At 40.2% G+C, this 69135-nt stretch overlaps 6 protein-coding genes and 2 long non-coding RNA genes across 16 annotated transcripts; 5 read left to right on the top strand and 3 right to left on the bottom strand.

The window, feature by feature from the left end:
- Positions 1–13916: 13916 nt before the first annotated feature.
- LOC124337982 lies at positions 13917–18515 on the top strand. Of its 4 annotated transcripts, XR_006917599.1 has the most exons (13): positions 14618–14734; positions 14801–14945; positions 15018–15142; positions 15206–15360; positions 15417–15663; positions 15729–15860; positions 15926–16129; positions 16197–16368; positions 16429–16560; positions 16659–16771; positions 16835–17040; positions 17118–17431; positions 17602–17838. XR_006917599.1 is itself a non-coding variant. In XM_046792013.1 (6 exons), exons 1-6 carry the CDS (start codon positions 13973–13975, stop codon positions 17910–17912), a joined length of 546 nt encoding a protein of 181 aa, XP_046647969.1. In that variant the 5' UTR covers positions 13917–13972; the 3' UTR covers positions 17913–18515. The 4 variants fall into 4 exon arrangements, 2 of the variants coding, with proteins under 2 accessions (XP_046647969.1, XP_046647970.1); XM_046792013.1 differs by lacking the exons at positions 14618–14734; positions 14801–14945; positions 15018–15142; ... (6 more) ...; positions 16659–16771; positions 16835–17040 and adding exons at positions 13917–14087; positions 14157–14293; positions 14354–14384 and having other exon boundaries at positions 17410–17431; positions 17602–17722; positions 17793–18515; XM_046792014.1 differs by lacking the exons at positions 14618–14734; positions 14801–14945; positions 15018–15142; ... (6 more) ...; positions 16659–16771; positions 16835–17040 and adding exons at positions 13928–14087; positions 14157–14293; positions 14354–14384 and having other exon boundaries at positions 17410–17431.
- Positions 18516–21212: 2697 nt separating this feature from the next.
- LOC124337948 lies at positions 21213–24336 on the top strand. Of its 2 annotated transcripts, XR_006917591.1 has the most exons (4): positions 21213–21259; positions 23221–23491; positions 23556–23943; positions 24136–24333. It is a non-coding gene; the product is annotated as an uncharacterized LOC124337948 (long non-coding RNA). The 2 variants fall into 2 exon arrangements; XR_006917590.1 differs by having other exon boundaries at positions 23556–24336.
- Positions 21394–22988, top strand: LOC124337947. Of its 2 annotated transcripts, none has more exons than XM_046791969.1 (5): positions 21394–21732; positions 21818–22002; positions 22068–22273; positions 22333–22453; positions 22684–22988. In XM_046791969.1, exons 2-5 carry the CDS (start codon positions 21920–21922, stop codon positions 22751–22753), a joined length of 480 nt encoding a protein of 159 aa, XP_046647925.1. In that variant the 5' UTR covers positions 21394–21732; positions 21818–21919; the 3' UTR covers positions 22754–22988. The 2 variants fall into 2 exon arrangements, with proteins under 2 accessions (XP_046647925.1, XP_046647926.1); XM_046791970.1 differs by having other exon boundaries at positions 21399–21732; positions 22333–22443; positions 22518–22988.
- Positions 24337–24848: 512 nt separating the features above from the next.
- LOC124337544 (molybdopterin synthase catalytic subunit-like) lies at positions 24849–27186 on the bottom strand. The gene is made up of 6 exons (XM_046791567.1): positions 26915–27186; positions 26739–26851; positions 26451–26638; positions 25537–25631; positions 25300–25465; positions 24849–25242 (listed from the first exon to the last, which is right to left on the bottom strand). Exons 1-6 carry the CDS (start codon positions 27041–27043, stop codon positions 24914–24916), a joined length of 1020 nt encoding a protein of 339 aa, XP_046647523.1. The 5' UTR covers positions 27044–27186; the 3' UTR covers positions 24849–24913.
- Positions 27187–28185: 999 nt separating this feature from the next.
- On the bottom strand, positions 28186–36751 carry LOC124337542 (pecanex-like protein 1). Of its 2 annotated transcripts, none has more exons than XM_046791565.1 (15): positions 36445–36751; positions 36304–36375; positions 36062–36237; positions 35651–35957; positions 35223–35593; positions 34757–35160; positions 34563–34697; positions 34395–34481; positions 34275–34334; positions 31289–34209; positions 30978–31226; positions 30001–30910; positions 28937–29934; positions 28730–28870; positions 28186–28667 (listed from the first exon to the last, which is right to left on the bottom strand). In XM_046791565.1, exons 1-15 carry the CDS (start codon positions 36523–36525, stop codon positions 28464–28466), a joined length of 7116 nt encoding a protein of 2371 aa, XP_046647521.1. In that variant the 5' UTR covers positions 36526–36751; the 3' UTR covers positions 28186–28463. The 2 variants fall into 2 exon arrangements, with proteins under 2 accessions (XP_046647521.1, XP_046647522.1); XM_046791566.1 differs by having other exon boundaries at positions 35223–35587.
- Positions 36752–40689: 3938 nt separating this feature from the next.
- On the top strand, positions 40690–48366 carry LOC124337870 (mitogen-activated protein kinase kinase kinase 11-like). Of its 3 annotated transcripts, XM_046791882.1 has the most exons (15): positions 40690–41769; positions 41844–42027; positions 43242–43571; positions 43688–43863; positions 43926–44009; positions 44082–44259; positions 44411–44488; positions 44762–44923; positions 45076–45315; positions 45380–45605; positions 45674–46034; positions 46096–46293; positions 46354–46713; positions 46781–47140; positions 47211–48366. In XM_046791882.1, exons 1-15 carry the CDS (start codon positions 41083–41085, stop codon positions 47292–47294), a joined length of 3708 nt encoding a protein of 1235 aa, XP_046647838.1. In that variant the 5' UTR covers positions 40690–41082; the 3' UTR covers positions 47295–48366. The 3 variants fall into 3 exon arrangements, with proteins under 3 accessions (XP_046647838.1, XP_046647839.1, XP_046647840.1); XM_046791883.1 differs by lacking the exon at positions 44411–44488; XM_046791884.1 differs by lacking the exon at positions 44762–44923.
- Positions 48160–51071, bottom strand: LOC124337872. Its single transcript, XM_046791885.1, has 2 exons — positions 50575–51071; positions 48160–50400 (listed from the first exon to the last, which is right to left on the bottom strand). Exons 1-2 carry the CDS (start codon positions 50762–50764, stop codon positions 49244–49246), a joined length of 1347 nt encoding a protein of 448 aa, XP_046647841.1. The 5' UTR covers positions 50765–51071; the 3' UTR covers positions 48160–49243.
- Positions 51072–54764: 3693 nt separating this feature from the next.
- Positions 54765–55880, top strand: LOC124335842. The gene is made up of 2 exons (XR_006916922.1): positions 54765–55725; positions 55783–55880. It is a non-coding gene; the product is annotated as an uncharacterized LOC124335842 (long non-coding RNA).
- The last annotated feature ends 13255 nt before the right edge of the window (positions 55881–69135 follow it).

Below are 69135 nucleotides of genomic sequence, written 5' to 3'. Positions count from 1 at the left end.
GTGATCGGATTACCAGAAGCTTTTTTCCCTCTTGTCTCTTACTCTCAACTCGAGTCTCTACTATAAATGTGGCAGGCCAGCAGCTAAATAAACAGATGCCTCGGCTGTACGTACGGTATGTTGGGATGCGCATTTCATCTACACAACACTCTATATATGCATATACACTGTTGAAATATAAGCTGGCCCGTTCACTCACACATGGCGAACGCATGAAAAATCTTCTTCCTCCTCCTCCATCAATTGTTTTTCCCTCCAAAAATCTGTTTTTCAGCTTGGCCAAAAAAGCCTCAAGTCAAATGGAGACTTTCCGTTAGCGATGTTGGAAAGCGTCATCTTGAGCTGACGAAGATGACGACTACTACTACTACTACGAGGCCGTATATATCGTCTATAGTATACACCGGTTGGCATTGATGGCCCTCTACCCCGTCAGCTTTTATGGACTGGCCGTGGCATTGTAAACAGTCAATTTATTCCGGAAGCCACTGAAAGATATAAACCTACACTTAAAAAAAATTAATACGAAAGTTGAAATACTTTAGTGCCTGTTTAGTGTATGAAACGAGAGATAGAAATAGAAGAGGCCCAGGTAAAGAGAGAAGACAAGCAGAGAGAAAATATTGCAATGAGAAAAGAAAAAGAAAAAAAGAAAAAAACGAAATGAAGAAGAGAGGAAGGAAAAAGGGCTGATTGGGTATTGGTGGAGTTGCAAGGGGGAAACGGTTGTTGTTTTTTAGTATCTGCGCATAAATCCGGCAGAGTTGCAGAGAGGGAGAGAGAGAGAAGCGATCCGGGAATTACAGAGATGTAGTTCTGCGGGCACCAATGAATTTGTTCGCTTCGTTAACAAATTCGAAGGCCGTGGGAATTGGCGTTGGAGCCTCTTCCCGTTCCGTCAGTGGCTGCTGGACAAAAAATTAAATTAAAACAGTTTTTTTTATTAAATCAAAATGAAAATTTACCTCAGCGATTGGAGCCAATTGTTCCGGATGACGTTCAATGCGCGGCGGCAAGGGAGGCGGAACCACGTCGTCAAGGGGGATCTCCTTGACACACACACACACACACTTCACACATACAAGAAAAGAGAGTATATAGTGCACTATAGGTGGGACTTACCGTTAGCGATGTTGGAAAGCGTCATCTTGAGCTGACAGGTAGGCTGTTGACCGGCGGAATTGAAATATTTAATCAAAAGTGTGTACTACCGAATGGCGAATGCAACTGTCAAGCCAGAAGTCTGAACTCTGAATACTTAATGTAGTAGCAGACTAATTTCCAACTGGCTCAGGTTAATGGTATAGCCTTAGCCCAGCACTCTGGCGGTAGGATGTTCGAGTCTAGTTGAAGTCGGGTCGTTATAATTCGCCATGTCATCATCGTCTTTTAAGGACTAAAATGAGGAATGTGATGTGGAAATCACGAATCGGCCACCATAGCGAGCCGCTTGACTTCTGCTTGGTATTTTGATTTGTGTGTGCTAAATTTCCATATTTTGCTTGCTTAGTATTAAAATATTTCTTGAAGTACTATCTACCACGGCAGTTTCAGACATTAAAGAGTTTTCTAAGCCCATTAGAAAAGGAATTGTCAATAGGGGATGGTTAGCTGATTTCTAAAATGTCATCAAGATTGGTTGGCGCCATATCACCGTCAAACCAGTGAAAGAGATTTAATGCAACTGGGTTTCACTTCTCTGGAAACGTCTTCTTTACGAACCAAGTTTAGAGAATCAAGAAAATCAGATGAAATTTCAGTGCGGATGTAGTTGCTAGCCGACCATCTTAGTCTTGCATGATAAGAGTCAGTAAGATTGATCAACCAATCTTGATGACATTTTAGAAATGCAGCACCCTGGGGAAACCTCAAACGAAGAAGATTATGAAAGTGAACAGGAAGTTGATAGTGATAGCGAAGAAGAAGAAGCTATTAATAAGATGGCGGAAGAAGATTCATTTTTTTAAACTTAACCAAGCAATGTACATTTCTTTTACTTAACCACTTGTGTTACTTTTCATGCCATAACACAGTTGATTTTTTCTTTATGATTTATGAATAGAAGGAGACAAAAACAGAAGACTAGATTGGTGTTTGTTTTCCCCGCCAAATTTACAGTGATGCCATTTAGTGCAGACATCGAATTTTTCCACTAAATTGCGTCTGCTTCATACAAAGCAACCGATTTACGCGTCTGCCTTAATATATTCACATTCCCTGTATTTTTCTCTGTTTTTTAGTGCAAAAATTATTCCTCTTGTCAGGTTTGTGTTTTTGGCCAAATCACGCCGACTTCGGGAGTCCACCACGAGTGAACGCGACCAGTCTGACTCGGCAGACGGGTGGATTTCGATTTCCCATCCCCCCCTCCCCTTAAAATAGTCGTCAAACCTTTTCTTGAAAGGTTTTTGTTTCATTTGTCATGGGCTCCCTGACTAAAATGTTCACAGTTGATTCAACAAATAAAAGAAACGGCCCAGTTATAGAGGTATGCATCGTTCCACGGCTTAGACGAGATCCAGTTACCTGATGGGAAAAAATAGAAAAGGTAGTAGGGCACAATGCAATGAAACAACGGCCCATAGCCCAGAGTGCACTGCTCAACTTCTTACAAGAGATATGCCCCGGCCGTCAACAGCCTATTTATTTATACTGGATACTATTTGATATGTAGCTACGGTGTACGTTTAATGTCTCAATCTCGTCAAGGTGGGATCAGGTGTCTTTATTTAGAATAATCAAAAGCTTCTCCGTCATCTTGACGGGTACCCGTTTTGACGAGTATTATCAGCAGTTTACCTGCTTCTCCAATCAAGGGAATCGCTTGGAACTTTTGAAACAGAAAAAGGTCAAATAACCGAATCTAAATTTCAGTCGGGAAATAAACGGATGGAAATCCCATCATTCATCATATATCAACGGTTTTTCAATCCATCCAAAATGGCTACTTTTTGGGTGCTGGGCAACATAACGGGCGGGTGTTGTCGCTTTTTAGATTACGGCACAGTTTTATGTGCGTCATTTTCACAGGAGAAAAACAGTTCCACCCGTTTTGTTTTTTTCTGTTCTTTTACCTAATAAGACAATGGGTGTGTGTGTGTGTGTGTGTGATGTGGCATGTAATAAGGTGCAGAGTCTTCCGTTCTGGGTGGACGTGTATTTCGGCAGCCGACAGGGTGGTCGTCTCTCCAGCCAAATCACAGCAGTAGCTGGAAAAAAAAAACAATAAAAGAGAAAAGTCCGTTCTCATTAGAGATCAATCCATCATTGAACCAACAGTACATAAGGCGCAGCAGTCCAGTAGCACCAAATTCTCCCCCACACAGTCTGGGATCGTTAGGGCGCGGCGGAGACAATCAACACAACAGACGTTGCTATTCGGCAAGAGATAACCCAGACAGAGGAGACCATACACTAAAAAATAAATAAATCAATTTCCATAAAATTTTAATCTTGTTCTTATATCAATGAGTTGGAATATAAAATTGGGACGCACATATATATAATAGAGGTGTATAGATGATGGATCATGTTCGAATATGATTGTCACCGGATTGAAAAGGAGCCGCAAAATCCCGCCTCTTTCGATTATGTCAATTGATCGTAATGCACTTATGTGAGAATAAATATCGAATCAAAATGATCCGCCGTATGTGTACACACAATATACTATTTATAGGGTGTACTACACACATACGGTTTTGGCCCTCTATAGAGACACTGTACGGCGTATTTAAAAAGAAAAAAGATGAAGTTTCATCAGTGGATTATTTGGGGGGAGAGCATACAGCCAACGCCAACCAGAGCCCCCCAACATCAACAGAAAAAGACTCAACGGAACTCTCTCTCTATGATGGTAAGAGGAGACTTTTGCTTTGGGGCCTTTTTTTCCATTCGACCACATCATATTCATATAGATAGGGATTTAAAAATCCCCTTAAATCATTCTCCATTATGGTTATGATTGTATACGTGTAGTGAATCGATGAAGCGCCGGATATGGGCGGATGCTTTCTATAGCTAGAGGCTGGCTATATAGAGGAGAGATAGGACAGGACAAACAGATAGGTCCAGCAGTCTCTCACACACACACACACACCCAAAAAAGGAATTTTTTAAAAATCTCAAAATAAAATTTTTTTGTCTTTTTTAAATCTTCTCGTATTGTATAAGTTGATCATTGAAAAAAAGGTCATCACAAAAACAAACCGAAAATTAAAAGGGAAGATTATAAACGGATATACACCATGGGTAGTTTGATAATTATAATATGTATGTAACCAAAACTGTACGATAGATATAGCAAAAAAAAATGAATAAAAAAAAAAATTAAAGAACACTCACGTACACACGAATCGGGGGGGGGGGGGGGCGAGAAAAAGGAGAGGTGGAATAAATCAATGTCCATGTGTCATGTACAAAGCTCATCGGACGCGATGCAAATCGCCAATATAACCAGGTGGAGAGAGAGAGAGAAGGAAAAAATAAAAGAGTAATAGACGCGGAGAGAGGTCGAAAGATAAAAACAAAACCACTGAAATATACACAGTTACACACAAGTAATTCAAAAAAATAGAAATATAAATGAAAGAATTATTTTTTTGTCTCTTTTTATATAAGGGCCAAGAAAATGCAGCAGCTCTAATAATTATTATAGTAAATATGTAAGTTTTATAGTTATACAATCGTCCACGCCAACAAATCATTCATTGCGCCAACAATGAAGTGTGTTTCCCGTCGTTTGAGACATTTATAATGCGCTGGATGAATGTCTGCTGGCGCATCCCCGACAATCGAACGTCCGTGCATGATGCAATAAACTTGTAAACTGACCTAGTGACCCACATCACACAGCAGTGGGGGTGGGGGTGGGGGTTGTTTCTAATGGGAGTAGTGGGTGGAAAACTGTTTCTTGGAAGGCTACGACTGAGAGACGTTTTTTGTCCTCTTAATTCCCACGATTGGGAGGTGCTAAGGGGTTATGGTGGGAGTAGTGGGTGGGAGACTGTTCTTGGAAGGCTGCGACTATGTTTCCCAGCTTCAGTTAGTCAGTCGCCTTCATGGAGAGTGGTCGTGGTGGAGACGGTGTCGGTGTTTGCTTTTTTTCATCTTTGCGTGAGTTTGTTGCCCAGCTAAAAAGTTCAGTGTTTTCTTTCGTTGAGTCGGCCAACAGAACGAAGCCGAAGTTGGAACATCTTCAAAATTACCCTGGTGGAAATTCGGCGCAAGAAAGTTTCGTTTATTTAAAAAAAGTGCTTCAAGAAGAAGAAAAAGTGTTTTTAACAATATGACGAGAGTTTAGCGGCTCACTACGGCGGCATAGATGTACGGTGACCCACACACGGCCCACAGGTCGGCCCTGGCCAGCTCTCACTCACACCACTCAGTGTCGGTGTCGCCGGCCTCGGCGGCAGCTGCTGCAACCGCCGCCCACCTCAACAGTCACGGAGCGGTGGCAGCCGCTGTTCCACCTGTTCCGCTGTTCCACCTCCTGGAATTATAAAAGGTAAAATTTTTTTTTAAATTTCATTTCGATATACATCGGTGGAAAATAGGTATACGTTGAGAGATAGACTTTGACGTGCACGAGGCATAGGCAAAGTTTATTTTGGCAGGTGATACGGCGCTGCTGTTCTTCGCTGCTGTTTCGACGTATTTCATCCATCCCGGTTAGATTTTACAAAAAAACATTCCACGAAAAAATTACATATTTTTCCCCCTCTTCTTCTTTAAAAGAAATAAAAAGAAAAAAAAAATTATGACTTTTTAAACAAGCGATCTCCCACTCAACCGGACCGAAATACCCTCTTTTTGGTGGAGGTACTTTTCGGATCGTAATCTGGAAAAATACTTTACAAATCCGGACTAGGTCTATTCTGTTCAGAATTGCAAGGCGATTCCAACGGAATTAAGTCCGGATTTTTATCTTTTCCTGTTCACGAGATAATCACGGTTGTAAATCAAGAAATATCACGAAAACCCAAAGTCTCCCCCTCCGACTACATCGCTTTAAGCCGTATATTCGGCTTCTACAAAAAACCTAATTAAAACAAAATGTAGCCCTTTCATCCCTCTTTCAGAATCCAAAAGGATTTTCTATAATTCTTTAAGATGTCCGAGATATCACGATTTTCGTGATACCCCCATTTCGACACATTTTTCAAGCATTTTATTCGGCGTTGCCGATTGCCGTATATGTGACTTCGCCCCCACTCCTTCGCTTTTTCCATTGTTTCCTATGTATCAAGTCCCATCTGTATCGATAAACAAGGCCTTGATACATAGGAAACAGGGAAAAAGGGAAGGAGTGGAGAGAAAAGGGGGCAAAAAGCACATATACGGCAATCGGCAACGCCGAATAAAATGCTTGAAAAATGTGTCGAAATGGGGGTATCACGAAAATCGTGATATCTCAGACATCTTAAAGAATTACAGATAATCCTTTTGGATTCTGAAAGAGGGATGAAAGGGCTACATTTTGTATCAATTAGTTTTTTTGTAGAAGCCGAATATACGGCTAAAAGCGATGTAGTCGGAGGGGGAGACTTTGGGTTTTCGTGATATTTCACGATTTTCATCCGTGATTATCTCGTGAACGGGAAAAGATAAAAATCCGGACTTAATTCCGTTGGAATCGCCTTGCGATTCTGAACAGAATAGACCTAGTCCGGATTTGTAAAGTCCTTTTCCGGATTACGATCCGAAAAGTACCTCCACAAAAAGAGGGTATTTCGGTCCGGTTGAGTGGGAGATCGCTTGTTAAAGATGATGTATTTGATGGAACGAGGATGGGGGGAGGTACAGTAGCTACACAAAGTTTCCGCACAGCTGAGAGAAGCTTATGGGAAAACGGGTATTTTGAAAATTCGCCAAAAATCGAGTTTTCGTCGGACGAAAACGATTTTTGGACAGGGGGTTCTTAGACTTAAGGTTTATAGCATATATTTTTTGGGTATTTTTTCTTTCACGGGAACGTCCCTTTTAAATTGGAAGTAAAAGTTTCCGCACAGTCGAGAGGGCCAGTAGTAAATCGTACTACTTTGGCTCTCTTGTACTGGACGGAAAAGAGGGCTAGGAGAGTTCTTTAGGGCTTAAAAAAAAGATCATCGTTAGCTCTATAACCTCATTTATAATTTCTACCCCCAGTCCATTTGAGAAATCACTTTAATTTCGATGTGAAAATGAAAAGTTTTCATTTCTCAGTTATTTTCCCTTTGTTCCCCCCTCCCGTAGTTGCCGGTTTTTCCAAATACCGAGATTTTAAATATTAGGGGCAGGGGTAGGGCTGTGGCCCGGGCGATGAAAACCCGGGCCACCGCCCGGGCTGAACGAAAAAAAACCCAACCCGACTCGACCCACCGAGGCATTTTTTTTAACGGGGCGGGCGACGGGTTGAACCCCCGGGTCCGCGGGCCAACCCGAGCGGTGGCGCCATCTAGTAGTCACATAGAGAAGCTCGTTATTCTCTATGCCTGCGGCCTCAAAATATTGCCGCCAAATGCTCTACGATAATTTCGTAGCATGAAAAGTAGGATAAGTGGTAGAAAAGGGCGTTCAGGGGTGTTCAGAAGACAGAATTGACGTGTCACTGTTGGAAGAAGAAGATAATTAAGAAATTTAGGGAATTTTTTTAAGTTTGTAAAAAAAAAAGTGTGTTTGACCCAATTTTTTCCCGGGCCGTTACCCGAACCGTAAAATTTTTTTGACCCATGGGTTGGCCCGGGCCAAACACGGTCACTCAGTTGGCCCAACCCGCTACGACCCGCGGAAGAAGAAAACCCGTCTAAAAAAAACCATTAAAAAAAACCCGCTAAAAACGTCCCGGGCCACAGCCCTAGGCAGGGGGAGAAAAAAGACAGGCCATCTCTAGGACCTTTTTTTAGACTTGGTATTTGAAAAACCGGCAACTACGGGAGGGGGGAACAAAGGGAAAATAACTGAGAAATGAAAACTTTTCATTTTCACATCGAAATTAAAGTGATTTCTCAAATGGCATGGGGGTCAACATTTCAGATGAGGTTATAGAGCTAACGATGCTCTTTTTTTTAAGCCCTAAAGAACTCTCCTAGCCCTCTTTTCCGGCCAGTACAAGAGAGCCAAAGTAGTACGATTTACTATTGGCCCTCTCGACTGTGCGGAAACTTTTACTTCCAATTTAAAAGGGACGTTCGCGTGAACGAAAAAATACCCAAAAAATATATGCTATAAACCTTAAGTCTAAGAACCCCCTGTCCAAAAATCGTTTTCGTCCGACGAAAACTCGATTTTTGGCGAATTTTCAAAAAACCCGTTTTCCCATAAGCTTCTCTCAGCTGTGCGGAAACTTTGTGTAGCTACTGTAGATGAGGGGCAGGGAGTCACGTAGAACACACCGGTGCGTCTGTGTGTGTTATAAGCACACAAGACTTTTTCGCAGCGGGAGGCCTTTTGCAAAGAGGATGGAAAAAAGGCTGTCTACAGAGAAGAAGCGGCGGTCTCCCCTTCTTTTCTTTACTTACTATCACATCTATCCGTCTCTTTTTTTTTTAACATTGAAAAACATGTGAGCGCCATCTTATATAAAAACGAGATTCGAGTCAAAGTCTTCTTCTTATTTTTTTTTCGCTGTGTGGAGAGTTCAGGGCTCTTTTCTCTCCTTCAAATGAGCTACGCGGGGGAGCGGCGCCTTCTCTCCCGCTTCGCCGACGGTCCTTTGGGCCTTTCTTCCCTTTTTTGAATATGTTTTTTTCTTTTTCTTTTTTTATAAACATATCTCTACACGATTATAATTCCACGCACATTTCCTCCGTGATTTTCTTCTTCGTCTTCTCTTGTCCGAAAGGAAAAAAGAGGCTCACATACATTAAAGGAGATTTTGCGTCGAGTGGACGGCGGCGGCGATTCCCGAAGAAGAAAAAAAAACGGGAAATTATACACGACGTTTGTTTCATGCTGATATGGAAATGAATAAAAGAATGAGCCGAGTGGGGAAGAAAAAAAAATAAATTCAAATCAATGAGTTATGCAAAAACATTAAAGAATCATGTGCATTTATATAGGCCTTGCGCACTTCCCAAAGTTATAAGAAGCGGGTTCGTAATATTTATATTCGAGTTACTTTTTATTCCTTTCCAAACACACCATAAGGGACGCGACGATATAAACGCGTTGATCGGATTTCAGATGGCCGAGAGAGAAAGAAAAAAAAAAGAGAAAAAAATTTGTGTCTGGCGCTCATTTCCTATATACAACATATACCCTGGGATCTTTTGTTGTTGGTTGTTGGTTGTTTTAGTGCCCACTTTATTCTTTTTTACTCTTTGGCTCGTTCGCTTCCCGTTGAATGGTTATATTCACTAGACCTCTTTTTTATTATAATACGCACAGTGTGTGTGTGTGTATATAATATATGTACCAGCAACAACATCTCGAATGGACGAGATAGGAGGAGCTCAAAGAGGTGTGTGTGTCGAGAGGCAGGGAAAATGGTCTGAATTATTCCGCCATAAATGTCAAACACTTAAGTCGAAACAGCGCGCACTATAGTTGCTGCTGCTGTGCCGCACGATGATTGCACAAACCGGCTATATACACACACATCTCTATATACTACACACTATTACTACACACCGAGTATAGTAGTATAGTACTGCTGGCGAGATGTGTGTGTAAACTCGACGTTTTTACAGCGTACCTGCTTTGTTGTTTCTCGGCCAATAAACCAGAGATTGATATGATTATTTTAATACCCAGTGTTATAGACGTAGTACGTTGACTGTTTTTTTGTTTTCTTCCATTGACTACGTCCCGCAGCAGCAGACTGTCTGTAATTAAGTTTGACTGCCGTCTTCTCGAAAGAAAAGAGCCCCAATTTGCTCGCGATGGTTCATCATCTCGGCATGAAAACGTCACGCAATTCCCGACCACTCCTGCTCCTGCTGTTATAGACGCCAGCGCTCACTGGATATATATTCTAACGTGGGGGTATTATATGCGCCTATGTGTCTAGTTTCTCCCCTTTAATTCTCTCCTTTAACAGATGATGTCATGTTTTTCAGTTTCTCCGAGGTTTTCCAATCTTCTTATTACATTTCAGAATTGTGTGTGTAGTAGATTTTCATTTGGGGATGGATAGCTACTATCTGGAGTAATTGCCTCGTAAAAACCTTAGGGCTCTGCTCACTGCTCTGCTCTCCTCTCTCTCTCTCTTATCCGCATATGCGGCTCATATTTTCCTCCTGGACGATTGTTCGCTTCCGTTTTTGATTTATTCCATTTGTCATTGGCTCCCGGCGTTGTCTTCACGGTTGGCTTAACACGTTTTTCGGCGACTCTCTCTCTCTCAATGTTGATTAATGACGGAATTCAATTCATCGTGCTGACGTAATATTATTATAACCGAGAGAAATAATTTTGATATTTTGTGTTTGATGCAGGTGACGCCAGCAACGCCAGCATCGGCAGCGGTGACGGCACGGGCGAAGATGACGACGATTCCAACAGCAAGAAGAACCAGAAGAAACGCGGCATCTTCCCCAAAGTGGCCACCAACATCCTCAGGGCGTGGCTCTTCCAGCATTTAACAGTAAGACTCTTCTTTCTTCTTTAACTTTTCCATCTCTCTATCGGCCGTTTTGGGTTTTGTTTTTCTTTTCAACCGGCTGTTGTACGTGCGTACAGATCCCAATCGCTCGGAATGATGACTGTTATAGACCGGTTGGAAAAAAAAATAAAGAAACGCCATTACGGCGTCTACATATAATACGAGCTACATCGTTATACTTTGGCCCCCACAACTAATCATAATAATCACGCCGTAATGGTTCTCTCTCTCTCTTCTTCTTCTTTTTATTCTTTTGTCGAGATATTTTGATGGGGCCAACGTATTACTTCACAAAAAAAAAATAGAGGGGCCCTATGGTTTATTTTATTTTATTTTTCTTTAAGTTGCCAGTTATTATACGACAGACTCCGAGAGTTGTTGTCTCGATGCGGCTAAAGTGGCCGCGCGCGAAACAAGTGATTTATGGAGAGAACGTGCCGGTGACTTGAATATCTGTTTTGTTTTCGTGTACGGCATTCTTTTTTTGTTTCTTTCTCCTAGAGGCACGCGAAAGAGAACAAGAGAAAAATTAACGAAAAAAAATTGTTGGGAAAAGAAAAAGGGGGAAAAATAGTGGTGTAGAAAAGATGACAAGAAGTGGGTGGACCTGTCAAAAAAGAAAAGAAAAGAAAAAAAAAAGTCCAGTGGAAATGATAAGGTTCGACTCGTGTTATGTTAAAAGCTCTCGGCGGCTCAATTTTTATTATTTATCATTTGTTTTTTTAAACAACCGCGCGCTCTAGACCTTTTATTTAATTTATTATTTTTTCTTCGATATTTGTATCGAACTGGTTGTATTCGCTAGCACGGAATCTCTTAGTGGCAATATAAGAAAAGAGCTAAAGGGAATTTTTTTTTCTCTCTCTCAAACTATCTAATGAGAAGTCGGCATTTTGGGCGACAGGGTTCCCCCATCTGACAGCCCTATTTATATTGACATCCAACAGTGTGTGTGTGTGTGTGTCTCTTGTGCGTCCTTCTCATTAGACTAATTGCTCCGGCTCGTTTAGATATGCTAGATTGAGCGACAGACAAGACAGTGAAGCGACTCACACACACACAAGACACACAAGACACACACACAAAAAGGGCTAGTTTGCTTTTCTTTTGACGTGGCGGGCGGGGGGGGGAGAATTTCTTCTTTTTTTCCCGTCACCACTTTGCGTATAACATGTACTACACTCAAAGTCGTTGATTGACTTTGCGCTAAAATATCAAAACCCAAAATATAAAATATCAGAACCCAACAAGAACGAAAAACAAGGAAAATTTTTTTTTTCTTTTTTTTTTTTTTCTTTATTAGTGAGAGAGAACTTGGTTATTGATATAAAAGAAACGAGGAAGACAAAAGCAGAAACGAGAAAAAAACAATGGGGCAGACATGAGAAAAGAAACGAGAGACATGACATGAGTAATGATGAGAGTGGTGGGGTGAATATGGAAAGGTGGGCGCGCGCGCTTCTCCCGTTCGCTCACGGCTGACTGGATCGCAGTAGATGGGGAGAAAATATGTTGTTTTTAGGGGGAAATTGGCGAGAGAGGAGGGGTGAGGACACGTTTCTTCCATCCACCCATAAATTGCTCCGCTTCGTTCAAAAATTCGAAGACTGGGAATTGGCGTTGGAGCCTCTTCCCGTTCCATTAGTGGCTGCTGTAAAAAAAATTAAATTAATAAAGTTTTTTTTTAAATCAAAATCAAAATTTACCTCAGCGATCGGAGTGGTTTGTGCAAGGGTTTCACAGCCACTCGCACCGGTAAATCATTTTGCTGCGGCGGCAGCGGCTGCATTTCCTCTTCGTCCGCTTGTGGATTTAGTGAGGGATTTCGTGGGGAACGACGACGACGACAACGACAACAACCACAGGCAAAACTCCATCCTTTCTGTAGCCACTTCCAGCAAAATTTTTTTGTATGGCCAACCAAAGCGAGCGCAGCAACAGCCAAAATCCAGTAGAGGAGTTGACTTGGACTTGAATGGTCCACAATGGCATTGAATGCCTTTTCAGCGGCACCAATGAAAATTTTTTGCATTTTTTCATCAAAGTCCTCCTCTACTTTGGTCAAATTGCCTGTAGAATAGAATTAGAAAATTTAGAAAATTTTAGAACTACATAGACTTTGTATTTGCAGTTAAACAAATATTCCAACATTCTGCAAAAATCCGCTCACAGACTCTTAGGTAAAAATCAATTGGCCTATTTTCTAGATATAGCAAGAGAAGTCTAAAAAAAAACTAACGGGGAGAGAATGTCATGAATAAAGAAAAGAAAAATCTCGCAGCACTTAAAGAACTAAGCTAACAAGTGCTAACAAGTGGAAAGCCCCAACTGTCAATGACGAAGAAAAAACAAAAATTTTGAAAAAAAATGAATTCTGTTTTAGAGAAAAGAAAATCGTTGACTGTTTTAAGGTCAAATACTCTAACAGAAGATGACTTGTCGATTCATCGTCATGAAAAAGAAACATTTCCTCCGGTTGTTATCATTGCCGGCGCTGCTGGATCGGGTCAAGTCCAGTATTTTGTCGCATTACTACGAAGAAATTAAAGAAAAGGACCCAAATCATTGGGTGATTATTATCAATTTCACGGATCACGCCAAAGACTTTTTGAAATTAAACTCGTATGAAGTGAATCTATCCACCACTATTGAAAGTCTTATAAACTTATCCATCGTCGTCGGCAACAGTCGGTTTGGTCGTTCAATGTTGAGGCTTCGTCTAAATTTAGGTGAACGGATTACAATTTTGTTCGACGATTGATTGATGATAAGAGAAAATCGAGTCTCTACCGTCATTACAAATAGGAACAAAAATTTGAATAGGAGTAGACTAGAGCCACTTGTTGAATCCCACATCGAAAGTTAAGAAAAGGAGATGGTGGGTCAAACGGGGGGCCCCCCAGTTATTTTTCTCTATTTTTTTGAGGAGTAGTAAACTAGTAACTTACTGATGTTAGCGTAGACGGACGAAATTAGGCTGGAGAGAAATAACGTCAGGGCTGGCAGCAAAAAAGCCATCTTGAACTCGCTGGTAACCGTTGAAGAGTTGATACGAATCAATTGTAGCTGACTCACTGACTGTCAACTTGTGGCTCAGGTTAGTGATTAAAGCCTTGGTCCAGTACTCTAGTGGTCGAGAGTTCGACTCTTATTTGAAACAAGAAGGAAATGAAATTTTAACAAAAATAATCTTATATCTTGTAAATTTCACGCTAAATATATGTTGAGTGTGATTAAAAGAGGGAAGGGAGGGAAAAACGAATATTAAAAAAAAAAAATTCTGTACAAAATGCAAATTATTCGTTTGAAATCTGGCAACAAGAGCAGACGAATGTTGCATATCAAAAGTCAAAACTTAGTATCACTAAAGGTGTGTTATTGAATTTTTTAATGTTGAATAGTGAAATAGTTGAAGAACTTATGGAGCAGCAATGGCTGAAAATTGTGAATTATGAGAACTGTAATTTGCTACCATCTACTATACCTCACATCTCCAAAATCAGCAGTGAGCTATAGGTTGATTAACTCGTAATCAATTTTATTGTACTTGTTTGAACATTTTTTACATTTACAGGTTTGTCTGGTGAATATTGGCATTTACATACGTACATACGACCTATTTTATATTCCTATACTCAACTACCTCGAGACAGCAGCACAAAACTGAAAAATGTCTTTCATGAAGGCCGTTTTGCTGCGCTTTGTATTAAGGTGTAATTTAATTTCTACTGTTAATTATAGTCAACTTTTTAACTTTATCATTCTATTTAGATTCCAAATGGAAATGTTACATCAAGAAGTGGAGGAGAAGATGGAAATTATGCTGACACATATTGTCCACCATCGCGGCTGCTGCCCATATTACCACTCGTGAAGCTCAGTCAAGTGACCACTTTCTCTTCGTTGATAAGCTTATTGTTGACATTGCAAAATCCGTATTGTTTTAGACGTTCATGGATTGGTTCAGCGTTATTGAAAACAAAAGCAATTCAAAATGGAAACTAGAATTGGACCCTTTTCTCCTATTTCAGGATCGTTGGTGTCTTGTTCAACTCTATTACCGTTCGAGAAACGTCTACGCTGAAGGAATATTTATCATCGCTGGACAAACTAGCGCCCCGGTTGCGGTCGACCAACATTCCTTTCCCCGAAGTATATACAACGATTTGGTCAAATCTTGTTGTCAAATCTCACACGGTTTTGATGTATCTCTCACAGATTCATTGGATGTTTAAGAAGATTTGGAATACGACTTCTGCAGTGTGCTCGTCGGATAAAAAATTCAAACAACAAATCGCTAGGTCTGCTTATCGAGAAGACTTGTAAGAGGCCATTATCTGATTGAAATTCGCCCATTCATTTGGTAGGGCCACAGTACATTGCAAATAATTATGAAAATTCATGTTAAGTATAACAACAATTCCCATCGTTGTAGGACAACAAGATAAGGAACGACAAATTAAAGTACGGACGATGCCATCACTTTACTGGCAGCTTGCTACATGCATCTTAACCTGTCAGAGTATTGGCTTCGAATTATCGAAATTTTGGATTTTGGAGGTAAATTGAAGCGTCAGAAATTAATACATTTTATTCACACCAATTATCACAAATGTATTCTAGATGACACTGTTGAGAACTTGGAGCTAAGGTTGCAAACACTACTAGTTAGTGGAAAGGACATCCATTCGATTAAGCAGTAACTTTCGAAATACTTGGCTCTCCGATATAGAGAAGATGGCATTGGTCAAATATCAGTGAAATTGGCTGCCGATCAAGTATATTGTTTGTAATACTTACTTGAAATTTATTCACCCATTTGTTCTTCTCTTAGTTGTTTTGTTTGATCGAAAAGCAAAAAGGTATCACTTTCCTCATGCAGCTACTCCGCGAAATCCCCTGGAAAGATGATGAGATAATGACCGACAGAACTAAAAGTGATTGGAAAACTGAATGGCCCCATGTCGAAAGCATCAAGTGGATTTGTGCTAAATACGCCACACGTTATTTCATGGCTGAAGATCATACTGACGACCTGTTTAAACTTCTTTGTGATATTCAGCACTGGAACGACGAAAATGGTAAATTAGTGTTTCTGAAAGTTATTCTTTTCTTAATTCTTTCTTTCTTAATTTGCACATTTCAGTGAACAGTGAGTTGATTTACGCGATATTGTATCTGTCTGAGGGTGAGGCTTTAAGACTAATTAACGACGAAGGTAATGTGGAGGCTTCCTTGCGTTGGTATGAAATAATCGTTCGATTTGCCAATCGCCATGGTACGTATTACTTGGAATCTTCTTTTTTTTTTTTGGTTTTGCATTAATTGATTTATTAATTTCAGGAATCGATTCTACGGTTATATGGAACGCGATGACTTGTTTGTTACAACTTCCTCTTGATACAGGATATCAAAGGGCTGAAAAGCTGTCAACTCTGATTCCGGAATATGACTCATGGGCTGATCAGGATCCCCTTTGTATTCGATTGCAAATGGCACTAAGAGCTCAAAACTACGATAAAGCGCTACAGATCACTGCGGATTTAGGTACTTTTTTGAACGGTTTTCTTAATTCTTTATTACATTACTCCACAGTTACTTAATTTTAAAACAGATAATCTGGGAGAAAATAATGATTGGGATAAAATCCAACGAGCTATAAGTCGTAGCGCGTCAATTGCTCGGGACAACGGGTTTTATATTCCCATGCTCAACTACCTCGAGACAGCAGCACAAAACTGCAAAATTTCGTTTATGAAGGTCATATTGCTACGCTTTGTATTAAGGTGTAATTGGATTTCTACTGTTATTTATAGTCAACTTTTTAACTTTATCATTCTATTTAGATTCCAAATGGAAATGTTAAATAAAGAAGTGGAGGAGAAGAAGGAAATTATGTTGACGAACATATTGTCCACCATCGCTGCTGTCTATATTACCACGCGTGAAGCTCAGTCAAGTGATTCCCTTTCTCGTTGGTAAGCTTATTGTTGACATTGCGAAATCCGTATTGTTTTAGACGTGTTGAACGCTTTATTGATTTAATCACTTATTTTATTTTTCTTCTTTCAACAAGAAATAAGGATTTGGTTCGCCCGAACATCCTGGAATTTGGGGCGTATCGGAAACAAACAATCTGCTTATTTTCGTCATCATCTGTTTAAGCTGTCGGGCCAGCTTTTTGCTTTGGTTTGTTTCAAAAGATTATCACCAAACAAATCCAAGACAATTTTTCATTTTAAATCTCGACAGGAAACATGTTGGATGAAAGAGATGAAAACTGCGATGGTCAGAGCGATTGAGGCCACCTTTGACTTTGGTCCCAATCACAAACGAATCTCCTACGTGCGTATTCTAGAGTCCGCCCTTGATGCCGTGATGTCGTGAATGAATTTTACCAACATGCTAAGGGTTCGGAGCACGTCCAGCTAATCCAATTGATGGAAATTCACGCACTGGTGATGATTCAATTCTATTTCGATTTTTTTTTTCTCTTTCCTATTTCAACACATTTGTGTTTGTTTCTTTTGTCTAGTGTGGGTTGGCAAAAGACTGGCAAAAAGTTGAAAAACTGTGTCACAGCTATTTTGACGATAAAGATGTCAATCCCAAACATGACGCTGACTTCTTTCTTAGTCTGGCCTCGATCATAATCAGTACCAAAGATGCCAAGATCTGTGAAGTCGTCACGAGTGAGTGCACAGATTACATATTCGAGAGGGAAAAATTGTCCGCACAGCAGCAAACGCGTTTGACGAGTTAAGCTGCTACGAGCCTGGAAAAGGCGATCGATCTGTCAACGTCATCAGGAACTCTCCCCTCCTCGAAGATAATTCCCCTTTGTCAATGGTATGCATACCATATTTTTAATTTTTTAATTTCATTTTGTCACGTTGGAATTTTGCATCCGATTCAAGTCGCCGATTCAAGTCGCGTTTCTAATTATTCATCTCAGCGTTATTGAAAAAAAAAGCAATTCAAAATTAAAACTAGAATTGGACCCTTTTCTCCTATTTCAGGATCGTTGGTGTCTTGTTCAACTCTATTACCGTTCGAGAAACGTCTACGCTGAAGGAATATTTATCATCGCTGGACAAACTAGCGCCCCGGTTGCGGTCGACCAACATTCCTTTCCCCGAAGTATATACAACGATTTGGTCAAATCTTGTTGTCAAATCTCACACGGTTTTGATGTATCTATCTCTCACAGATTCATTGGATGTTTAAGAAGATTTTATTTTATTTTTTATATCTTATTAGATTTTATAACTTATTTTTCTTCTTTCTTTCTTTCTTTTCTTTTTTTCTCCCCTCATGCAACATAAACTGATTTGATTCTTTTGCCATCCAATGTTGACTCATTCCTATGCGGAACTATTTCAAAATGATCTCGAGTTCACGGCGGGAGAAGATCTTCTAGAGACTCCGGTAGACATTTTTCACGAGAACTCTATGCCCTATCATCGTGCAACTCGGATTCGAGCAGTCGAGATAACATTAATGTACATTTTCCCTTCTATTTACAGTAACACAGAATCTGTGGGGAGAGAAATCTATAGTTGGAACTAATCAGCATGGGTATAGTCCTGAACGCGCCAGATTCAAATCCGTCCGTACAATTCTTATAATAGCGCAGAGTTCTGGGAACATACAAGATTTGCAATTGATTAGGAAAAGAAAGTATTGATATTTAAAAAAAAATAAAAGGCTGGCAGGTGTCTGCCGTGTTCAATACCCATAATCGACACGCGTCTATAAAAATTTGTTTTGCTGTGTAACATCAAATATTTTAAATGTCGGGTATCAAAAAAGCTGCCGACTGAATTTTTTTGTTGGTCTTTTTCCCTTTTTTGGTTTTCCATCCGCTTCTTCTTCTTTTCTTTTTTGTTGCTTAGCTTCAGGGACACATTTTTATTAGCCACCTGACAATTTCTCAATCTTCTTTCTTCTTCCTCCTTGTATTTTTTTCGTTTTCTTATCTCTTTTGTAAACTCGGCGTTCGGCGTCGGCGAGAAGAAGGAGAAGAAGAGTCTTTTTTATTTACCCTCGGCTGGAGTGATGTGCTTGCACTAAAAATGAACGAGAGAGAGGGGGACGGACGGACGGACGGCCGCTGGCTGCGTGTTTTTCCAACCCCATACGAATTTTTTTGCCAGAGAGTCCCTTCGGGTGTCGGGGCTCTTCAACACTTGTACACACATGTACTCGTTTTTAATAACTTGTGTTTTAAAGGGGAAACGTCAATTATAATAGTAACGAAATTCTCCATTTAAACCAAAACAGTGCTGATGCTGTAATATTCAAATGATTTAGTCGTTGCTGCAGTCATAACGGTCAGTTATAGTCGATTGATTGTCATCCATCTCGGATCTTATAGACACTGATGGAACCAACACATTTAGACATTTGGCTGGGATGGATATTTTAGCTGGGCGACGAGGAGGAAGCTAAGGAAAAAAGCAAAAGAGGGAGACATAGAATGCGGATTGTGTTGATGGGTTGGTTGGCTTGAATTCAGCTCCCAGGTGATCGGATTACCAGAAGCTTTTTTCCCTCTTGTCTCTTACTCTCAACTCGAGTCTCTACTATAAATGTGGCAGGCCAGCAGCTAAATAAACAGATGCCTCGGCTGTACGTACGGTATGTTGGGATGCGCATTTCATCTACACAACACTCTATATATGCATATACACTGTTGAAATATAAGCTGGCCCGTTCACTCACACATGGCGAACGCATGAAAAATCTTCTTCCTCCTCCTCCATCAATTGTTTTTCCCTCCAAAAATCTGTTTTTCAGCTTGGCCAAAAAAGCCTCAAGTCAAATGGAGACTTTCCGTTAGCGATGTTGGAAAGCGTCATCTTGAGCTGACGAAGATGACGACTACTACTACTACTACGAGGCCGTATACATCGTCTATAGTATACACCGGTTGGCATTGATGGCCCTCTACCCCGTCAGCTTTTATGGACTGGCCGTGGCATTGTAAACAGTCAATTTATTCCGGAAGCCACTGAAAGATATAAACCTACACTTAAAAAAAATTAATACGAAAGTTGAAATACTTTAGTGCCTGTTTAGTGTATGAAACGAGAGATAGAAATAGAAGAGGCCCAGGTAAAGAGAGAAGAAAAGCAGAGAGAAAATATTGCAATGAGAAAAGAAAAAGAAAAAAACGAAATGAAGAAGAGAGGAAGGAAAAAGGGCTGATTGGGTATTGGTGGAGTTGCGAGGGGGAAACGGTTGTTGTTTTTTAGTATCTGCGCATAAATCCGGCAGAGTTGCAGAGAGGGAGAGAGAGAGAAGCGATCCGGGAATTACAGAGATGTAGTTCTGCGGGCACCAATGAATTTGTTCGCTTCGTTAACAAATTCGAAGGCCGTGGGAATTGGCGTTGGAGCCTCTTCCCGTTCCGTCAGTGGCTGCTGGACAAAAAATTAAATTAAAACAGTTTTTTTTATTAAATCAAAATGAAAATTTACCTCAGCGATTGGAGCCAATTGTTCCGGATGACGTTCAATGCGCGGCGGCAAGGGAGGCGGAACCACGTCGTCAAGGGGGATCTCCTTGACACACACACACACACACTTCACACATACAAGAAAAGAGAGTATATAGTGCACTATAGGTGGGACTTACCGTTAGCGATGTTGGAAAGCGTCATCTTGAGCTGACAGGTAGGCTGTTGACCGGCGGAATTGAAATATTTAATCAAAAGTGTGTACTACCGAATGGCGAATGCAACTGTCAAGCCAGAAGTCTGAACTCTGAATACTTAATGTAGTAGCAGACTAATTTCCAACTGGCTCAGGTTAATGGTATAGCCTTAGCCCAGCACTCTAGGCGGTAGGATGTTCGAGTCTAGTTGAAGTCGGGTCGTTATAATTCGCCATGTCATCATCGTCTTTTAAGGACTAAAATGAGGAATGTGATGTGGAAATCACGAATCGGCCACCATAGCGAGCCGCTTGACTTCTGCTTGGTATTTTGATTTGTGTGTGCTAAATTTCCATATTTTGCTTGCTTAGTATTAAAATATTTGTTGAAGTACTATCTACTATGGCAGTTTCAGACATTAAAGAGTTTTCTAAGCCCATTAGAAAAGGAATTGTCGATAGGGGATGGATAGCTGATGCAGTCAGTGTGCGAAAACGATTTATTGCTTGTTTTTGCATGAGATTTTTAACGACTGTACGCATTCAGAAGAAGGATATATTTAAATTAGATAAAAAAATCCACATTCTCGAAATTAGGAGTTCAGGAAAATGCATAACTGCGTAATCTTTTTGGAGAGTTCTTATCGATAAAAAGGTTTAGCCTCTAATTAAGAGACTAATGATTATGCTACCTTAGCACAGTTAGAATCCTTTACTTTTTGTTGCCTTTTTCTTAATTCTATTTTCTCTTCTTTTTGATTGATATTTGATTAATTTTTGTCTACCCTTTTTACAAGAAATTGTGTTCATACCTTTATTTCTTTTTGGTTAATTTCTGTGAAGTAAAAATGCTTTGAATAGCAGGAAATAAAATAACAATTTCAACATCAAAAATCAAGAAAATGATTGTCAGCCTCTTTTGAAAAAAACGTTTATGAAAACCTTGCCTGATACTGCACTTCTCAATGCTACCATCCACATTGAAACACTTGGTGAAGTCCAGATTCCTGTATCTCTACAGGTAAGGATGTTTTATTAAAGTTTAATTAACATGTAGGGGAGAACGGGGCAGTTAGGGTAGTGTGTATGTTGGCACTATCGATATTGAGATATGTTTTAATAACATTTAAGTGTCAGAAAAATTCATGCTTATGCATTTCGAAAATCTCCATCGTTTAAAAAAAAAATCATTAAAAAAGTCCGAAGGGTTCAGTAATAAATGAAACAACAATTTTGGCGCCTTAAAATCGTGTCATCAGCTTTGACAGATTTTTTCAATTTACGGGTTTCAGAAATAGAATAAAACTTTCAACCAATAATATTCTTGAAGGAAATTCTTTCCTCTTTCAATCTGATTTTTTAGTTTATTATTTCTCCTTAGAGGAGTTACTGAAAAATCAATTTGATTAACGACACCTATTCTTGAGGCAAACTGGCCTGACAACGTTGGGGCAGTTTGCGGGTATAACTTCTATGTCGTCTAATGTCAAAATGGTGAGTGTAAAAATTCTGTCAATTTTTGTTAAATGTAACATGGTTAGGCATTATATTAGAAAAACTGAACGTTGTATGTATCCAGATGGTTACATTTTGAAAGCTGTCACGAAAGTTGTTGCTGAGAATCAAAAAGTGTGTGATGTTTCCAAAGCAACCTCCATCCCAAAAAGATCTCTTCTGAGATATGTTAAAAATTTATTGGCTTTTGGAATTAAAGATGAAGCTGAAGCAACTACAATCATTTGGGGTCACCAAAAACCTCATAAGGTAATTCCACTTATAATTTTTACTGTATATGTGTTGCAATGTTAACTCTTTCTTGTTCGCTCTAGGTTTTCAAAAGCAAACAAGAAAGCAACCTTAGCAATTACGTCAAAAGGGCTAGTGACATTAATCATGGAATCACTACCACAGAGTCACAGACATGAGAAGATTGGCTTATCAGTACGCTACCCAAGAAAAATGTATTGTCCCTCCCCGTCTGCCTTGCAGTATCTACCACAGGGAAGTCCATTCCACCACTCTTTGTCTTTCCACGGTAATATTTTTTCAACTCAAATATGGTCTTTTGCTAACAAATTTGTCTGTTTATTTCAGAGTTCATTTTCAGGAATATTTCCTCAATGGTGCCCCTCTTGGTTCTGTTGGATCAGCCAATAAGTCTGGCTGGATATGTCAGACAAAGATTTCGATTTGTTCATCATCGAGGTAGACCTATTGCTTGTATTAGAAATCTACCCTTTTCATTATTTCTGATCTTATTGTATATTCAATCTATCTAGACCAACAACACCAGCATACATCACGTCTGGGTTTAGAGTGGCTGGGCTAGTCCCATTTTATATATTTATCTTCGATGGTGACGTCGACTTTGCTTCATCTTTCGTCACGGATCGTCCTTTTAGGCCTTATTCATCACCAGTCCCATCTTCATAGAAACCCAGCATCCAACGATAACATCGTCCAAGAAGGCCAAACTCCCGTTCCAGAGAACCACATCACGGCCAATTGTTCTTAGTTATTTTAATGATCTTGATGTCGTGGCCATCTAAATTTGTGGTTTTTAAATAACTCATGTATTGTTATCATTCCACCAAGAATATACTTTTGAATCTTAACTTTCTTTATTTATTTATTCGTTTATCTGATGTACCGTCCCTTGGACTGTTAGTCCATAAGAATAACATGGGCTTTTATGCCCCCATACATGGAGCGAAGTGCCCCTTCAACGGGGCATCTCGTCTTTTAATTTTGACGTTTTCAAATTTACTTTTTGACCTAATAAAGGGGAGTTTCTGTTAATTAAAAATTCGAGGCATATAGCTCATTCTCCCCTCTTTCTTTTAAGATAATCGGGAGTTTCGAAAAATTATTTTTAAAAGTATGGTGGCCAAAAAACAAAAAATCGCGTCAACTAGTACAACTCTCCCCTACACTTTTTATTGTTATACAAACTTCATCATTATTCAAATCTTTCAAATGTAGGATATTGACAAACTAAAAACAGTTTCCGGGGAGTTATCTTATGGAAGAGGATGCAGCATTCCTCTCGAAAACTCTTTAAGATTAGCAAAGGAGATAACAATGCCGAAAGTGCTCTTTTCAACTCATGAGAGTTATGACATTTGGTCAATTGTTGGATGCCATCTACGGCTACCTGTTGATGTTATAGATGTAGAAATCAAGCTGACTAAATTATTGTTATATGAAGCTGGCGGCCATTACAAAGAAATAGTCTGTGATCCCAAACATTGTGGTATATTTACAGTTTATCATAGTTTATGCATTTTTAATTGGTAGTTATTCTATTTTCTTCAAAGGAACTTTTGGTACGGTGATTCTTCAATTACCTGTTGAAGGTGGTCAACTGGTCATGAAGGCGGAGGAAATGAACAAATCATCTTTTAGACACGCAATGAAACCGGAAGCGCTGGAGCGCCCCGGAAAAAGCCAATAAAAAAAGCAACAGCAGAAGAGAGAGAGATCTAAAGAACAATGATGAATTAACACGCAAGTTATAAGAAAGATCAATTCAAACGTTTAAATCTTGAAAAGTATATCTAGCATCTCCGTCGGGAGTCGGGACGGTGCTCTCTTCCATTAGCGCTCAACATCAGAGACCAAGGGATTCTCTCTGACTTATTTAACTGGCAGTAGAAAGTTGCTGCCAACACGGGCTCCATCACTTCCGATTTACTGTTCTTCCCGGTAATATATATACAATATCATCCAAAAGGGTATGCAGCAGTCATCGGAATGTAACACGCTCACATTGTCCCCGTATAGCATATAAGAGTAGAGAGGGTACATGTTGTACATATATACCGGGTCATGAAATAATACTGATCGCATACTCATCTGGACTTCCTATATGAAAGTTATATTCTCTTTTTCGATTAGAACCAAGTACCTACAGCGAGAGAGCGGGGGCCGAATTAGAAAAGTCCATTGCTGCTCTCGTTAGATATTTCCTATGGATTTTTCACGTTGCAGTCCTGGATGCATTATATACGCTTCGACTTCCCCGAAAATTGTCTAGCCAACACAACCCCCGCATCCAGCACAGCAAGAAATACATACATAAATGTATAGTAGCCTACGTCTTTTTATTCTTTATTTTCTACCCTCCTCCTCCTCCTCACTCCATCCGCATCGGAGCTTGCGGAAAAGTCAATCGGATGATTTGGTTTGTTGTTGTTTGCTTTTGTCATCATTGCCTGGGAAGAGATCCAACTCCGGGCCTCTTCTTATTATTGGCTCTACCCAACGTATAGATATAGTCATTTATATACCATATTTTGTATCCACATCGAAATATCACCAGCCGGACATGCCAATCCGCCAGGATGAAACGGTCAAAAATCGAAAAAAAAAAAATCAAAAATTCGGCTACCCCCTGAAAGTTTTCCGTTAATATCTCCAAAAATATGTTAGCTAGACGATTGCGACTTTCACAAATGGACGTAGAAATCTATATCAATAATACCCGATCAACTTTATGACAGTATTTTCCCCTAAACCTTTTGCCAGTAGCCAAGAAGTCTACTGCCCCGCCTCTGTCCCTCGGCTCCCAGACTACAATAAGCAATAATAACTAATAACTAATAAGGCAATTACCAATTTGAAGGATGCATTATATTTTATTGATCAGATTACAACCAGAAAAAAGAAAGTGGTACTATACTAATTTTCTACGTAATTCATCCATTTTTTGTTCAATTTTTGATATCATATCTTCATCTTCTTTATTATTCTGAAGATTAAACGGTCCGTCGAAATATTCAGGACTAATGCTTTCCAAATGAAGGATTCTATCTTCAAGGGCTTTCAAGCGTCCGTACACATCCAGTGGAATAGGTTGTTCTCTTGAATTAAAACCCAAGTGTTTTTCCATATTTTGTAGCCGTTCTTGGATAGCAGGAGTCGGATTCAATTTGGTGTTTACTGAAGATGGAGCCGGAACTTCAGAGTGTGTTTGTGGTCCCCACATATTTACGCATCTCGACACTAAAACGTAAAGAAATCAGTAATCAGCGTTGAATCCTTAAAATAAAATAATTTTACCCTTTAGATGACTTTTACTATCTTTTCTGCTTACAAGCACTGCCTCTGTGCGAGCACATGAATTCTCTAATTCGTTTAATGGTAGTCTGTGACAGAACTCCTGAACGTTGAATACGTCCGACTCTGATCGTTTCCGTTCCATAAACGCAGTAATTCGTTTTCCCAACTGAAAAATTAAAAACATTTAAAATATTTATTGAGAAAAGACTTGATAAAAGTAAAACGGATCAACAATACCTCTAAATTTGAAGCCTTGATCTGAACGCAATCGGCAGCTGCATAGTCCACCATTATTTTCCTCTTTTTAGATAGACTAGCGTCTTCTTCTTGATCTATATCAATTCAAAACATGCTATTGACTATTAAGCATCTATCACATCAAGCAAATATTCCAACAACTCATTCTCATGGAAATAAAAAATTTCAAATCCCGAATTTCCCCACCTAACAAGATTAGAATATTTTCGTACTTATTTTTTTTAATTTTGACTAATAAAAACTTCTGAACGCTTGTGCTTTCTTTAAGCCATACTTCTATAAGCCAAATAATCAAATGACGTACGCGGCAGTGAAGGGAACAAATGCAGAAGTCACAACTAAATACTAAATAAAGGACGTCTATGTGTGGTTGTCCCTATTCCGTCAGATAATTAGCTTAAAGCTTATAGGCAGCAAAGCTGTCGAACCACACGAAAACGTCTAATAGATTGAAGCAGTGCGTAGAATGCAGTGCTACTCATCTTTAGAATCACACAGTATATGTTATTATATAATGAAAGGGCAAAGATTGGAAAGCGTTGGGAACTGGAAAGTACTTGGATAATAAGTAAAACGAATGTTAACATTGCTTAGTTAAAAAATAAAAAGAGAATTAAAAACCCTTAAAAACCTTATATTTTAAATGTCAGACTTGACAGCACTACGTAGATATATTATCACTTTAGTAAGATTGAAACTACAGCCAAACTAACGTTCATGCTTCGATTTTGAAACTAATAAAAAGTACTGGAAACCATTTCAAATATTGTTCTGATATCGGAAAATCGATTAAGGTTCAATATTTGTGTTACTTGTTATGAATCAGTACTGTTATGAATTCAAAATTCATACAACAAATAGGAACAACTAAGCATTATTTGTTTAATTTTTACTTGTCCACAGGCATTCTTTGTTGGCTTTCCATTCAGGAGCACCATCACTATAAAGTTCTTTCTTCCAAATTGGTACAGACTTCTTAAGCGCGTCAATCCCAAATTGAACAGCCTCTAAAGATTCGGCTCGATGCTCGGATGAAACAGCTATTACAACACTTGCTTCACCAACCGGAACTTCTCCCAATCTGGAAAGAAAAATAGGTAATTAAAACAAACAAACAAACAAAAAAATGTTTCTTAAGTTTCCTCATTATAACTACAGTATGGTAAAAAAAAAAATTATACCTATGGTGGAATGCAATGTGTTTAACCTTCCATTTTTCTCTAATATTCTCACAAATTTTCTTGATTTCTTTACATGCCATTGGCTTGAAAGCTTCATACTCTAGACTAATCACCTTAAATATAAAGCAAATTTGATTTAGAAATATTTGACTTTGGATTATTCAAATTGACATTACTTTCTTTCCTTCAAAATTATTCCTTGTTGTTCCCACAAATAATGACACAGCTCCAGTAGAATGTTCAACCACTTTAGAGTAGATTGAATTCACATCAAGCTGTTCTTCAACTAAGTTAATAATATCCATTTTAAAATACAATTGAAGGGCTCTGGCGAATTAAGCTGTAGCACACTGCTTATGAAGAATCCTAGCGACCTAGCCACCACTTAATGGTGGGATCACTGCAATTTCCTTGCAATTTTTAATGTCTATAAGCTGATCAAATTCAACATATTCTTCATCAGCAGCTAGGACAATGTTCTTTGATATGGATTCTAGAGCTGGAAATTGTTCTGTAATGATGCACAAAAGATTTGCCCCAGTGATTCTTGAAGTTGTTCTGGAAAGTGAAATATTGTCAAAATCTTTTCCAACTAACTCTCTGGCCTTTGCAAAGAACAGAATCTGAATAACTACTTCATCCATTGATCAAGGTCAAGACTACAGCATCCCTGACTATAATTTTAACCAGATTTGTTGACATGTAACAATCAATAAAAAAATATATGTTAATTAGTTGTCACCGCAAAAGTAAATTTAACTTTGAGTAGTAATCTTGATTAGCAATACGCTCTTCTTATGCGTTGACTATGTGTCTGTAAAACTGTGACAGAGGCTCGGCAATCAGAAAAGCGTCTGGTCACTGGTCGTCTGCTTGCACTGGCAAGTGGGAAGTGGCAATGACATAAAGAGACTAAAGCGTATTTTTTAAAAATTCAAAAATTGTAATATGCGCGGAGTTTTTCTTGCGCGCAAAATATATACATTAATTTTATGCCCCCTTATCTGCAAGAAGCCAACAACGATGCAAATATTCTATGCAACTTTATGTGTATTGTGTATATCGTATCAGAGCGATCGTATTCGTTCACCGATTCTTTCATAATCAACAATTTCATAATATTCAAATTTCAAACTATGTGCATACCGGCATACTATTGTCAGGGGTATGGAGAGATTTATGGAGATATCTTTCTCTCCATACCCCTGCTATTGTTATTTAAAAATCCGACAAGTTTTTCTATCAGACACCAAATAAAATGACAGGCGCATTCTTATGCTACTGGAGTCACTCCTCTATGCGACTGTTAAGTGTTTACTTTCTCACCATCACTCCTTGTGTCACTACTAACACGGGAATTTTCGTGATTTTAATAATTAACAGTAACTATGAGGCGGGTGCGGTAGTTGAATAAGGAAAAATCTAAATATATAGTTCCTAGACTACAAACAATCCAAAAGTTTATTTGTTTCGAATTACTCAATTTCAAATTTCATTCGACATTTGAAAAACTCGGTAAACGTTATTGACAATGTTTTCAAATCACAGTGGTTTTTCCTAGTCAATGTCAAATAACACATAGCATTTCCGCATAACACAAACATTATTTACAAAACAAGGTTCGTGAACAAATTTCGGGGTTCACATTCAAACCAAAATACCGTTTCATATTACAACGATGAGCCTAATGGACTCGAAAAAAAAACACTGCGGCGTTTGGGAATTTCAATCAGCAACTCCCTGGGTTTTAAGCTTAGTATCATTAACGACGATAGAATCCCCGATGTTGACACTAACCAATGATGCAATTTCGACCGCCGATTCGGCGATTGGGACGTATTTATCGTCTATTTTCAAGAGAAGGATGACGCGATCCACGTGCGATCTTTGTCGCGAATCTGGATGATTAGGCACCCAACGATGTACCACCTAATCAAACACAAAGTACAGTAAAAGGAAAACTATTCACCCATCGCGTATAGTTTTCTTACCTGTCCTTCCATACCCACTTCGGGAAGCCATGATTTCCAATAAGATTTTCCACCTTGGTTACGAATTGTTGGACTTGGCCAGAGAACATCAATTCGTCGGCCCAGATTAATGGTATCGTAGACTTGATTGGGATCGACAATCTGAGTAGAGAAAAAATAAGTAAATTAATTTACAAATATACAATTTAGAAGAGCTTTAAAAAGTACCTTGACTCGTTGGTCGACAGAAATCCTGTTGTCCATAAACGGCTCCGTTTCGTACAGAGGTCGGTCAGTGTCGACAGTTTCAAGTCTGTCGAAACGGTCGCGTCTAGAACGATCTCGTCTGCGACTCCTTTCTCTTGCACCACGTCTTTCTTCTTCGCCACCTCTACCGGAAGAATTTCTCTGTCGAGCTGTAGCGCTACTACTAGATTCTGGTGCTGTACGACGTAAACGAACATCACGTTCCTGAGACTCGGAACCACGACTGGGACGTCTTTCACGGACGGATGGAGCACTTCCATTTAACGTCCCACTTCCCATGGGCGTCGAAGTGGTCGTCGCGGCGGCGGCAGCGGCTGTGACTGAATCCCTTTCGGCCAGCATTCCTGCTAGGCTTATGAGAGTGGAGCCGGACGGTTTTCTCAATGTCCCGCTCATCGTCGAGGCAATGCTACCTCTTTGGGTGCCCAATGAACTACGTGGACTCGATCCTCTTGCCGTGTTGAACGCAAACGAATTCATTCCGGCATTAGAAGCATTTAACGCGGCGTAGGTTCCTAAGCCCATTGGTCCGAGTGCGCTGCTAGTTGATCCCGTGAAGCTACATGTGAATGCCGGATACCCTCTTCCAACAGATGCCGTTGCAGTATTACCATTCAAGCTTCCTGTTGCTGTCGCGGTTGGCACCAAATTGGAGCGAAGATTTTCCAAGCTAATTTCTACATCGGCACACTGCACCCCTCCAGAACCTCCTACTCCTCCTCCTGATCCGCCACTGGAACAGCCTTCTCCACAACGTGTTCTCAATCTTCGGAAAAAGACAAGAGCGGCCTTTCGAATGGCCTGTAAGCTCAATGGACCACCTAAGGTGCTTCGGATTTGTGGATGCGTTTCGGCGAATGAAGTCATCAGCGGGGAAACGTAAATCGGATAACCAATAGGCTGGTCACAAGAGGAGTTGATGATATTTCGCAACACCTGCTTGGCGTTTTGAATGCTTCCTAAAACAACATAAAAATAGAAAGGTTACGAAGATACAAATTAGGAGGATAAAAATGACTTCTCACCTCTTTCCTGATTACGATTCCTCAAGTAGACAAGCTCTTGCTGTTGTCCAGCCCATAGACCCCGGACACACTCACGATTCAACTTAATAACGCGGAAGCTGAGGAATCGCTTGTTTAGCATGATGATTTTATACTCGTCTGAATTGTCATCGACGACGTGTCGCAAGGCAAGCAACGAAGGAACACCTGACAAGACGGCTCGCCTCCAAGCTGGATCTCCTTCATGAGAAATCACTAGTTTCTCTTCATGTCCGCTGATGGCTTCGTAGAGAACGCTGGGATCGTCATATTCATCTGGGCACGTGAAGTGATCTTGGTGCAACTTGAGCGACATCCGCACACCCGGCGCAACGACCCGACGTAACAATTCCATGTCATTAAAAACCCATTCGTCACGGAAGGAGGTGATTCGAAAATCCCCCTTGAAGAGAGCGTGAAGGCCGTATAAGAAGAATTCAACGCTGGATAAGGCCGAATGAGCAGCTGAGCCAAGGGCTCGACGACCCAGTAGGCTAAGTGCCAGGCAAAGCGAAACGAGCAGCGAGTCGCGACCGCTATCAACGGGTTTTTCACGGCGCCCAGCACAGTACTTGATCCAACTGAGGTAGACGGAACAAAAACTAAAGCGAGTAATTCCAGGCACGTGATAGTCGTAATCTTCGTCGATGTTGATATTAAAGACCGGATCCAAATCAGCGAAAGAGCGATCCGATGACATAGACTGGAGTGCCTCGACAATCGATGGATTCGTCAACCAATCTTCTAGTCTGGGCGACCGGGTTACGTAGTATATAACGCTTTTGACATAGTAAGTGACGAGAATCCGGCGCAAGTCAAACACGTGCAGCATACTAGCTGCATTGTTATCTGAAATGCTGTATCCTTCTAGCACATATTTTGTGGCCATAACCTAAAACAGGCAAAATGGTATAATAAAACGAAATAGGACCAACGTAATTTTAGGAAGCTAGATTTACCTGCCAGGCTAGCCATCTTTGGTTAAAGGCAGCGTTACCCCCAAGCATGTGCGGTAAATGGCCAGGCTCACAGCAACAACACGTATCATCTTCTTCAACACCTTCCGATATAGCCTCCACTTCGCGTTGTTGGCAATAAGTTCCTCGAAATTCCAACCCGCGCACTTGGAAAGTCGTCACTCCATTGCCCAATTCGACTAGATGGACGAGACAGTTAAGGTTCTCCGATGCCAGCACGTAGCAGTCGCCCTACGAAATCAAATTTTAGTTGAAACTCATTTTAATTGATTTAAAAAAATTAATGTTCATACCTGACTGATGGGACCACCCCAACGACCGAGCATGAGATCACCAGCTAAAGATTGTTGAAGTGATCGCGTTAAGTGCTCGTAAAAGATTGAATTAAGATTATTGTCATCTCCTCCTGGGTTTCTCGTCGGTTCCAGTTGACTGGCCAAGCGGGTATTAGAAGCGTCTACTCGGCGTGTTTTGTAATCCCTTTCCCAGAATTTGATGGGTCGGGTGTAGGATGTAAAAAAAATAGCACTACCAAGAAACGGACTTAACGGGGCCGAAATCAACGATGAAACCGCAGCCTGGACGAAGAGCATAGCGGAATGGGGTACGCTAAATGGCTGGGCGAAGGCGTGGAAAGCGGAACCCCAAGTGATCTGCCACGGTGCGATGTACGTGATGATGAATTGGATTTTTAGAAGTAATTCTGCCACTTTGTTCATCAACAAGCTGACGACAAAATAATCCACAAGAAAAGTCTCCGAATAACCAGCGTTGGCTAAATCTTTGCCAAACAGTAACTTGGCAAAGGTAATGATGAGATATTGAGATGACGGGTCTGTCAGACAGGACCGAACGGCTTTGGTACCGCAAACAACGGCTAAGAGCGTCCCAGCTGGCACGCCAAATTTGGTTACCAGCACCGGAGAATCTCGTGTCATTACGTCCAAAAAGAGAACAGGAAGAAGAACGTGGCGCTCCAGCATAGTCAGCCATAAGTACGTCCGCTCGAACCACATGAGACGTGCTGGTTCGTGAACTTCAAACTGATTGTGCTCGTGTGAGCGCATCAGCGGTCTGGAGAAGCAGAGCCATGGTAGTTGTTTCCTCAATTGTGGGACGAGATAATGAAGCAAGAGACCCAGCGCGGATGGAGCCATCCATAACACCTGACCTAGGATGGGTTGTAATTGTCGGCTGGTAAACACGGTGCTGCAATGGACACCAAATACCAAGATGGCCACTAACGGGCAAACAATAGCGTCGGAACGGAGTCGGGCAACAACCGTTTCCCGCATTCGCCGAGGGAGCGAATCTTCTTCCTCTTCTTCTTCATTCGGCAACACTTTTTCTTCTGGTTTTGAATCTTCTTTTGTTCCAATAACGTCCTTGTGGGTGGCAAACTGGACAATCCAACCCCACAGAGTAGACGGATCCGAAGAGCAACGACTGACGTGATAGCAAGTAGCAACCAAAAGGCCGCAGTATGCAGAAAAGAGAATATGCTGTGAGCTGGCTGGTTCTTTGAGACCAGCAAATGCTGGGCCGTAGAGAATAGCTACGAGGAAACACGAACGAAATATGACGAAAACAGCTGAACTGAGACCGGTGACGGCCGTTCCTCCGAAGACGTGGATGTCCAGCTGTTCAAGTATATGAACGGCGAAAGTAGAAATTTGCGGTAATAAACCCAAGCTGAAGATGACAGGAAATCCAAGAATGAGGAGCAACAAAAAACTTCTGAGGGCTAATAATTGTTCGGGACTGCCCCATTCCACACCATAAAGATAAGTAGATCGGCCAACGCGGCTGGTGGCGTAGTAATCGGCCAGCAGGAGAAGTGAGACCAAAACGATAAAGTAGACGGGGCGGCTAAAAGCCACCAGTCGATTAAAGCCATGAGTTGGTGAAGCTGCATCCGGCTGAACACTTTTGAGCATCGAGTACTGGCATCCGGCACAGACCAGGCAAAAGAGAAAGGCGTAGGCGTCTTGAAGAAGTCCAGAGCGAAGTACTAGGGCCGTCAAAATACTAACAGTCAATGCTAAGAGAACGCAAAGGGCACTATCCCAAGATGACACATTCCGATCAAGCAAAGCCAGAAGTGCTAAACGATCAAAGCGAATTTTTATAGAACCCGAAGTGTGAGATGTAGACCATGGGCAACGTGGCCATAACTGGAAACGGTAATAACGCCGCGTTTTTACAAGAGGCAAAATGGGAGGTGATTGAAGTTCTTCCGGCTCAGAGCCCGTTATTCGTAACCTGACGGCTTCATTGTGGTTGTTGTTGGCATTGGGTAGACTGTTGACACGACCCAAAGCTTCAGCCACACTATCCACCATATTAGGCAGGCCAAACGGGTTATGATGGTGGTGATGACGAGTAGGATGGCCATGATGGCGTTCTCCACTTCCCGGACCAAGATGAGTTGCACTAATAAATTGTAATGGACTACGACCAGTATGGAGGTTGTACAGCAGGTACTGCATTGTGTTAGATCCGAAATATTCAGCCACATTAGCTGCTTCCATTGCGGCTGGGTTAGACGTGCTTGATCCAGCCTCGTGACTCCTTCGATCTCGATCTCGGCTGTTACGACTTCTTAGTCGATCTGGTCGATCCGACTCGCGCCGCCTTTCCTTTGGACAAGGTTGAAACAACACAGTTGGACTGTCCGGAACGACTACTGTCAACGCAGAGCTCAAACTGATGGATGAACTACTCAGATGATCACCGGCCATTGTGCTGTTTCCAGGTGTAGATAAGTGGGTGATTCTGGTCGCCGTGGAAACGTTTGCTCCAGAATTGGTTGAAACATCTGCTGTTTGCGTGCCGGTGCCAGAAAACCACGGAAAAGTAGACGGAGGTAAAACGAATGTAGAAGGAAGACACGCCGCTTCTGCCGGTCGCTTCACTTCTTGGTCCTTTCTTTCAGAAGGAACACTGGACGCATAGAAAGCATTTGCTCGTCGTCTTCGGCGCGGCCGATTGGTACACTGTTTACGGTTACGATTTTGACCGGTTGCGCCGGCACTACTGCTTCCACACGTTTCATCTTCTAACATCGCCATTGTATTACTGCTACACGAATCACCAGCTGGGTGTCGCCTTCGTCTGGCCGCCAATTTTCGCCTCTTCGGTGGAGTGAATTGACTTAATTCATCTTGCAATCCCGTAGAATTTGCAACTATTTCTTCTTCTTCCGACTCCTCTTCTGTAAAATTTTCGTTCAAATTGTAAAAACGAAAACATAAATTAAAATTAAAGTTAATATAATACCAATTTGGCACGTTCCGGAATGTTGACGACGTTTGGGGATAACTCCTTGATCTCCAGATGCTTAAAATAATAAGAAATGTTTTAAAATATGAAATATTTTGATTTACTATATGAAACAACCTGGAACCTGAGGTAGAGATGACGTGGAAATAGTAGTGCTAATCGAAGTGGTAAGAGTCGGAGGTGAGCGTAAAGGAAGCGCTTCTCCTGAGATTTGAAAGCAGGACTTATTTCTTCTCCGATATCTATTGCTGCCTATGTGTGCCATTGCTAAAATTGTTGATTTACCTGACTGAGGCAAGGATCGAGGAGGAAGAGGTAGAAGTCGAACAGCTTCGCCTTCTGTACTATCCGTGGTGCTGCTCGAACTTGAATTAGATGTCGGGGTGTCCAAATCTCGAAGTGGAGGATGTGCACATCGACCTTTGCAACAATTTAAAATAAGAAAAATAACACTTAAATGTCACGTGTAAAATAAAAACCTGTAGAATGCTCTGCAGAAGTGGTGGGATGAGTTCGCATTGGAGACAACGCAAAGAGTTGTCGGGTTCGCGATACATTCAGACTATGTAAAGCATCTTGACTTGCCGTGGTGCTGCTACTGGCGCTACTGCTGATGGGTTTCTGTTGTTGTTGCTTTTGCATGGGCGTGCTTGTCAAAAAAGCGGCCCAATCTGGAAGTTCGGTACTCGGTTCAGCAGTAGGTTGGACTAGTAGAGGACTCCGCTCAGTAGGCGTTGTCGCTTGAGCTGCAGCCACCGCACCATCCTCGCAGATAGAAAGATCACTTTCTCGTTCAGCTTCTCTCTGATGGTGAGACTGTTCAGCATTTTGATGCTCTTTAATGGGATTACATATTGCATAGCTCATTACTCCTCCAACATTTCTAAAAGGATTAAAATATTAATAAAATTAGCTGTGAATCAATTGGTGACGGAGCATTCGTACTGAGGAGCCGAAGCGGTTGATGACGGATCGGCTGAACCACATGATGTTTCAAGGGCGCTAAGAGTTCGTCGAACAGATGATAAACCCCCATTGCCCGAAGGTCGGGAAGCGCTTTTATTAGTCAGTTGGGCTGGTCCGTCTTCTAGAACAAATCCTAGCTCCAAAGATCCTCCCCCTTGAAGACGTGGTGCTGAAATAGTAGTCCTACTGAGTTCAAAAGCCAGATTCGAGATATTTGAGAAGCGTCGGCCCCCAGTGGATGGTCGAAGACAACTTCGTTGTGCTCTTTCGGCCTCCTCCGAGTCCATCGATTTGAGTGAAGTCATGGCTTCAGGCGTGAATGAATCATCGTCGTCCGCAAATGACTGCCCCTGAGAAAGTCGATATGCAATTTCTAATTGAAAGAGAAAGTTTTCGATTCCCAGTACCTTCAGTTTGACGACTGACTGTCGAGATGTCTTCTCCGTCTGGGCATCGTTGACCACAATGGCTGGCTCACTGCTGGCCGAACTACTTTTGCGATGAACGTCGACTTTTACATCACAATGTTGATCGTTGCTAGCTGTAGCAGCAGTAGACAATCCTACAACAGCTTCGGCCGTTGAAGGATTAGGTCGTCCTTGCGGACTTTGGTTCGGTTCTGAATGAAAACAAATGTCAGGCACTGTTGGCGAGACACTGTCACAACGAGAATCTTTGGCATTCAGCACTTGCAGCTCAATATCTTCAAAATCACTGTAAAAAAAAACAAGCAAGGTCATCAGCTGAATTTGTGTTGGCTATAATATTACTAACATATGGTGACACAATATAAACAAAATAGAATTTTTTAAACAGACCTGTTTGCTTGGTTGCCTTTGTGTCGCTGCCTATGTATATCTTGTGGTTGTTCTTCAATAGATTCACTGGTGTCAAACATCAAATGCAATCGCAGATTGATTATTTTGATTGCAGCAAATGCAATCAGAACAGCACCAGCGTAAGCCACCCAAGGATACCACGTACAACTAGACCACTGAAAATGTTTCAAATATAATGTATTCATAAGAAATTTGAGAAAATATTCATTTTATTTGCTTACCAAGTGAACCAAGAAGGGTGACAGAACAAGAAACATCCACGTATAAAAGTGGAATGTGTTGCAGAAGAGGTCCTAATGGGATGAAAATATTTGTAAGCCCAAATGTTAAATTCCGTGTTTTTATAATATAATAGTTATTACATGATGAGGATCGTAGAAAAATCCTCCCGTTACAGAGGCCCACACTCCCTGTCTGAGAATCTCCAGGGTTTGAAACCCCATAATGGAGTTTGCCGACTTGTTCAGCAGTTGACGTCCACATTAATAAATATACAAGGAATATACATGGAGAGCTTTGTCTAGAGAGCTGAGCAACGTCGAATTTAATCCAAAAACGGTAAGTAACAGAAACACAATTTCGCAATTTTTATACGTTCTTCATGTATTCATTCAAGAGATACCCTCGAGCTGATACGACGAAACCATCTTTTACTCATTCCCGTATTTCTAAAATACTGGGCCTTACTAGGGTATTGTTCCTAATTCGGGACACTTTTTGGCTATTGCCGTTTCGCATGCTTTAGTATAGGCCGAACACCTTCCTAAGTCGGGACACCGATAAAAAGTATGGGACAAAGAAACCAAATGCGGGACAGTCGCCAGCGCCATCTACCGTTGGTTGTGTAGCAACAACCACTTTTTGACAGTAATGAAAACAGAAATCAAAACACACGATTGGTCTTACGGATAGCATGTTGACCTATCAATCTCACGTACAACAGGTTAGGGTTCGACTCCCTTCACATCTAAAAGTGTCTTTATATGAATAAACGTTAATCAACATATTTGACTGTCAGCATCCCTCTTATTCCGAATTGCACGACTATTGTCAACGGTATTACACAAGAGATCATTTTCGACAGTGTTTCATGGCACGTTGGATTGAGTGACGGATAACGAAACCGTTACCGTTTTTTGTTCATGTTTCAAATCCCAGGAAAGGCATTTTTTAAAATATTTCGAATATCGCCTCAGGGCTGTCCCGAATTTATAGCACAGTAAGGATACCCGTAAAATTAATTCTGCGTGTTCTATCCTACGATTTGCATCATACATTGAAGAGATCGCCCTATTTTTATATGTTCCCATGACTCAGTGGATAAGTGGCTGCCTGAGAATTGGATTATCTTTCTTGGTCGTTGGTTCGAATCTCGGGTAAGGCATTTTTTAAAATATTTCGAATATCGCCTCAGGGCTGTCCCGAATTTATAGCACAGTAAGGATACCCGTAAAATAAATTTGACGGTCATTTCCCTTTGGTTTTCATCATCTGTTGAAGAGTTCATCACATATTGTCGTATTCCGATGGCACAGTGGGTTCAGTCGTTGGCTGGAAACCACGTTATACGTTTGATTATTGGTTCAAATCCCAGGAAAGGTATTTTTAAAATTATTTCGAAAAACGCCTTAGGGCTGTCCCGAATTTATAGCACAGTAAGGATACCCGTAAAATAAATTTGACGGTCATTTCCCTTTGGTTTTCATCACCTGTTGAAGAGTTCATCACATATTGTCGTATTCCGATGGCACAGTGGGTTCAGTCGTTGGCTGGGAACCACGTTATACTTTTGATTATTGGTTCAAATCCCAGGAAAGGTATTTTTAAAATTATTTCGAAAAACGCCTTAGGGCTGTCCCGAATTTATAGCACAGTAAGGATACCCGTAAAATAAATTTGACGGTCATTTCCCTTTGGTTTTCATCATCTGTTGAAGAGTTCATCACATATTGTCGTATTCCGATGGCACAGTGGGTTCAGTCGTTGGATGGGAACCACGTTATGCTTTTAATTATTGGTTCAAATCCCAGGAAAGGTATTTTTAAAATTATTTCGAAAAACGCCTTAGGGCTGTCCCGAATTTATAGCACAGTAAGGATACCCGTAAAATAAATTTGACGGTCATTTCCCTTTGGTTTTCATCACCTGTTGAAGAGTTCATCACATATTGTCGTATTCCGATGGCACAGTGGGTTCAGTCGTTGGCTGGGAACCACGTTATACTTTTGATTATTGGTTCAAATCCCAGGAAAGGTATTTTTAAAATTATTTCGAAAAACGCCTTAGGGCTGTCCCGAATTTATAGCACAGTAAGGATACCCGTAAAATAAATTTGACGGTCATTTCCCTTTGGTTTTCATCATCTGTTGAAGAGTTCATCACATATTGTCGTATTCCGATGGCACAGTGGGTTCAGTCGTTGGATGGGAACCACGTTATGCTTTTAATTATTGGTTCAAATCCCAGGAAAGGTATTTTTAAAATTATTTCGAAAAACGCCTTAGGGCTGTCCCGAATTTATAGCACAGTAAGGATACCCGTAAAATTAATTCGACGGCCACTTCTCATTGGTTTTTATCTTACATAAAAGAGTTCGAACCGACGAAAGTCGGTTGTATTGACACAGTGGTTTAGTGCCTGTCTCTTAAGAAATTTTTGGTTTGGTTCTGTGTTCGAATCTTACCTTGGTTATTTTTAAAAAATATTTCAATCTGAAGTCTATCGAAATTATCTTCTGAATTTGAACACGGGGCTGAAAACGACATTCAATGAAAATGTCATCTATGTCAGCAATTAACCCGTTGAGCCATGAGAACAACGAAAGTCTTCTACATCGGGGAGATTATGTTGCCTGTCGAATTATTTTTACATACGGGTACACTACTGGCTATGGCTATGGCTTTTAGCTAACCCCTGTGTTATAAATTCGGGACACCCCTTGGGCGATATCCGAAATAATTCAAAAAATGCTGGTAACAGGATTCGAACCCATAATCGATTACTAAAGCTTGCGTTAGAACCAGCCACTAAACCATTGTGCCAATACAACTTATCGATATTGTTCGAACTCTTTTATGTAAGATAAAAACCAATGAGAAGTGGCCGTCGAATTAATTTTACGGGTATCCTTACTGTGCTATAAATTCGGGACAGCCCTAAGGCGTTTTTCGAAATAATTTTAAAAATACCTTTCCTGGGATTTGAACCAATAATTAAAAGCATAACGTGGTTCCCATCCAACGACTGAACCCACTGTGCCATCGGAATACGACAATATGTGATGAACTCTTCAACAGATGATGAAAACCAAAGGGAAATGGCCGTCAAATTTATTTTACGGGTATCCTTACTGTGCTATAAATTCGGGACAGCCCTGAGGCGATATTCGAAATATCTCAAAAAATGCCTTACCCGAGATTCGAACCAACGACCAAGAAAGATAATCCGATTCCCAGGCAGCCACTTTATCCACTGAGCCATGGGAACATACAAGAATAGGGCGATCTCTTCAATGTATGATGCAAATCGTAGGATAGAACACGCAGAATTAATTTTACGGGTATCCTTACTGTGCTATAAATTCGGGACAGCCCTGAGGCGATTTCCGAAATAATATCAAAAATGCCTTGGATTTGAACCCACGACTGAGAGTTTATAAATGCGATTCTTAGTAGAGTCACTCAACCCACTGTGCCACAAGAATTTTTTGGAAAGTGTCTTAACAAAATTATATAGAATTAACAATTAGGGGCAAGACTCTTATACAAAATCATAAAAGACGTAATGAAAAAAACTTTCATCATCAATATTCGACCTCACAATAAGTGTCGTCCAGGACGGAACTTAGAAGTTAGATAGTAAAACCCTGATTTTGACAGTTCAACTAGTGCCATCTTGCGTACATTATACTGTCCCGATTTTGTGTACTTGGGTGTCCCGATTTTGTGTTATGGGATTTATCGCCAGCAAGCTTCAAGTTCGATTTGATGGAAATTTCTTTATTTTTCTTGCATTTCTATGCATTGAATCTAAAGATTCTGTCGAGCTCTTTATTTTAAGACTAAATTCAGCTCAAAATAACCCCTAAATATCTTAATATTGCAAGATTGCAAACGTCCCAAATCTAGCTTTTTTCTAAGTCCTTTTTCCCAATATATTTTTTGTCATATCTTTAAAATTTGTACAGCTACATTGACATAGTTGTATATAAACGTAGATCCGTTCATTTTCTTTAATTTCAGCAACTTTTCTTATCGAAACTCGGGTTAGTTTTTGTTTTAAACTGAAAAATGTTATTTCGTCCCAAATAAGAAATTTTCGGGCCTGTCCCGAATTAGGTACTTTACCCTACTTGTTGTCAGCAAACTCGCTCAATAATTTTTTTAAATAATCATCCGTTGCAATTTGAATTTCAAATCAAACTTTATTGTAATTTTTTTTTTGTATTTTTATTCTAATTTTATTTAATTAAGAGTTATTATTTTTAAATTAGTAAACGTGAAAATCAGTTTTACTGCTCTCGGCAAGGCCATCTATTGAGAACGATTATAAACTTTTTGTCATGGCCTTTATTTTGTATTGGTTGCATTATTAGACTCGGTGGCGCTCTACACTTGGTGTTATTGTGGGCCAAAAAATTGTGTAAAAATGGCGTTAGTGTATGTGTGAGAAGTGATGACCTGCTGACCAAAATATGGGAGGATTTCATAGAACTCATATTTGTGTGTACTAGTCTGATGAGTGTTTATCGAGTTTTCTCACAGCTTACCGTTTCCAAGTGAAGTTTGACCAACAAATTCTATAATAGGATTGGACTAGAAATAATAGGGTACTTTGGAAACAAAACTACAGTCTGTAGTACAGTGGGTTGATTGGGGTGTCGACGAAACCCATGGGTGAACTACTACTCGATCTTGAGGATATACAAGCAGTAGTATTTGATGAAATTACAGAAGAGCCAGGAGGAATCTACTATACAGCTGATGAGGTGGCTGTGACGAATGCCTCCTCTCGATGCCTCCTGGAAAACTCGAACCCAAATGGAATCGAGCAAGTTTGCCAGCATTTTGCCAGCTGGAGATGGGAGACGTCTTAGAACTGGCACAACTCCCAACCCTTCATTCAACCAACAACAGCTTCAACAGCCTGCGAGCCTAAATCTGACCTGGACAGACAGCAGCAGCTCAGGTAGTCACAGTAGACAAAAGAGACTGTCAACCTGTACAGCTCAGTTTGATTATGACGCTCAAGGAGAAGATGAGCTCAGCTTACGCAGAGGACAAGTGGTAGAGATCCTATCCAAGGATGCTAAGATATCTGGGGATGAAGGCTGGTGGACGGGTAAGATCGGTGACAAGGTGGGCATCTTTCCGTCAAATTTTGTTGCCGAAGAAGAAAGTGACCGCGTTTCCAGCCATCGCCATAGGAGAGGCAATCTCTTTGACGAGGATGACCAGCCGATTGAAATCGACTTTAGAGAACTACAGCTGGAAGAAGTTATCGGTGTTGGTGGATTTGGCAAAGTCTACCGCGGTATCTGGCGAAACGAAGTGATAGCCGTCAAAGCGGCTCGCCAAGATCCTGATGAAGACATCAGTCTCACCCTTGATAACGTCCGCCAAGAAGCCCTCGTCTTTTGGAGGCTACATCACGAGAATATCGTCGCTTTGAAGGGTGTCTGTCTACAGGTTAGTTCCGTTTACAAGCTCGTTCCGAGTCCTCATTTCTTTATTTATAACTCGCTGTCTTTCTGTATTTATAGGAACCTAATTTATGTCTGGTGATGGAGTACGCTCGTGGTGGGCCGTTGAACCGAGTCCTTACTGGCCGCAAAATTCGTCCCAGCGTTTTGGTCGACTGGGCCATTCAGATCGCACGCGGAATGAATTACCTGCACAACGGGGCCCCGATCTCGCTCATTCACCGCGACTTAAAGTCGTCGAACGGTGAGTCCACCTCGATCCATCATTTTGCCAGGGCTTTGGCGACACGGGCGTCGTTTTGTGTGGGAGTTGGTTGAACGTCCTTGACAATCGGGCGCAAGTCTGCAAGGTCTTGACAAGACCTTTTATGGGGAAGAGAGAAATGTGTTTTTCGCTCCGTTTGGTTCTGTTTCCATCATCCGCATCGACTTCCATTTTCCTCTTTTGTTGTGTGCATCGAGGGCCGTTTGCCAAATGCCAACCGAAAAAATCTGGATAGACTCTTTGGCTACTTCTCTTATTATTTATGATATTCTTTTTGGGGTTCCTGAATATTCCGGCTGTTTGTGCCACTACAAGTAGTATCCAATTCGGTTTGGCACTGGACTCCCATTTCCATATCAATCCATCGGCGGCTGATGCATTATTCATCGGAGGAAACCCGGTTTTAGTCACATTTCTTCGCTCCCTTTCTTTCTGGTCGTCACTGTCGTTCATTGTTAGTGGAACGCGGGTCCGACTTAGCCTCAACAGCGTAACCGTCACATCTCTCCCGACGCGTGAAGATTTCGAGAACCCGAGCGCCCTTGCCATGGCGCGACACGGGATCGATGTCATAGCCGTGTTGGCACCAGCACGAAAAACAAAAATCCAATCCCTCAGTCTATAACTGGGGCCTCTCTACACGGCCACTTTTCAGTCTTCCTAGCTAACGTTTTCTTTTTCTTTTCCATGGCATGATGACCCGTCATTTCATGTTGTTTGGCTGTTTCTATCGTGGGGTTGTTCCAGATGGCACATAGGGCACGTGCCTGATCCCTATCACATAACACATTGCGTGTACATAGTTGCTCTTTTTCCAAAGGAGCTCGATTGATCCCCCTATTCCCCCTCTCTTTTCCGGGACAATGGGAGCGAAGGGGGGGGGGCCTGGCATGTGATGGATGGATTATTTTGGGAGGAAAGCTCTCCTTTTGTTGTTGTTGTTGTTTCAGTTGCTTACAGCCTCATTAGGCAACCGACAGTCGGTGAGGGCCCTCATGGAATAATAGCCCCCCGAATCGATGATGGAACTCTGACACACAAAAAACAGGATGGAGATATTGGGGGAGAAATGTCTTGAGTCATGCGTCCATTAGTCATTCAGGATTTGTTGGGCACAGTGAAAACAAAGATGATTGTCGAGAGTGCACAAGTGAAAAGAATTTCATAGTAATGGACTTTTGTTATGCTTGCAGTGCTGATAGCGGAGCCGATAGAAAATGAGGACTTGCAGTTCAAAACGCTGAAGATCACGGACTTTGGACTGGCCCGCGAAGCGTACAAGACGACGCGTATGTCGGCGGCCGGTACCTATGCCTGGATGGCGCCGGAGGTCATCAAATCGTCTACCTTTTCTAAAGCATCTGATGTTTGGAGTTACGGCATTGTACTCTGGGAGATCCTGACGGGCGAAACGCCATACAAGGGCATCGACGCGCTGGCCGTCGCCTACGGCGTAGCCGTCAAGAAGCTCACGCTGCCCATTCCTACCACCTGCCCGGCGCCCTGGAAAAATCTCATGCAGAGTACGGGTTTTCTCTCCTGATTTCTTTCGACGTCATAATATACGATTATTGCCCAGTCGGGAGCGCTTTTTACCATGTTGTAGAATTCGTGACAAACTGCTTTTCTCTGTGTACAGTGTGCTGGGAGCCTGAGGCTCACGATCGACCATCGTTTGAAAAGATCCTAATGCTCCTGGATGAAGTTGCTCGATCACCTTTCGCTCAAACCCCTCACGAGAGCTTCCACACGATGCAAGAAGATTGGAAAATGGAAATTGAAGCCATGTTTGATGACATCCGAGTCAAAGAAAAAGTAGAAAATTCAGCGTTATTAATTCAATTCAGCATTTTCAATTATGTCAATGAAAAATTTAGGAACTACGTTGTCGCGAGGAGGAATTGCGTCAAGCTATGCTCCAACAAAAGCTTCACGAAGAACATTTGAAGAAACGAGAACAGGTTTGCATTTTTTTTTTTTTGTTCCCTGTCAAAGTAATGTTGCCAACATGATTCGATTACTTTTGATGTCAGGAATTGGCGGAGCGAGAAATCGACCTGCTGGAACGTGAGCTGAACATGATGATGATCCAACAAGAACGCGCCGCTGCTGCAGCTGCCCCTACGCCGAAGAAAAGGAAAGGCAAATTCAAAAAGAGCCGGCTGAGATTGTTGAAAAAGGACGGCGGCCATCACATCTCCATGCCGACTGGTAACGCCAATGGAACATGCACCTTTGTGTTGCGGCGTCTTGCGTTGTTTGTTAGATCGTTCTCCTTTTGTCGTTGCTAGATATTCCCCACCATTTTGTGCGTGTGTCTGTGTTGTGTTTTGTGTTGTGTTTATTCGTTTTTCTTTTTTAGACTTTCGCCACAATATAACGATACAGTTGACGCCCTCGCGTGCCGAGCTTAACCGGCTCCAAGTTCAAATGCAAAATGGTTTGTACCAGTGCATACGTGGTGTCCTTCTTTTGTAATTCGTTCTTACCAAACAAGGATTCGACTAATACCAAATCTGTGTAGATCAACTCATAATTCCGCATGCGAGGGCTTTTGTGACTCATATTTCGTTATTTATTCCGTTCACGTAGATTGACATTGGCAATTAATCACTTCTATATAGCCTACATCTTTTTCTGTCTTTCTCCTTTTTTTTTCTTTTATCTCCGCACTCTTTCTACGCTGCTCTTCTTTTTAATCGCCCGGGACTAGACTTCCGGCATAACCTGACCGTTCAGCAGACGGAGGGTGGTTTCATGGAACTGCGTCACCCGTGTTCTGTGCTTGCTGGAGGCGACAACATGGCCCTTCCATCGGATCCCTCCGTCGACAGCTCTTCCACTTCCACCATCGCTAGACTAAAGGCTATCGCATGTGAGTAATACTAACCCACTCTTCAACCGTCTGTTTCATTTTTTATTTTACATTCATTTCTTTCGGTTGGGTTGGGCAGAAAGGGAAATAACACGTACGTATTGAACATTTGCGTGAGGATCTTGTTTTACAAATTTGTTTCTACCCCTCAGTTCCGGCCGATGGAGTCAAAGGAAAAACTTGGGGCCCGAGTACGGTGCACCAGAAAGAACGAGCTCATATTCGGCCTGTCGTCGAGAGAGCTGAAGGGCACCGCCAGTGGAGTAGATCAGCACCAAATTTGGAGAAGACCCAAAAGGGATTATTGGCTGCCGCCGCTGCTGCAGCTGCTGCTGCCGCCCAAAGTGGCCATCCTTCCTCGCTTTCCACATCATCCACACTACCCGATTTAGGTGAGTTAGTGTTTTACGACGCATTCCAAGATGTTTAAATAAATTGTTCCTATTACGTATATAGATCGGATGGATAACGGCTCCGTTCCGCGCCCTCTTCCCCCCGGTTATGTCTCTGGAATCAATGGCTCTTCTGGAAATAGTAGTTCAGATTCGAAACGATCTAAAGGCGGGTTAGAATATCACTTATTTAACGCTGCGGCCATGTTGGCCGGAGTGGCTTTGGGCGGAGACATCCGCTATTCCGGAGTAACAATACTACACCCCAGTCGACCGGCACAGAATAGAAGGTACACATCATTTTGAACACCCTTGGCTGGATTCTTGTTTTCAAGATCCAATTTTTACACGCAAACAGAGCCAGTCAACAACAAGATGACGAAATATCAGATCCCAGACGGTGGGGTTACGCAAGTGCTGCCGGTACGTTGACAAATAATGAAGTAGCAGCACGTTTGTCTTCCGCTATTGGAGATTACGAATTGCCGTTGTCTCAATACGCTGCGACGGCCGCGGCTGGGACGACAACAGCAACGCCTGGAGGATATTCGCACAACACGTACCACGGGCAGGTGCGACACCAACGAGCGCCACTGATCATGGACAACCCCAAACCACTCCGGTTCATTGATAATCCACCGGGACCATTGTATTCACAATCCGCCTTGGCTTCTTACCACCAAAGAAGACGATCCTCCAATGCCAGTAACGATAGCGAGGTAAGAACAATTTGATTCATCTGAAAAGTTTGCCTTATTAATCGTCCATTTACATAAATAGGCTTATTCTTGTGGTGGTTTCGATTCTGCTCGGATGGAGAGCAGTGCTTACGGTGCGGAACGATCGTATGAGCAGTACGCTTATGGTTATCCGAGTAGCAGTGATCACGGTCGACCGCCACCTCATCCCGCATCAGGTCATTATTCCACGACTGGCGACTGGAATCCGACGTCTTATCGAGGATACGGAAGTGAACAGGTATAAGCTATTGACCCGGTTTCGTCATTCATTAGTATTCATTCGGTATTTTCGAAGCAGATTCGCGCCCCGGAAAGTTTACACACGTACGAAAATACAGGGAATCTCAACACGAGTGGCAATAGTCGTTTGTCCGGCAGAATTTATGGAGCCGGCAACAGCGCCAATCATCGTAGAACATCGTCGAACGTGTCAAACTCTTCGAGCGGCGGCACCATTGGCTTAGCCAATAGTTCGAACGTTAACCCGAGTTTCCGGCTTGAAGACGAACTGGATTCGGTACACGTTCAGACGGCCGCAACGGGTGGACATCCGGGTCGTGTGGCTTTCGATTTAGATCCTCGTTCTACTGCCTCTCCCGCCACATCGTATCGAATTGCTCGTCAAAATTCGTTGGAAATGGAACGGCCCGGCACATTGGTAAACAAAAATATTTGTCTCCAAAGATTATTTGACTCTCATCAATTCATATTTAATTCTTCTACAGGGTTTAGAACCACCGCGACTTAGATCCAGTTTGAGGAAGACCAATTATTCTGTAGTTAACGTGATCGGGGGAAGTGGGAGCGGGAATACTAGCCGGGTGTGGAATTCATCCACCGGTGGCGGAGGGAGCGGCGGAGGATCAGGTGGAGGCACTCCAACCAACCCTACTCCTCCCGATTCTATGCATAGCGAAGACAGCAGTTACGTATCGGCCAAAGAGACGAGTTCGTCACAACATTCTAGCGTTTCAGCTCCACGCGTCCGTTTCTCACCGGTGGCCGCCTCGTTCAGCGGCGACGGGCGCACCCTCATGGACATTCCGGTTCAGGGTCAAAGTCAGGACTACACCATTCCTCTGAAGGTGATTTTCAACATTTGATCCAGATTTCAATTATCGACTGTAAAAATAATTGCGTGAAATGTTTTGACAGGCTGCGAGACCAGTGCGTCGCGACTACCTCGCTTCGCGATCATCCAAGTCAACCTTGAGCGAACTGGAACGCGAATTCTTGTGAAGGGACGCACATTAGCATCACCACCTTTGTCGGCAAGAAAACAAAAATCAGGTCATGAATCTTTTTTTGAGATGTATAGCCAAGCCAACAGGATTGCTGCTTTTTATCGTCGTCTTTGAACTTTTTTTAAAATTAATTAAGGATCTGAGTTGACAGTTAACTGATTCTACTTTGTATTCCAGAACAAATAGTTAGACGCTGTATCTAAAAAATTGTGTTGGATTTTATTCGAGGCAAAAAAAAAACACCTCTGTGATGTCTACAATTTAAAATGAAAAAATTTATAACAGTGAAAATAACATTCCGCCATATCAAACTCCCTCACATCTTTCCCAACTAAACGCAACCGTTTTTTTAGATTTTGTTTATTTGTTTGTTTGTTTTTTTTACCTCTGAAATCTCCGCTGCCTAGTATTGTTGATCACCTTGATTGTGTGGCTTAGGAGAGATCGTCGACACGGAAAACAGCCGCTTCTTTTTATTTTTAATACTTGCTTTACACACATAAACCTCTATACATAAGCGATTTTAAATATTATATACATATGTATAGTAAACACCTAATCTCCCGTGTCTTCTATTTTGTCCAAAGTAAAAAGAGAAAAACAAAAAAATTATCAATCACAATCTGCCTCGTGTGTGTGTGTGTGTCCCCTATCTTTTTTTCGATTCATCAAAGTGTGTGACTCTTCGATCCCCTGACGATGGCAGCTCTGGATGGATTTGAAGGCTTCCTTTTTGAACCCTATTCTTTTCTTTCCTTGACCGTGGCAATCTATGATTGGCATATACCAGTGGTTTTGACACAACGATGCATTCCTCTTCCTAACTCCCTTTTTCACATTATTTTTTTTTTCTCCTTTCGTTGTTCTGGATGTACATATTTGTCACGCTGATGATCAAAACACGGCTATACACCCCCTCTCCCCCTGTCCTTGTGAAAGAAAAAAAATACTTAATATCGTAAAAGTCTGTTTGGGGTCTTCTCTTTCTTGATGAAAACAAAAAGAAAATCTATTATCATGTCGGTCAATTGTGCTGGGACGAGAAATACAGTGCCAATCGAACGTCTCATCATGAACTGATTTATTTTTTATTCTCCATGAAGAGAAAAATTGTATCTCTTTTCTCATTTTCAAAAAAAAAAAACACATAGTTAAACAAAAAAGAAACTGAACTGAAAATCATTTCCCCCAGAATGTACAGACCGACAATGAATATTCCACCAATATCGAGAAATAATATTAATAATGAAAAGAAAAACAACGCGCGACAGGCAACACACACACAAGACACATTTATGTTACAACGAAATTAAGCGAATCTGAGGATGAATTTCAACAAAAAAAATGGCCAAAGATCTTGGCGTTGTTCTTTTACGTTACAAAAAAAAAACATGGCACGGGGGAGGGAGTTTCAGCTAACGAGACAAGAGAAGCTACCGACAAAATTCAAACACTCCAAAAGAACAATAAAGAGGCTGTGGATGAGTCTTTGGGCGACATGGAAGGTACCGTGTCAACATCCGTGAATCACGTACTCAAATAAAGAACGTATAAGATGTGAGACGGCCGAGGCACTTTCATGTTTAGGTTAAAACTCCCCAGTTGAGTCTCTTTTACACAGCGTCACTGGGTCAGTTCATTTTGGTCTACATGTCGGAAAATATTTCGACAACACACATAACTTGTCACTACACCACCATTAAACGGAGGAGGGGGAAGGCAGAGTACAAACGAGATTCCCTGGTCGATGTAACAAGAGCATTTTTCTATTTTTTTCTGTTTTTTTTTTTTTTTGCATTAAGGTTTAAAAGGGGCTGGGATTTATTTTTAGAGAGCAACAAAAATTTTTTTTTACAGCTTTTTACCGGACAAGATTCCATTTAAAACAAAAAAAAACGACTGTTTTGAACGGTTGAGAAGTAAATCTTTTCTTTGATAGAAAGGTTAGGAGTGCTCTCTAGCTCGTCTAATGGTCAAATTGAGCGGGACATCGTCGTCGCCATCATAATCAGGCGGCGTGGGTACCCTCGATGACCGATCACCGAGGGTTTCTCTCCGAGAAGAAGAACTAGGTCCAGGTCGAGCTGCCAGAGTTGCCGAAGATCCCGGAGTCATAGAGTTTGGAGGAGGAGGAAACGGCGTTGGGTAAGGCAGCCACACAGGTGGTTGAAGAGGACGTGAACCACCAACAGACGAAACGGTCGCATCTCGAGGTCGTTGATGGGACACCAAGCTCTTGTTCCTGACTCCATTGACGACCGTCGGGACGTTGGGGGCTGGTTGAGGAGCTTTACGTAATAGAGAGCGAAGGAAGGATGAACTACATGACGCTGCTGCGGCTTCCTCCTGTCGCTCCTTGTTGAGCAAAGAGTCAATGCTGTAGCTGCTTTGGCGATCGTAGACTTTGCTTGGCTGGAGTGAATGGGCCATAGCGGCTGCTGCAGCTGCAGCCATCGCGGCGGCCGAATGAGTCGGCAAAGGCGTAGCTGGCATCAGGGCTTTGGCTTTCTTCAAAACGTTGGAAGATGAGTGAGAGGACTTGTCGTTGAGCCGAACTTTCTCCATGTCGCGCAAGAGACGCTTTCTGGGCGAAACCAGCGTTTCCATACGCTCTATTGGCACCGCGGTGGCCATCATTTTCTTCGAAAGTGCCTTCTCCAGAAGACGTGGGGCGATAGCAGCCACGCTTGGTCGAGCCAAACCTTTTTTCTTCCATTGAACTTTGCATTGGCCACACTCGGAATTGGGCCCCAAGTGACACTGCTCCGTCAAGCGAAAAGGTCTTCGCCGTTGAATCCACTGGTATCGACATCGTTCACGGCTCTTAATGGCAAACACAAAGCCCTCTACATCACTAGGCGTCCGTTTTTTCGTCGGGTTGGGGTTCTTCCAACGTGTTTCTCGTAGCCAAGGTGACGACTGAGATTGAACTGACGATTCGTCACTTACACTGAAAGATGCACTGCTTTCCTGACGCACAGTGCTACCCGGTGTTGAGCACGAGGGCGGTGGAGGTGGCCAGTATGTTTTTTGAGTCACTGGAACCCACCATGTTTTGCCGTTTTCCCGCCGATCGTTCAACTCTAATACTATTTTCCCATCTGTAAGGTAATAAGAAACAATTAGTTTACAATATGATACAAAATGTAAATGTGAGTTTTCCAAATAAGCCTTGATTAGCAAGCACAGGGTCACTTGAGAATGTTTATGCAAAATACTTTAAGGTTTTTCTGAAAGTGAACAGGTTAATCATTTCTTTTAAATGTATTTATTACCAAAGTAAAATTGCAATCTTCCCCCTTCAGGGGCTTTGGGCTTGCTTTCAAAGTCACTGCTATCCTCTGACTTGATTCTGCTGTGTGATGACGGTGAACTTGGTGATTTGGGCACACAAGTTTCAGGGCTTTGAGCAGCCTCATCGGCTTGCGATGCATCACCACTATAGTCCATAGTCACGTCTGACATAATTTTCCAATTAATTCCGAAATGGCTTAGATTTGAAATCTAGCCAGGGATCATTTTTCCCGATTCAAAGTGACACACCTGCTGCAGTTGATGGGTCACAGTCAATTTTCTTGCGAAATTTACCCATTTTGGGTTTGGTCGAAACGATGTTTAACAATTGCAGTTACAAATTTTCAGTAGATTTCAAAATTTGAGAAGATACATTACTTCAACAAAAATTAATACGCCAAAGGAGAAATTAACAATCAAGATCTTGAAAAAAACAAAGTGTTTGTCAGCCATGAAAATGAAAATAGACGTTGCCAGATTTATGAATACAACCCCGTGGAATTTTAACAGGATCGGAAAATCAAAAATCCTAAAATTTCTTTTTCTAAAAAGTTTGTTTCAAGTTTTAAGTTGGAAATTAATGTTTTGTAAAAATTTAAGATACGGTAACATGACGGTTTTACGGAGTCTTGCATTTCATATGCAAATCTTGCGGAATGCAAACGTAGGCTATTTGAAAAGTATGTGTAAAAAAAAACAAGGACATTTGTTTACCCTTGGTGCGTATTATTACATCATTTCAAGAGCAAAAAAAACGAAATGTGATTTTGAAATGTAAGATAACCCGCATTTTTGTGTGATTGATCGTAGGTCTTGGAACGCGTGTGCTGAATACAAAAAGGGGAACGATTTAAAATTGCGTAACCATTGGCAGAAACACCCAAGTTGATTTATTGAAATCACTATTCAGCGATCCCTTTTCGTTAAAACACAAGTTTACACTTAGCAGGAAAAAAGGCTATTATCGTTTTAAAGTGGCCATTTGGCTCAATTGAAGGTGATTAGACAGTAGGCCTAATTCTAATTTCAACGATGCAACTCAAAACAAGCCGAAGTAGTCTGCAAGTTTATCGTGTAACGGTAACACAATAGGTGGAACGAAATCGATTTGATTGCAATAAAAGCTTAATTTAATTATTATCAGATTATTGTCATCAGTTAATTATTATTGAACAACACAAATTCTTAAAGGGGGCGCCAGTTTCCTCTTCCAACGGGTGCGAATTTTAATCGCTGTTATTTATTCCCATTCCCATTTAGATTTTGCCAGTCAGAGTGAACATGATTGTGCGTCCTAAAAATGGTATCAGTGACATGTTCATCACCGTGGATCACCTTTTATTTTTGTCGGTAGCTATGTTTTGTTAATCCATTGTCTATCTCGTGTTTGTCCCCTCCAGCAGTTAGTTTGTTAGGATGTAATCCGGAGACGATTGTAGCATTCTCAAATATGAATGATTAAAATGTTTAATTCAAAGTTGGTTGAAGCTGAAGCTTTCCAATCTCAAGTATTATAGTTGCTAAAACATTGGAATGCATAAAGCATAAAAAAACTTATTACGATACGTTGTTATTTGTGTTCAATTTTTAGGCTTAGCCGACTATCGGTTGTTTTTTCCCCATTTATGGCCACGCTGTCCGCATGGATCGTTCACTACATAACTTAATCTAATCCTGCTACAGGAAACCAGAATTTTTGAACATTTTTAATTTTTTACTTAATTTTTGCATCTGGATGTGAAGTGTTTGCACCCAGACTCGATCGTTTTTTTCTAAGCTCAGTCTCTACTGGAAGTTCAACGGTGTTTGTCTCTTGACCCGAAACTATATTTATTCCCCGTTCAAATGAAGACCAACTCCAAAATAAACTTAAGATAAAGAATTTGAAAAACGCGCGGTGCCTTGAATTTTCCCGATGTCAAATTCATGGCATTTTTCTCGCTGATCCGCGCCAACTCGAATGGAATCGGAGTTTTTATTAAATTAAATGAATTATTTCTCTGGACTCTGGAGAAATTGACGGGTGATTATTTTACCTTGGGGTATCCGATCCATTTCTTCAACTCTTCAAATAAAAGAGTTAGACAAAAAATAACCAGGAAACGTGATGAACACGCCGCAGTCGTCGTACCATTTTGATTAGGATAAAAGCTGCAGTAAATTGTTTCTGTCTTCTTCGATCCTTTCACAATAAAAAATCCGCTGACTTTTTTACGCATCCGCTGACTTTTTGTCGCATCCGCAAATAATTTTTTTCTGCGAACTTTCTCATTAAATAACTAAAGAGCTATTCAATATTAAAAAAAAACGACTTTTACAGTTAGGAAAATTGATATCTTAACTAAAAATGTACAAAAGATCAAAATTTTAGGAAAACTACATGACTAGATATAATGAGTTTACGGAGGGACTATCCGCCATAAGGTCTCTTGTAAACGCCTTTTGGTGATTTTATAAAATTTGAGGCATAGTCCCTCATGGTATATTTAATTACTAAAAGATCGTTAAAGCTAGAACATTCAAAATTTGAACCCTGATCAATAAAAAGACGGGGAACATTTATTAGCTGTCAAAAAAAATTTATTTCTATTTCTTAGCAGAATTATAACACATTTTCTAATTTTTACTTTTTGTTTTATATTTTTTTTATAGGAAAAATAATTATTTTTGAGGAGGGTTTTTACAAGAAATATAAAATCACAGTAAAAACAAAGCTCATGAAAAAAATTCCGTGTTGCAATTTGTTCACGGTCAAAAATTATCTTGACTCCACTAATAAAGAGCATTTTCCACTAAAACTTTTTTTTTGTTCGATTTCTGACCAATTTTCGGCCTATTTTTCCCAAATTTTTCCCATTTTTCCCGACGAGTGCAACACGGGAAAAAGAGTCGGCAACCCTTTGCGAATTCCTCTGTTCCATTTGGAGAAATGCAGAACTTCTGATCCTAGTGACAAATAAAACTAAGATTTTTGTTCTTTTTTTCGAATACCATTGTTGTCTAACAAGTAGCAAGAAAAAGTTGTATTTAGGTTTGAGAAACAAGAGCAAAACTTTCAACCTATCCAACAACGAATGTAGAGCCAGAACATGGAGACCATGAAACAGAACTCAAATTTCAACACTCAAAAGTATGTTTATTTCGTGAATTTTAACTAATAAACACATTGCTGAAGACTTCAAACGTTTCTCAGCTCAGCCGCAATTATCTTTTTCTCCTTCCTATTCAAACGAGATAGCAATATTGAACGCCAGATGGCGTTGAACCCTTCATTTTCCGTTTGATTGGCTCTTTCCATGGACTACTTTATACAAGGACGGGACTCTTCGGCATTTCCTATGTCGGCCGTGAAAAAAATTTTTCGGGCGAATCGGAATCAGAATTAAAAAATAATTATTTAATTACCTAATGTTCCTATCCCTAAAATTTATCTTTATGGAGATATTTAAATTTTCTTTACTGAAAATTTAAAATAGTGGGAAACACCGGTGCCATCTAGGAACCAAACCTCATAAGCTCTTGTAAGTTTACAAGATTTACAAGCGTGCAAGAGAGACCACTCTCTTATCTCTATTCCTCTGACATAGCTGTCTAACTCCCCTTTACCTTGTAGGTTATATTGGCAAGAGCTTAGGGTGCTTTGTTGGTAGAGGGCACCGGTGTTTCCCACTTTTACCCTTACTGCTGAAAGTAAAATTACAATATCTTATTGATTAGTTAATTTTACTTAGATTTATCTACATAGTTAGAATCAGCGAAAAAAACTGAATATTTTTGATATTTTTTATTAATTTGTTCATGAAAATAGCCCACCCGACTAGCTTTAATACGGCGAGATAGGCGAAGAGTCCCGTCCTTATATAAAGTAGTCCATGCTCTTTCTCTAGTAAAGGATATAAAGAATTCTGCGATCTTCTCGCCGTCAAAGGACTACATTCAAGTTTACAGGCCTTAACCATTACGTAGACCATGAAACAGTGAACGTAGTAGACGACAGTTTAAGGTTACGGACGTTCAGAGAACTAACGCTCTCTTCTAGATTTCATTAAAGAATCTGAGTGTGAAGGCCTCTGGCTTAGCAGAGAAAATTCGGTAACCATGGAAACGTAAATATAGTAGACCAAAACTCAGTAGACGCTTTTTTAAGTTCTTTTTCCTAGTTCGCCCTTGGAAGTGAGGTGATTAAGACTGCTTCCAACAATAAAAAAATGATATTACCCACAACTGAATATTCTCAAATTATTTTTAATTCAAACATGTCTAAAAAAATAATTTCAATTTCGAAAACAGTAACGATTTGTTAGACATAGAAAAATAAATTAATCAGGGAAATAAATTAATATTCTTTCAAATAGATTTATGACAGTAAAAGATAAACTAAAAACCCAACTTTTTTTTTGTTGGTTTTACTTCGTTCTTAAGGGTATTTGGATTGCGTACTTCTGGTATGCTCGATTTTTTTCCTGTTTATTAACTTTCTAATATCACATGATATGATTTATTTGCGTTAGGAGGACGTATTTTCTAACCTCAAATTTCTTCATGTCCAACGGCTGTGTTAGTTTAGTTAGACCATAATACTTCAGCCAGTTCAATGGAGTTCAATAGAGCTAAAACTTTCAGGGGGTAATGGAACAAAAAACTAATATAGATAAAATAAACTTCGCACATTGTGCAGCTACACCTGTTGTAACCAAAACCTCGACATGACCTTTAACATGAAATATTAACGTCAAAACTCTGCCACTTTAGCAAATTGAATCAAATCCAGTTTTTAAAGGAAGACTTGGATATTCGCACCGTAGAGCATGCATCCGTCGAGCGCCTCCATTGCCAGCTGCACGGCATTGAAACAGTTAATTCCAAAGTGAACGAAGGTGGAATTCCTCATCTTTTTCACACGCCGGATTGACCTCTAAACCCTCCCTAATCTTGTATCCTGTAAAATCCTGCGTAAAGTTACTCACATGAAGCACCTTTCCCTAAACGTAAGAAACGACACGTCACCAGCAGCTGGGTCACCAGCAGTTGGGCTAAGGCTATACCATTAACCTGAGCCAGTTGGTAATTAGTCTGCTACTACAGAAAGTATTCAGACTTCTGGCTTGACAGTTGTGGGCATTCGCCATTCGGTAGGCTACACACTTTTGATTGAAAAAATTCCATCTTCCCAATAAATATTTTTCCAGCTAATATCTGCCAGCTCAAGATGACGCTTTGTCTGTCGGACCCGACGTTTATTCTCGCAAGCCATTTAATTTCGTCCGTCGAGGCCAACATCGGTAACGGTAAGTCACATCTCCATTGGACTTGAGGCTTTTTTGGCCGAGCTGCTGCTGCTGCTGTTGTGTAATGATGTGAAATCACGACATCACGGCAGGTCTTACTTATTTCCAAGGTCGTCCCATCGTGCAACAGTCACCGTTGAATAGCGGAGGAGCCCACTTTTTCTAAACATACAACGAAGACAAATTTTCAATCAGGGACTTATGGATCATCGACAGGTGCCGTGATGCCGGTTTCCATAGACTTATCGGATGCCTTTCGCTCTTCACGGAGTTCAACTTTGTGGTTTGATCTGCCGATTGACTTTGCGCCGCGCTTCCATCAATTAATTGGCTTCATCATGAAACTCCAGAACAGTCAGATTTTGCCAATGTTGAGCCACTTCCTGTTGCATTAGTGGCTGCTGGCTCGCAAATTTAAAAAAAATTAAATAAATACATTTTTGTTTAAATCCAAATCAATAATTACCACAATCGGAGCAGGTTGTGGGTCCACGTTAGCCAATTGCCCCGGCCTATCATTATGCGGCGGCAAGTCCGGCGGAACCGCTCTGACAAGTTCCACTTCGTCCGCTTTTGGATTTTGTGGGGGATTTTGTTGGGAACGACCACGACGACCACAACAACCACAAAGGCTCTTAGCAAAACTCCATTCTTTCTGTACCATATCTTCCAAGAAAACTTTTTGGTGTGCCCAACCAGAGCGATGGCGGCAACAGCTAAAATCCAGTAGAGGAGTTTGCTTGGACTTTTCGATAGATGGTCCACAATGGCATTGAATGCCTTTTCAGCGGCAGCAAAAAATATTTTGTCCATTTTTTCTTCAATGTCACTTTCCGCTTCTTTTGTCAAGTTGCCTGTAGAATAGAAATATTTTAGTTGTAGTCCATTTTGTTTGTTTTTTCTCCCGAAGCTCTTGTTTATCATAGAAGCCCCTTTTCGCTCTCTCTATATATATTTATTCAGGAGTGCTTTTAGATTTCTGGCCTTGCGGATCCGCTCCAACTAATTTGTGGTTTTCGGTTTGTGGATTTTTGTTTGGGCAACAACAAAAAAGGCGCCGAATACCCTTTTTTAAAAATATCCAGCCTTTCATGACTAGGGACCAGCAGAATTTTTTCGTGTGCCGAACCAGAGCGAGCTGCGACCCCTAAAATCCAGTAGAGAATCTGGCTGGGATTTTTTGTTAGATGTTCCAAATATTCCTTGAATCCCTTTTCAAAGGCTTTTAGGATGATGTTCTCTATTTCCTTTTTGAAAAAACCCGATGGTGTGGTTCCGTTCACTGAAGAATAGAATATATTTAGATTTCTCCGTTCGTATATTTTAGACAGGAGGAAAAAAAGAGGTTTGAGTATAGAATAGCAACTTACTTATTCTTCCTCCTAGAAATCATAAATTGTATATCATGACAAGCAAAATTAAATGGAAAATAAACCTGATTTTTTTCAAATCCTTGACAAGACAGATCCACGCCGTCGCCGTCATGGCGTCTTCCAGACGTTTTTTATTCAGATTTTATTTTGAGCACATTTCCTAGTCTGTATAGTATAATTTCATAATTAATTTTTAGATTTTTCTTCATTTTTGTGCACTTTTTCGGAAATTTTGTATGTTATTATCAGTCAAATGACAACATGCGATTCTCAATTTGCCGACTTGGCAACTCTGAAATTTCTGTTGGAACTTGGAATCAACGTTCGAATATTATTGCGATCAGTTTCAACTGATCTGAGATGAGTTCACCTTTAAGAATCAAGTCTTATCAATCTGTAAAAGAATGACAAGCCAAACTTCGTTCGAGAACCAAATAAATTGAAATAAAAAAATAAAAAAACCTTGCAATTTGATAAGAGGGAACTTGTGGGTTTGCCACGCTCGTAAATCCTGAGAATATCTTGACGTCTTTTTGAGTTCTTGAGTTGCGTTCTTGAGTACTGGGTTGAAATTTTTCCTCTACTCTGAACATAAAATGACAGTTTTTTATGAAATTTCTAGACAATAATTCAAAAATTTGTAACACGAATTACTTCAGAATCTTCTTTAAGAATCAAGAGCCCAAGTTAAACGTTGATAAAATCTACTAAGGTGCCCCTGCTGCCCCGGTTGTCGGTCTTGAAGTCTTGACAACATATTCAAGACTGGTCAAAAAGTAAATATTAAGAAATTTAGATATTGCTTTTGAATAAGAAGAGCAATGTTATTTTATTTCTTAGAACATAGTATTGACAAATTTTCTTTTTATTTCCACCGATCAGATCTTATGCCCAACGCTTTCGGCCAGCAGACCTTCAAATGGAGTGTTCAATTTTGCCTGACTGTACCCTCCTTCAGCCCCTTCTATCGTTCCGGTTGGTGTCTCCTATGTTTTGGCAGCTCGTAACAAAATGCTCTTTTTCAAGACAACACCCATCTCGTTGACAAATTCAAGAGAGAAGAAATGCAAGATTTCTGGTTAATTGTGGACAGACATGCGGAGCCCGACGGTCGTCATCTGTTTGAAAAATCAAGCCCTGGATCAATTTCTAAAAGAAGTTTTAAAATGCACCCAAAAAGTCATCATAGTCGGCAGCCAGTCTCAATCGGCTCAATCGCCACTGGAACGCGATCTTGATGTAAAACTGCACCAAATGGAGCAAACGTACCGGGGCCGAATCCGCGAATACAATTGCATACGCGAATACAAGGCAGAGTCAGAAGAGGCAGTTTTTCGCTCTGTCGACGTCGTTGGATTACCCATCACAGGTGCCACTCGTCGCAGGGACGTTCTCGCTCTTTTATAGCCAAAAATCGGTTCATTAGAAATTTATTTCTATACAATTCTGAAATATCCAGTAATTATCCTTTTTAAATTGCAGTTTTAGTTGAAGATGCCACCCAAGTCTTGGGATCACACATTGTGGCTTTGCTATCTGCCAGTCGTCAGGATCTGATCATAATAAGTATGAAATGTCAAACCAATTCCACGTGTGAGCGGTTTATTTATTTAATTTTTCTGAAACAGGTGATCATTTGCAGCTGGAGACCTTAGTGTAATGTATATAAACTGGCCGCCAAATTTCACATGGGCGTGTCGCCATTCGAGCGTCTGGTTAAGACCGGGGTCTCGTCCGTCATGTTGGCCGTTCAGCACCGGATGCGCCCAAAAGTGGCTCGATGATTGTTCCTTCCGTTTACAGTAACTAGGAGAAGCACTCAAGCGTTATCCAGCATCAAGTCGTTCTTCAGTCTTCCTTTTGACACACCCAGTCTATAGTCTAGATAGGCATTGCTCAGAAGAAGGCCTTGGAGTAAGGATGAAAACGATTTATTCGACGTGGGCGAAGAAAGTTACGAGGAAGAGTACATGATGGAGCTCATTACATACCCCAGCTTATTACACCACCAAAGCGGTCGTGTAAAAGAATGAAAAAAAGAGGGGACCAGACTTTCCTTTTCTCCCTTTTCTTCCCTCGGGCACGATTTACCCGAAAAGCCCTGTGAGCAACCTTATCGGGCGAGCCAAATAAAAATCTGCTGTTCACGGAACCCCTTCACACTGCAACGCACCGCTAAGGGGTCGGCTTGACCCATACCTTTGGATCTTAATAAGATCTATATGCATAAGAAGAATGGAAAAATTCAAAAACTCTCCTCTTAAAAAAGGAAAATTTCTCCAGAATAGACAGCGATATGAAAATTTAAATTATATCTAAAAATAAATTTATTTATATTACCAGATGCGTGAATCACATTACGGGCCGGCTATGACCACTTCCGTCGCAATGTCATTAACTCTAAGATTGTGCAATGCCAGAGCTCATTAAAGTGATCGGCCAATGAGCGAGGAAAGTCACTAGTTAACATATCAGCGATTGGGGCTCTAGTAAAAAAGTCAATTGGGGATAGCAATCGGAAGTCGTCAGCGACTGAGCTGAGGAAGGTCATTTTTATGGAGTTGGGAAGGCCTGACACCTCAAACAGAAGAATACGGAGAATTTCATAATTTGGGTTGCATTGGCCACATTTATTTTCTTGCATAGCATGCATGGCATGCCTAGCATACGGGATATTTAGCTTAGAACTAATGTGTAAGGAATATTAAGAAATAAACCCGGTGTATGACGAATGATAACCATGAAAAATAAAAAATTGACTTCAAATCGAAAAAAAACTTTTTGTAATTGGAACAAACTCGCGTTGTTTTTTGGTTTTGGCGGATATGGACTTGTCATCTACAAGAATCTCATTTATAAATTTAAAAAATTAGAAGAATTCAAAAATTCAAAATATTGTACAAAGACAGTAACAGCTAGGGATGTCCAGAGAACCATATTTTGCCATATTTCTCTAAAGCCCCTTGTTGTTGAAAATGACCCATAGCTTTTTTTCCAATCAAAAGTCTTGTATTCCTTGATTGCCATCCTAAAAATAAAAATGTTTACACTTACTTATATCAAGAAAGAAAGTAACATTAAATTGTTCTTACCAGAAATTTGAATCCCGTGGGGAGAAAAATTTACATATCCCTGTGTTTCAAAGGGGCGTCTATGGTTGGTTTAGTCTGTTGGACACTGAAATGTTTTATTTCAAACTTTAACACATTATCCTAAATGAAATGTTTGCGGTTTCTATCCTGCTGGGACCAGAGTGAACGCTGTAATTTAGGATATTTGGCCATATCTTTAAATTTTTTTGAAAAACAACTTACCAAACGTAGATATTTATTGTTACAGCCGGTTTTTTTAATTTTAAATGGCTCCAGTTTTTTCTTCTTAGCAAAGCATTTGCTCAATGGAATGCTGTCAAATGTTTTAAACAAGACATCCATAAATATCCCTGCTGCACTTCTGCAGTGCAGTGATTCAATTAAAAAAAAAACAATTTTTTTTTCCTAACTTGTAGCCCTTGTTCCTCGATGGAAAGTTGTGTCTGTCTATCCACGGTATGTACGGTGAATCAGTTGATGATAAGAGTCGCACATTCATATAATACGGGTAACTGAAACCTGTTTTTGTACAACCAAAAAGAAAACGAGAAAGGCGAGAAAAACCTTCGCAGTCAAATAGGCAAGTTTAGAAAATGTGAGACCAAAAAGGCAATTGCCTAATCACTGCCTGTGCATTCATCGGTGGCAGCTGTGGGACTGACCAGAATATAGAACTTTTTGCATAGATGCAATTTGAGAATTGCACCCAGTTCATATTTAAATATTACTATGGGCTATAACGGGAGATACTTCCATCCAAAAGAGAGAAAAGAAATTGCAGGAAGAAGCCTTTCTTGTGGTAGAAGGACTTCTTTTCTGGCTTCAGTCTTTCTCTTGGCTGAAGCGTCGGCTACACTAGAGGCGGGCTGATATCAGGCTTGATCAAAGAAATGAAGGGTCAAAGAAATAAACAGACAAAACAGACAGCACAACAGTTTCTTCCTATATTGATAGTTTGACAGGGATTTCTGAAGATGTGCTGAAAAAAACAAGTAAGGTGAACACGTTGGTACTTTAAAGAAGCTGGATGTATTTGAACAATCTAAGCGGAGGCATTAGCCAGACTGACCCCGAATCTGCTTTGACTCGAGGTATTTAACAGAAAGCGTCACCCTGTTACCGGATGACGCCGGAAGAGTCTAGGGAAAGATGGTCATCTAGATAACGTCTATATGACCGCTACGTGGTTTTTAACCCTTTTTGAGGGTAAGGAGAAGTTTACATGGAAGAAGTTATTAAGATGGTCAAGTATATAAGTCTACTTGACCTTACAATCGCAGAAGGGTGGGAGAGATTCTTGTGAAATTCATTAACAAGTGTGTGTCTCTAGATTCCACGTGACAATAGTTCTGCTTGAAGAACAGCAATCGATTTACTCCCCCCTCCCACCTCGATAAGGCAGTCTGGTTCTGTGTTTCCGGCGTCCCATCCAACGTCCCCCTCGTGATCTTTAAGGCCATTCAGAGCATGCCTCGGTTAATCCGTTTCCAAAAAAACCGACAAAAGACGTTTTGTTGGGGATATACCCATACAAGTGGACCATATTCGGATCAAACCTTTTTTCAATTTCGTCCTTCCAAACAGTGCGCGAAAAATCCGAACAACGGAAACCTAGCATGAAAAACTGTAATGAACTCTACTTTTACAAGAACAAGAAAAAACTTGAAGTTACTTGGCCAAAACAAATTTAAAACAAGTCAATTTGACAGAAATCGATAGATGTCGCCAAGATTAATACATCTCGGTGAAGTTTTTTATGTTTTTTTAAATAATTGAACATGATACCATTTTTTAATATTGTCCGAATTTGGAGGCTGGAGGGTTGTATGTCAAAATCACTATACTTTAGCGTCCTCGTTTGGACATTTAGAGTTACCAATTCTCCATTATGCTAGAATTTTTTTAATCTTCATGATTCAGTGCACATCGCAATGTATTACAATAAATAAAATTGAATGTCTTTTTTCTTAAAACTTTTAGTTGAAAAGAATCAATCAAATCGTAAACATTTTTTATGGGGGAAAATTTTGCGTTTTGATCCGGATTTCTGGGTATGAGAAAGGGGTGAGTTCTAGAAAGAACTCAAAAGGGTGAAAAATACGACGTAGAATAGAAGATCAAGAGCTGTCGTTGAAGTTTTGAGAGACAAAGAGAGCAAAGAGAACAGAGAAGGCAATGAAGTGCAAGGAATTGAAAAGAAGGAATACCCTCATTGATGTAGTTCTACATAAAATTATCACGATTAGTTATCTATTAAAACCCATTTGCAAGTTAAGTTAAACTTTCACCTCGCCTAGAAGAGCCACGGATCTTAACTTCCAGCGCTCGGAGCTGACGACGAAAACATGAAAAAAACAGCATTAGCTTAAATGGGAAGAAAGAAAGACATTAACCTTCATTATGATGTTTATTACTCATTTGATACATTTCTCATCAGTTTTCATTGGATTTTATGGTGCGTTGCCTTTTTAATAAGAAAGAAGAGCAGCCACAGTTAAGTTCAGAATATTAGCAAAGCACTGGACGTGGGAATCAGGATATTTCATGGGATTTGAAGTTGCAAATTACGTACAAATTATTGCATGAACATGTAATTGTTTGAAGCTGAATTCGTTGTAACTGGAAAACAAAGACAACTTGTGTTTTTATTGAAATCTATGCTTTGAAGGGTTTTTACTGATATTTACCTCCGAACTTCAGAATAATGTCTATGAAAGCCTCATAATATTAGATCTCGTATGTTTTCCTACTATTAAATGAAAATATAGACCTAAAGCCTTCAAGTATAAACGAAGTTCTTTCTGGAATATTCTATAGGAAAAATTGTTATAAATTATCTGTGGTAAATTATCGAAATATTACTTTAACCATGCTTTTGATATAGGTAAAAGAAATGTTGTGCATTCTTTCATGCAACTGTTTGTACGTAATATGCAACTTCAAATCCCACGACGTGTTGTTTCACGGGAAAAATAATAGTCCGTTGGGCTAGTTGCACAAGCAGTTAATCGATGAAATAAATATCACTCCTTGATGTCAAAAGGACTATTGCGTCAATAATTATAATAATTATTTATTATTTATTATTTATGAGATTTATACAGCGCACTTTCCATATCACAGAGATTAGATCAAATGACGCTGGTTTAGTTTCCGATTTGAAAGATGTGATCAAACACATCATAGTATATTTAACGTCATATCCTTGAAAGCAATCAAGAATCCTGTGTAATTCATGCAGCCTCAAGGGCGCTACTAACAGTTTTATGACGGGTTCAGCTGGGGTTCGATACCAGAGCCTCATTGCCTTTTTCCAAAGCGTTGACGCTCTAGTCCACTACACTCCACATCCCCAATAATCCATGAAACTAGACATAAAAAATTTTTTTTTCTTCTATTGCTATATGAGAATTAAACAATATAGCAGGGAAGACGCCTGAATCATGAAAAACCAAAACAATTGCTGTAATACACATGATGTCTGCTGGGGAAAATTTCACGGCGACATTCAGCACGGACGGTGTCCGTTATTCAAAATCATCAAATAAGGAATTTTGGCCAGTAACTGTAACGACCAACGAGTTAAATATATTTTTGAAACCCTCTTTTATGGCATTGACAGCACTGTGGTCTGAATCGAAGCCCAAACCAGAAACATTTCTTCTCCCTTTTGTTCAAGATGCTCAAAAACTAGATAACGAAGGTTTCACCTGGATATGAAACGGTATTAGTCATGTCTCTCGCGTTAGATTCATTATGTGTGTATTAGACGCTCCGGCACGTGCAATGGTTGCAAATGTTAATCAATTGAACGGGGAACGGAATATGATGGTTGTGGGTATTCTCTTGACCCCGGAACTAGAGTTAAGAAAGGAGATGGTCATGTTCAGGTCTATAAAAAAAAAACTCCTTTGACCGAACTAAGAACTCATGCCATGACTTTACAACTTGCCACCATTTGTGCTGAACGAAACTTGACGCATTTTCGTGGTGTGAAGGGGCAATCTATTCTATTTCTTCTTCCGTCTTTCAATGTTGTATCTGGGCTCGCCCCAGACTATATGCGTTGCTCGTGGTTGGGTGCCACATTTTAATTTCTAAAGTTGTGGCTAACATCAACTGGTGCTCTTTATTATATCTAACGTGCCGAATGGATCGACCAAGTTTTATTTTAAATCAAACCGCCAAACGAAATAAGACGAACCCCAAGATCGATCGCAAAATTCCTTTATGTGTTGAAAGCTAGTGAGCACCGAAATTGGCTCTTATTTTACTTTCCAATTTCTCTCAAAAGGATTCTTAGTAGTACTTATATTACAATCATTGGCTATTATTGGTAAATGCATTTCGCTTATTGTTGGGGAAAAATTTAACAATTTCAGATTTAGCCACGGCAAAGATACTTATCCACAGATTCATTGAATTAGTTCCTAGTTTATATGAGCATGAGAATTCTAGCTACAACATACATATTCTTCAACATGTAGTCGAACATGCGTTGAACGCTGGGGAGCTCCATGGTCCAGTTCATCCTTTATATTTGAAGATGCCGGAGGCATGTTAAAAAATTAATTTCACGGTACAACCTTCGTCAACCATAAAATATTTGGCCATTTTTATGAAGAATAAAAATTATAGAAAAATTAGTAGAAAATTCATTCTTTTTGCAGCTGATGAAGTGCGTGATTTTTACGAGTTCATAGATTCAATTTTGTCATTTCACGTCGGGGGAAAGGAAATTGTGTTGTTGTCAGCATCTGAATAATGGTTAGCTGTGAAAACCGTTTTACCAAATTTAAACTGCATGTTTGCCTTTTCTTACAAGAGAATGGCAATCAAAGGGCAACAATTTTCAACAAAGTTTTACAGTGAAAACTATAAAAGAGATTACTGGGTTGTTTCACACGGTCAAAATGTGCGAAAAGTTTATGAGATTCTTAAGATTATTCTATGAAATACTAAATGTAATTGCCGGAATGATAAAACTTGTCTCATTAAAAAATATCGGACAGGGCAGCAATATGATTAAAATGTGATAATATTGGCCAAACCGTGAACTTTAAGTCAAGTGCCCCCCCCCCATTTATGATCCTGTTTCCTCCCTTAATCTAACTTTCCTTCATACAAAAAGGGGAAAGAAATGTTCTATCCCCAATTGTAGTCATTGATGCTGCATTAATTCAATTTAAATGTTTGTTGATGAAAGATATGAATGAACGAGAATATTGCTTTGAAAACAACTTTGCATTTGAGAAAGATTAACTGTAATGCATAATAAACCGATTAATTCCTAAAGGTTGTTTGATGATTTTGACCTGGGCGATAAACAATTATTTTGGTTCTCTTTCAATTAATTTGCTAAATATTATGATTGTTTAAGAATAATTTGCAACAGACCATTAATTGCGAAATTTTTTTAATCAATTTCAATTAATTATCTTATAATATAATTATCTTTCAATTAATTGCCAATTAATTAATTGACAATCAATTAATTTTCTAAATATTACGATTTTTAAAGAATAATTTGCAACAGACCATAAATTGCGAATAAAATTTTATATTAATTCCTTAGTTCAAAATCAATTCATAATTAATCAATAATTTTCCGAATTAATTAAGTGATTTCGCAATTAATTGGCTGAATTTTCAATTAATTGACAAACATTTTTACCTGGGCTGTTTCTAACGCTGTTAAATATATTCTACTACCAGATGTTACATCAGGACTGGGCAATCAAGACTTCTTTATTTTCTTCTCTCAACTATAAACAAGTATTCAATTTAATATACCGTAGGCCTATGATATGCACAGGTAATACACATCAGCTGCTACCCGCAAAGATTACAAGTTTAAATTTCATTGTCTCATCCTCAAAATTAAATAGCTATCACGTATAAAAAACCGCTTAAATTTGTGAATTCTAGTAACGGTATCAAGGGTTTCTACTAGAATATGTATCGCTGAAGTTTGCACCCAAACCAGGAAGAAACTGTATATAATATGCGTAGTATTTAAGTTTCATACTATCGCTTACTAGATTTAATTTAACTAATTGCAGTTAGGATTATCTTGGCAGTATAATTTGCCGGATAAAAGAATAGGGCTCTGATCGTTACGCACTTAGATTCCCTGCTCGACTTGCTAACCATTATACCAATTGATCATCAAATCTTAGCTAGTATACATATCCATATTAGTAGCTATTATACTTATATACTTTACATCTTTTATAAAGTTTAGCTGGTTAAATTAAACTACACAGCAATACTTATCAGTAATTGGTACATAAATTGTAACACAAATGTTAACAGCCTGTTAAAAACAATTATATTCTGTATTGCCATCTTTATTATCAACTATTTACTTATTGATATATAGAACTCTGATTTCTGGAAGCCGATGGCAATTACATTTTTATCGTAAACTAAATAAATGCCATCTATCACTTTAAATTCGCAGAAGGATTTTTGAAATTTGTAAGAAATGACTAAATTCAGTTTCGAAAAGGATAGCTAAATTAAAACAAGCTAAGTTTAGCTAGATTTACTATATAATATTGGTTACTAAAATCTAAAATCAATAATGGCATTATTCACATTTTTAAACAACTAATTTCAGCAAAAACTAGTTGCGCATTTTTTACCTCGCTAGACTTTAGACTAAACTCTGCTGATTTCAGAAAACTATTTTCACCGTTACCCTAGTAGAACAAGTTATCTTGTAGATATCTTATAGATATCAACTTGTCTATCTGCTGTTTTACATCTATAGGATACTATTAAGATACATCACATTATATATCTATTAGATCTATGCGATTTCTATCTTATAGATATTTTGTAGATAACTTGGATTTACATCTCTGTTTTTAACAGCGTCGGCGCATTGCCCAAACTTTTCATGATCAGCTTGTGGAAAAGGCTACTTTTTGTGGTCCTTTCGTTGTCTTATTTGAAGAGTCCATGAACAAAATTGCCCAGAAGTAGCAGCAAGATATAGTCATTCGTTTCTTTGATCAAGAATCACAAAAAGTGTCAACCCGCTACGTTAATTCATCATTTCTAGGAAAGCAAAAAGCAGAAGAATTCTTCGGGATTTAAAAGATGGCTTATTGGGACTCAGCGCAAAATTGGATAATCTGTTACAAGTTTCTATGGACGGCCCTAATGTGAACTGGAAGGTTCTGGCCCTATTAAAACAAGAAGTTTGGTTTAAATTTTGTTTAAATAAACCCGATGGATCGCCTTTATTTTTAGAACTTGGCTTTTTCGGCCTTCATTTTGTGCATGGTTCGATCGGCATTGCCCACAGTAAAGTAGGCTGGAACCTTCACAAGATTTTTTCTGCAGTCTGGTATTTGATGAAAGACTGTCCAGCTCACCGAAGAGAGTACATCAACGTCACGAAAAGCAAAGTATTCCCATTGAAATTTTGTCAAATACGCTGGGTCCTGGCTGGGTCGAGAATGTTGCAGTAGCAAACAGGTTTCTAATAGTTATTCGACCATGTTTCTTGAAAAACTGAATCAACCAAGGATCACCTGAAAATTTTAAGCAGTTATTCTACTCTTCAATCTGCCATAAAGGATCCGTTTCTTCGAGCGAAAGTAAAATTTTTTATCTCCGTTTCACAAGAAGTTGAACCGTTCCTTCGACGATTTCAGTCATCAAAGCCTCTTTCTGTTTTTCCTTACAAAGAATATGGTGCTATTAATATCGTAATATTTCCGAGCGAGTTAATTGTCAAACCGGACGTGTTAAAACCAAAGGAAGGTTCAGAATTGAACTTGAATCAAATTTGTCTTCTGTATCTGAATGATTCTGACATTCTCCTCCCTGCTAAAAAGTCAAAATTGGACCAGCATGTAAAAACAAGCTGAAAGATCTGTAGGAGAAAGAAAAAGACGTTCTTGTATTTCGACAAGATTGTCGTGATTTTCTTGTTGTCATGCTGCAGAAACTTAACAAACGTTCACCACTCAAATACCCTTGTGTGATGACTATCTCCTGCTTCAATCTCGATCTTATATTTTTTTAACCAAAATTGGCAACAACAAGATATTTGAGCAGTTAACCCAGTTGATGATTTCCTGCCGCACCTGGGTACGGAGTGTAAATTGCACTGTGCAATAGCCACCGTGCAAATTGCACTGTGCAATGGCCACCGTGCAATGACCAAAGGATATTTTCATATTAGTCTTATTGTATCTTCTATGTGGTATCTTTATGAGTCACATGTCATGTTTATGATTTCAAACTTGGGATGATTTCTCACAAGGTAAAATTGTTTTATAAATTCCATATGATGTAATTTCTCATTTCCTAAATATTTACAGGTGACTTCTGTCTGTAATTTTTTCCCCTTTGGTCTTCTTATCCCGGTCAAATAAAATCAATGATCAGCAATCTAATTTCCAACTAAAATTTGACTATTGTTCAGTTTTTCTACGTCGATTCGCCCATACAGGATTTGCCCACTTTAATCCGATTATTGATCTTGAAGCAATCAAGTTGCACAAGATACAGTACTACTGTTTTCTATGTGATTGGCGGTGATTTGGAAATCAACGAAATAGGACTGGTAGATTTAGGACTACGTTTTAGGACTAAGTAGAAATAGGACTGGTCGAAAGAGGACTACTTTTAGCAACTGAATATTGCTAGTCTTATTTCTCCATACGAGCATTCATATTTTTACCATCCTGTAGTCCTATTTCTACCTGTCATATTTTACCAGGTATGAGATCTGGCATACTTGTCGACATCTAGATCCGGCACCGTTCATA

Source organism: Daphnia pulicaria, chromosome 4, assembly GCF_021234035.1.
Source record: "Daphnia pulicaria isolate SC F1-1A chromosome 4, SC_F0-13Bv2, whole genome shotgun sequence".
Lineage (NCBI taxonomy): Eukaryota > Metazoa > Arthropoda > Branchiopoda > Diplostraca > Daphniidae > Daphnia > Daphnia pulicaria.
Note: the sequence above shows the minus strand (reverse complement) of the source record. Positions and strands in the feature narration are given on the sequence as shown.

Bases quoted from the DNA above. Each gene is read 5' to 3' on its own strand.
- LOC124337982 (XM_046792013.1), top strand. From the start codon at position 13,973: ATGTTGAATAGTGAAATAGTTGAAGAACTTATGGAGCAGCAATGGCTG. The intron at 14,385-17,409 runs GAGGAGAAGATG...TCCCCTCCTCGA, and splicing joins AAATGTTACATCAAGAAGTG to AGATAATTCCCCTTTGTCAA. The intron at 17,723-17,792 runs GTATATACAACG...TATCTCTCACAG, and splicing joins CCAACATTCCTTTCCCCGAA to ATTCATTGGATGTTTAAGAA.
- LOC124337542 (XM_046791565.1), bottom strand. From the start codon at position 36,525: ATGGGGTTTCAAACCCTGGAGATTCTCAGACAGGGAGTGTGGGCCTCT. The intron at 34,698-34,756 runs GTTTTTATTTTA...ATTGTTGCAAAG, and splicing joins TTCTGCAGAGCATTCTACAG to GTCGATGTGCACATCCTCCA. The intron at 30,911-30,977 runs GTAAATCTAGCT...TGCCTGTTTTAG, and splicing joins AAAGATGGCTAGCCTGGCAG to GTTATGGCCACAAAATATGT.
- LOC124337870 (XM_046791882.1), top strand. From the start codon at position 41,083: ATGCCTCCTCTCGATGCCTCCTGGAAAACTCGAACCCAAATGGAATCG. The intron at 41,770-41,843 runs GTTAGTTCCGTT...CTGTATTTATAG, and splicing joins TGAAGGGTGTCTGTCTACAG to GAACCTAATTTATGTCTGGT. The intron at 45,316-45,379 runs GTGAGTTAGTGT...TTACGTATATAG, and splicing joins ATCCACACTACCCGATTTAG to ATCGGATGGATAACGGCTCC.
- LOC124337872 (XM_046791885.1), bottom strand. From the start codon at position 50,764: ATGTCAGACGTGACTATGGACTATAGTGGTGATGCATCGCAAGCCGAT. The intron at 50,401-50,574 runs GTAATAAATACA...ATTACCTTACAG, and splicing joins AAGATTGCAATTTTACTTTG to ATGGGAAAATAGTATTAGAG.
- LOC124337947 (XM_046791969.1), top strand. From the start codon at position 21,920: ATGTTAAAAATTTATTGGCTTTTGGAATTAAAGATGAAGCTGAAGCAA. The intron at 22,274-22,332 runs GTAATATTTTTT...TGTTTATTTCAG, and splicing joins CCACTCTTTGTCTTTCCACG to AGTTCATTTTCAGGAATATT. The intron at 22,454-22,683 runs TGCTTGTATTAG...AAACCCAGCATC, and splicing joins CATCATCGAGGTAGACCTAT to CAACGATAACATCGTCCAAG.
- LOC124337544 (XM_046791567.1), bottom strand. From the start codon at position 27,043: ATGGATATTATTAACTTAGTTGAAGAACAGCTTGATGTGAATTCAATC. The intron at 26,852-26,914 runs GTAATGTCAATT...TTTATATTTAAG, and splicing joins ATAATTTTGAAGGAAAGAAA to GTGATTAGTCTAGAGTATGA. The intron at 25,243-25,299 runs GTAAAATTATTT...TTTACGTTTTAG, and splicing joins TAGTAAAAGTCATCTAAAGG to TGTCGAGATGCGTAAATATG.